Below are 69,612 nucleotides of genomic sequence, written 5' to 3'. Positions count from 1 at the left end.
AGCTGTGCTGGTTAAATGTCCCAGAGTATAAAGCCAGCTTCTGCCTGTGATTGGGGGAAGCACTGCTGATGTGTAAAGACAAACAGATGGGTCAGTTTCACAGGGAGAAATGGGCTCTTCTGTACTCCAGACTCACCAGCTGAAAGATTTCCTCCTAAGTCCACCTCCATATCTCTGGGCATTCGTCCCCTTCACCTGGAAACCTCATGTCAGATAATTCCCAAAGAAGGGCCCGGTTCTGCAGAGCTGAGATCCAGATGGGAAATCCCACAGAGTTCCAGGGCGTTTGCATCCAAGCTTAGGTTTGGGGCCTATCTCAAACATCAGTTTCAAATGCTCCATGCTATGTTCTTCCCTTACTTTGGAGCCTCATTTTATGGCTTTTCCTTCCTCCCTGGATCTCCTAAAGCCTGGGGAGCCGGCTGGATTAACAGGAACAACTCCTTCAGCAAAGAAACCTGCAAAATTCCTGCATCCTGTGGGAATCAGGAGGGTAAAACTGCTCCCATAACAAGTCTGATGTTTCTGTAGCCCCGGCCGCAGCCCCCTGAAGAATGCAAAAGAGCTACAGATTGTGCTGTCAATTAATATGTTGAGCACAGCTCTGCAGCTGTACAGAGTAAAGCAGGTACCTTGGCAAAGACACAGGAAGCGCTGCATCCTCCACTGAAATGCAACCTCCTCTGGGGTAAAATATAGCAAGCGTTCAACAGGGCACAGCAACCCTGCCCAGTAAAGGAGTCAAGAACCCCTCAAGGTATGGAAACTTCAGAGGGAATCTAAGGGTAGGTGGAATATAACGGATCAGTACTCTAAGGAATAGTCTTACTCTATACAAGGGGAACTTTACTGCTTGCAGGGGCTCAGGAGCTCAGTTTTACAACTCACTCAGCACTGGTGCATTGGTACAGTTCTGCCTCAGAGGGAAGAGCCCCAGCTGCTGAATCCCCAGCCTTGCAGTGCTCTGGGTTTCCTTTGCACACCTCCGGCAGCCACCTACCATCTCGGCCCCAACCTAGCTTCGCTGAAGAGACAGACAAGAGCCCAGCATGCCTGCAGTGCTGGCTGCAAAAAGCAACAAAGATTCTGTTGGCACATATTATTTTACCGTAGTGCCATCTAGCTTGTTTGTTTCCTCGCTAGTGGGCCAGCTGGGCACCCCTGGCGCAAAGGGGAAGCTGAGGTGGATTCCAGGGAACTCCGCTGTGTAAATAGCTGCCGTTAAATCAGCCGGCTACAGTCCTCTTTTGCATTTGTTCCTCAATGATTAACTCTGCCTGCTCCAGACCAGCTGCTTGAATGGGAGCCAGCCTGCATTCCAATGGGGCTGCTGGGACTCTCCTCCCGCTGCACACACAGGGTTCTCCTTCCTCCTCCAGAGAGTCCCTTTAAAATGCTCTGTAGACGCCTGCTGCAGGGTTGTACAATTCCCCCCTATACACACACTCCCCCAAAGTCCTTCCTTCGGGCCCTGTAGCTGAAAGCATTCCATGCACGGCCCGAAACTTGCCTATCCCCCTCCAGCCCCCAGCTGGCACGGATCATATCCAGAGCTTGTATGCAACGGGTTATAGGGGTCCAGCCCAAACCAGGGCAGGGATAAAGGAGTGACGCTCCCCCCTGAATCCTCGGTGGCAATCATGTTATTCCCATGAGTTTTCAGGCCAGCGGAAGTCTAAACCACCTGGCCCATGAAACATCCCACGAGTTCCGTTAGGACCCCATGACCTGGAAAGCCCCTGTGCTTTGGGCAGCTTTGGCTGGGCCGAGCCTGGACACTGCCCATCAGGCAGAGAGAATAAATGAGGTGCTCTAATGCATAAACCCTAGGATTGTGGGGGAGGCTGAAGGTCCATGTGGAACAATCTATCAGGCAAGGAGAACCGTTCACTCAGACAAGCCAAAGGGGCAGGGCTGTGCTGCTGTGCAGAGAATCCTGGGAGCCTCTCCCTAAGGATCAATGCATTTTTCACTGCCCAAACCTAGAGTGGTGAGGACAAGGGGAACCTGATGGTGAGCAGCAGGGCAGAGCCAGTCATGAAGCAGTAACTGCGTGGGGACCTCCAAAGGTGCTGGTCCTCCCACTGAAAAGACCTTCAGCCATCTGGGCCCAACTCCCTACTCATGTTACAATGCAACACTATCATCACCACCACAAAGGTCTTTTTGAGCAAGTTCCAACTTAAGGCCAGTAAAAGACACAATGATCCAATTGCAAATTCCCTCTTAATTTAAAGAATTTATTATTATCGTTTAGCCACGGTCTGGGAGCTCAAGTCTTATTTTGCTGTTCCCTGTACAGAACACAACAGCTGCGTCCCTTGGCAGAGCCCTGAAGGGCGCTTACAGGGGTGCCAGATGTTTTGCTTAGGACACGTCAGAAATTTCTTGCTCCAGCTCAGATCTCGCGCCTCGCCCTGAGGGCCTGATCCAAAGACCACTGGCGTCAATGGGCGTCTTTCCGTTGACTTCAGCGGGCTTTGGATGAGGTCTCATGACCTCTTCTTGTTAAGAAGAAAAAGGGAGGAGTAGCATTTCATGCAGCTTGGGAAATTAATGGCCCTGCCCCTGGGCTGTATTTGTAACAATAATCTGCTGGGGAGAATGGAGAAGCTAAAGAGGCCCCTTCTCGTTATCATTAAAGAGTCAGATCTTCTGATGGTGTAAACTGGCCTAGCTCCATTGACTTCAACTGAGGCCCGGTCTACACTAAAAAGTTACGTCAACCCAGCCACGTCGCTCAGGGATGTGTGAAAAGTCCACACCCCATGTGACGTAATTAAGCCGACCTAACTGCCGGTGCAGACAGCACTCAGTCAATGGAAGAAGTCTTCCATCAACCTAGCTGCTGCCTCTTGGGGACGTGGATTAACTATGCCGACAGGAGAACCCCTCCTGTTGGTGTAGGCTGTGTTTACAGGGACCTGCTGCCGTGGCGCAGCTGTGCTGCTGTAGCATTTCAAGTGTAGACAAGCCCTGCACTAGGCTGATTTAGATCAGGTCCTCAGCTGGCACAAGAAATCCTGTTTGGGGCCCGATCCTGAGAACTCCTAAGCAGCCCCAGCTCCTGCTCAGATTAGCATCAAGCCTTGACTGCCAAATGTATCTGAGGCGAAACCCAATGGCCTGTTTTTCAGAGGGGCTGGACATCTGCAGCTTTCATTGCCTTCAGCTGGATTTATGGGCACTCAGTGCTTATGCAAATCAGGCCTCCGGAATGGACCATCATCCTTTGAGTTGAATGCATTATTTCTAGGATCACGTTTACATGGATGTCATCAGCACCCAAGTCACCACCCACACCACTTCTAAAGAGACTCCTATCGGAGGGCATCTCAAAAAGCAAAACAGTCCATCCTGTGTCCCTTCAGATCATTGAACTAATGGGGAAACCAGGGCTTTAAAAAGTTATGATGTATTAATTGCCTGTCGTATGCTCAGCACTGTACAGAATATGGCTTATGGGCCAGATTGACAATGGGAGTTAGCCACCTTGATGCTTTTGAAAATCTAACTAGGCAGCTCTCTGCATCTTTAGGGGCCTAAATATCTTTAAAAATTTGGTCTTACGTGACTTATCCATAGTCATGCAGCACTTGGCAAAATGGAGTCCCAACTGTGCTACTGTAATAAAAATGATACATTACCGGGAGAGGAACCCAGGAGTCCTGGCACCCAATCACCTTATTCTACTAGTCCCCAGTGGCTCACTAACTGGTTCACATGCAAGGAGACCAGAAAAGCATTTCTCTTTCCTTCCTCAGTTGGATATTTCAATGCTACCTTAAAGAAGGGGTTAGATTTTCTTACACATTTTGACAGGGTGGGCCTGAGGTGGAGAAGGGGATTGTTTCACACTCACGTCCCACTCGGGAGCAGGCGGTGAGCATTCTGCTGGTAGCAGGTGACAATCCGGAAGTGAAAAAGGAGATTTTCAGAGCCCGGTTTGTGTCTCTGTAGGAATGCAAAAGGGGAGACAAAACCTAGGGGAGCCTCTATTTATGTTCTGGTTAAGAGAGCAGCAGCGCTGGGGAACCCGGGCCCAGGTGTTTAGTATTCAGCAGGCATGCTCCTTAAAAGAAAAACCAGAGGCCAATTTTAAGATCTCACTGTACATCCATGCATCACACATTGCAGGGTCTTTCTGGGAGATGTATGGGGGGGGGAAATGGATGTCCCTACTGCTTACAAACATTTCCAGAAAGAGTTCAGAAGGGAGGGAGGCACAGGGGGGCGGGGGGGGAATCTGTTGCTCTCACTGAAACAATCTGCTTTTGTTGAGTACGAAACAGGCCTAAATTAAGTTTGACATAAAGAGGCCAGATTTTTAGAGGCCGGGCCAAAACCCTGAGCTGCGTTAAGCCAGAGTCTGGGGTGGAATTGCTCTGGATTTACACCGATTGCCAGGGAGGACAGGGTGTAGCGGCACAAAGGGAGGAGCGGTCCAGGGAGAGGCAAAGTGTGTGCTCCACAAAGTGCCCTCTGTAATCCTGCCCAGCATTCCCGGATGCCTCTGTAATATGGGCAGATTCCGCTCAATAAAGCCCCGTCCAGATCCATCTCCAAGGGCCACAACCGTGCTCCAGAAACCATCCCTCCCGCACGCCTCGCTCTCCCTCGCACCTTCTCTTGGTACCTGAACAATCTCTGAGTCACCTCTGGGCGACACAACTGGGCAAACCAGAGAAAGATCCCCAGGCACATCCCACCCCGCTGGGACCTCGTGCCCGGTGAGGCCCCCCTGAATCTCCGCCAAACAAGCCAAAGGGATGAAAAACGAGCCAGCTTCTAAACAGTTAAACGCATTACAAAATGAAGAGAGAGGATCCAGCCATTTTATTTCCCTCCATCTCCCTCACTCCAGATTAAAATCCCCCCCCAAATATTCTCCCCCTCTGCCCCAGCCTGTGCTAGATTCCCTCCACCCCACCCCGCACGATGGAAAAGGAGCACGCACCCAGGGGTCGGCTCGGCATTGTAAGCTTCCACCACGTTAGCTGCGGCTGCCATGTTGAATGGCAAATCCGACATGATTCAACATTTTCCCTCTGCGTTGCATAGGGTGGCGAAAAGAAACACACACCCAGCCCCAAAGCAACTCTTAAGAGCTGCAAATGGCCCAATCTGCAGGTGGAAGGGAAAGGGAGGCCAGAGGAAAACGATAATTGAATCCTGGTTCAAATATATGTTTTTTAAAAGTCAGATGTTTTAGCGACCAGGACCGAAGGAGCAAAAGGAAGAGGAGGGGTGAGGGTTGCAGCAACAACAAAGCGACTGAGCATTTGGACAAATGAAACGTTATTTAAAATTAAAAAAAAAAAAAAATAAATGTAAGAGCTAGGTTTGATTTCGTACCAAGCCAGCGAGAGAGACGCACCGTGGAGGAGAATAGTTTGGTTGTTGAAGTAGCCACTGGATTTAGCTCCGCTTTTCCGGACAATCATCGGGGAAGGATCCTTTTTTCGAGAAAGGCCAGTTTGAGGGAGGCAGCTTTCTCCCCCCCTCCTCTCTCTCTCCCCTTTCCTTCTCCTAACAGCTCAGCGCTAAGAAATGGGTGGTGCCTGCATGCCAGGCTTCATCCAAACGAGACGCCAAAGGCCGAGGAGAGGCTGGCACAAAGGGACGCTGGCAGGAATTCCAGCACTCAGGAGCTGCCTTTCCTTGTGCCCTTGGGACAATCCCTCTTTATTACGTAGCTCGGATTTAAAAACCAAAAAAAAAACACAACCACCCGTTCTGGTCTGAAAAGTTACCCAAGCCCAATCAAAAACAACCCAAAGGACAAAAACTTCCTTTAGATCAACACAGGTTACACAAAAGGCCAGTTTTTACCTCCCTCCCCCCCCACCGCCCTGACCTCCCCAGCATGCCAGCCCAACATCCGCGTGAAAATAAATCCTGGTTCCCTCCTTCCTGGTTTTCAGGAGGTGGCGGGGTCCTTTAGCAGGAGTGAGAGCGAGACACACCCAAAGAGAGAGAGAGAGAGATCTATAGCGAAAAACCTTACCGCAGAGGAAGAATCAGTTTTTGCTGTCTTTAAGTACCTGGGGCTGTGCCGATAATAAAAGGGGGTTAAGTAGTGGGGGTAGGGGGCGGGGGGCAGATGGGGGCTGGTAATGCAGCTGGGGAGATGCCAAAAAAAGCAGAACAAAACACGTTTTCGTTTTGTCTGCACCAGCCTGCGACAGTGAGCAAGCGAGCGAGCGAGATGCACAGTGAAAACGCTGCTGAGCTCGGAAACGGGCCTACAGCCACTTTGGAAGCCTCGGCAATAATTCTCTCCCTTCCTCGCATTCACCCTGCCCACTCTGGCTCGGCTGCCAAGTCGGAGAGTTGGCACGGCTTCCCAGGCAGCGCGGAACAAAGCCGTCACCCATCCCTGAACAGGCGCTGACGGCAGGCTAAGTGACAGGCGCATCTTCTGCATGTTAATCCAAGGGGTGAGGAGGAGAGAGCAAAATCCACCGGCCACTCCTTTCCAACCCGAGCCCCGGTGGGCCCCGTGCACCGTCCGCAAGGCAGGAGCCCTGGAGAAACAGAGCTGGCCCGGCAAGTCAAACAAACAAGCAAGCAAGCGCAGGATTTAAATACAAACCACCGCCCGACCCAGCAGCACCCTGGCAAACAAGGCCGCTCGGCATCTGCTGTACCTGTTCCCGCTGCCTTCATCTCGCCTTGGAACCGTGACAAGAGAGAAGCGTCGCCTCTGGTGGGCTCTCGCAGCCTCGGGTCTGCAACCCTGTGCAGGAAGTTGGCACCGATCCCAGGTAGGACTTTACTCCCACATCCCCCCCCCCGCCTCCCGCGTCTTTCTCTCCCCTCCCCTCCTCCACCCACCCTATTCCTTGGCAAATCCCCCCCCCCCATTCTTAACTTACTCCCCCCGCCCCTGGCTGCATGGGCACAGGGCATGCTAGCGACCAGACACATTCAATGCCCTTCAGAGCACCAGCCAAGAAACACGCACACACCCCTTAAGGGTGACCCGGGCAGCACAGAGAAAGCAGCTGGCTCCCCTAAACGCCTGTTTTGACACGAGGGTTGGGTTGGGTGGGTCGGGGCGGGAGGTTTGGCGGGGGGGGGGGGGTTGTTTTGGGTTTTTTTGTGCTTGGCAGACCGGTCCAAACACGAGGGGAAGGGAGGGAAAAAAAAATTAAAGCCCCGACTCTGTCCAGGACAATCAGAAGGGAAGGTGGAGATTAGTGCAACTCCCAGATCACAACCCTCCCTCCCAGCTTCCCCCACATCCATTCACCGCCCCCCCCCTTGTCTTTTTTAATATTCCCAGCGCCTGCATTATTCCAGTCCACAAGCGGGAAGGAGTTTACAGTACAGACTCTCTCTTGAGGCTGCCAGCAGGAAAGAGAGGGAGTTCTCACAATCGAACAGCGAGAAGAGCAAGGAGAAATTAACATCCAATTAGCGCCGTGTTTAACGAGGGAGACAGAGACAGCCGTTGTTTTATTGCCCTGTTCTTTTCATTCGGATCTGACAGGCAGCGCGGCAGGCACCCCCGGCTGCAGTGACGTCATTTTCCCCCCCTTTTTCCTCCAACAAGTTTCCCAGAGGTGGATCGTCAATTCAGCTGGGAAAATTCGTTACTTTCTTGCATTAAAAATTATTCTCCCTCCTCCCCACCCCAAAAAAACGAACAAAAAAACCCATCTCCCTTCGTTCTTGTAAAAGCCAAACCAGGAGACGATTTCTCTGCGTGTCTGTCTCGCTCGCTTGTTTTCTTGCTCTGAGACAGCTCTCTCAGCTTGTAAAAGTTTGAGCCATGTGACACTCCACCCAGCCTCCTTTGGCAGCGTGACAAGAACCGCTTTGGTGTATCAAAGAGAACAGGCAGCTTTTAAGGAAGAAACTCGATTCAGAAAGATTAAAGAATTATGATGTTTTAATCAAGGGAGAGAGAGAGGTTGGGGAGGGAAAGCTGCTCATTGCATCTGGATCAACAGGAGCGGCCTTCACAAAAGGCTGTGGCAGCAGAATAGACAGCAGGAGTGTTTGAGGAGGTGGTGGTGGGGGGGGGGGGGTTGAAGCAGAAGTGGGAGAGACTTATTTAACAGTTCCAAGCTCATCATTTTCCCCTCCTCCCGCCCCCCCTCCTTTAGGCTGCTGTGAAGAAAGGCCGGGGAGCGAGCGTCACATTTTCAAGGGCTTCACCATCTCTTGTGGAATCCTGCAACCTGTCACAAAACTCTCATGAGACATTTCCATCTCCAGAGAGGCAGGGACAGAGAAACACACTGCCCAGCACACGTACAAACCTCAGTGAGCTTCGCATCTGGGAAGATAGGGCTGCCTTTGCGTCTCCTCCACATCCCAGCTCCCCCTTCCCAAGGTGCAGAGCAGATTTGTCGCCACTTTCACAAATGACAAAAGGACTGGCTCCTTATAATCATCCGTTAAACCTTCTCAAAACTCTACACACTTTGCCACTTCAAAGCTGGCCTTTCTCAGCAGGAACAATGGGACTGGGCGAGTCTAACAGGAACCACCCGGCTTGGTGTTACTTGTTTCGGGTGGTTTCCCTCCAACACTAGCACGGGGATGTATTTTGCCCCCTGATTCCAAAACTGGGCTTACCAACTCTGACAGAGAAACCAGCCACCCTCCCCCCAGGACACCTGAGCTGTGCCCCAGCTCCAACAGGCTTAAACGACAGAATCCCAGGTTTCCAGTCCTACTTTGTATGAGCTTTAAAGGTCTGTTCTACACTGCACGGTTAAGTCAACACAAGGCAGCTTACATTGACCTAGTTGTGGATGTGTCATTCAGAAGATCAGTCTCTTCTAGATGACTGGCCCCTTGGGCAGTTGCTTAAGACAGATCTTGTTAAGAACATAAGAACGGCCATATTGAGTCCATCTAGCCCAGCGTGCTGTCTTCTGACAGTGGTCAATGCCAGGTGCTTCAAGGGAATGAACAGAACAGGTCATCATCAAGTGATCCATCCCATTGCCCATTCCAAGCTTCTAGCAAAGAGGGGCGAGGGACACCTCTAGGGACATGGCTAATAGCCATGGATGGACCTGGCTATTAGCGGACATGGCTAATAGCCATGGATAGACCTATCCTCCATGAATTTATCTAGTTCTTTTTGAACTCTGTTATAGGCTTAGCCTTCACAACGTCCTCTGGCAAGGAGCACCACAGGTTGACTGTGCGTGGTGTGAAGAAATACTTCCTTTTGTTTGTTTTAAACCTGCTATTAATTTAATTGGGTGACCCCTAGTTCTTGTGTTTTGAGGAGGAGTAAATAACACTTCTTTATTTACTTTCTCCACACTACTCATGATTTTACTCTATTGTATCCCCCCTTAGTCATCTCTTTCCCAAGCTGAAAAGTCCCAGTCTTATTTACTCTCTCCTGGTTGTGCTATATAAACACAACTCCACGCCTGCAAGATGCTGAGCATCTAGAACTCACACCAGAGCCAACGGGAAGTAAGGGTACTCAGCAGCTCATAAACAGTGACTGCAATGTCGGGGGGGGGGGGGGGGATGTCTATACATCTCTGGGTTTTTAAGGGAATTCCAGTGAGGTGGAAGGGCATCAGCAATGAGTCAACCAAGCTTCCTGTTATAGAGGGGATCAGAAAGAACCCAGGCTGCTGGCCTCAAACAGGAGGGACAACGGAGGAATTAAGCACTAATGCCTGTAAATTAGCACTTCAAGCCTCTTCAAAGGCTCTTCCAACAGCCGGCCATCCAAGGAAAGCCACATACCCTTCTGATTGCAAGGAGCACTTAGGGTGTGGCCCCATCTTGTCAACATCCCGCTGCCACCCAAGGGTACTCTCTTGGGGAGGCCTCTCCTCACTCTGCTGACTAGCATTACGATTACACCTGTACATCTGATGCATAAGCCCCAGCGAACCAGGGATTTGCACACTCACAGGTCAAGAGGAGCTTCGTCTCCTCTCGAGTCAGTGACTGTGCTGTCCTGAACCACAAGCTCTTTGAGATGGTGGCCGCTTCACGCTTTGTTGCGATTTGGATTAGGGGGTGAGAAGGCCCCACAGGGAAGATGAATTAGATGTGATTTGGTAAGATCGCCTTGATAGGATTCAGTGCCTGAAAAAAGCCCTGGGACTGGATGCTCAAAAATGTCCTCTCTACCTCTCTCCCACCCATCCAAGCTGTCTTCCACTCCTGTCTAGGCCCTGCCATCACTTTCCCCACTCCCTCCTCCTAGGTTCCAAGCACCTTCTCTTCTACCAGCTACCCTTCCCCATATCCAGGGTGAGATTCTGGCTCAGATCCTCAAAGGTATTTAGATGCCTAAATCCCATTGATTTCAATAGGAGTTACGTGCCTACAACTTCAAGGATCTGGGCCTTTGTCCCCATCAGATACTGAATCCGATCCCCATATACATACCCTGACCCAGTTATGCCCCAGGATCCAGTCATTCTGCCCGACTAGCAATGAGATCCAGTTCCATCTCCCCTTCACAGCCCCTCCGCTGTGGATTTGCTTTCCCACACAACATGAGCACCCAAAATGCGGCTGGTTCATGCCTGCTTTTGCTTCCCCTTCATGAACAGCACCTTACAATAGTGCGCGCTCTGGGAGCTGCTGGAATCATAACAGGCAAGGTGAGCGGCTAAAATTATCCTATCGAATCAGTGGCTTTGCGATGTCCCAGGCTCACAGTGAGCTGGAACGGCTCACCTTAACACTAGGTCAAGCACAAACTGACCAGGATCACTGCTGCCTAAGCTCCACCCTCCTCCGCAAGGCACAGCATCCTAAGTCACCCTTACAGCAGAAGAGGAGGTCTCTGGGCTCCTCATGCCTAACAAGCCATTTTGTCGACAGGTGCTGGGATAGCGCCAGACACAGCCAAGCCCCCTCTGTTGTTCCCAAGTAGGAAGGATTAAAGCCTGGTGACCCCGCCTCCTCAAAAGCAGGAATCAGCTGCTCTTTGCCTACATGTAGCTTGTGTGGGAGGGGAGAAAGCAAACATTTCTATCAGCATTAAGGACATACTCTGCAGGCACATGCCTGGGGGCTGCAGCAGGCATGGCTCTGCAGCTAGCTGGGGACCCACGAGAACCCTCCGTGCACGGAGTGTGGCGGCATCTTCCTTTCTCCTCAGGCACTTTGATACCACTGCAATGGGCCCACCAGAACCACTTCGATTTCCCTTCACGCAGCCCTGCAGGCAGGAAAGAGCCTTTGTGTGCATGAGAATCTTCTTGGACTCTCTTAGCAGAAGGGAGGCTGTGACAGGTCACAAGGGAACAGGGCTGTGGGAAGGGAAAAGGAAGTGAAACGAGGCAATTGTAGTAGGGCTGGAATCAGACACCAGCCATTATACGTGGGGCTTTCATAGCTTCCCTGTGCTTAAATGAAAACCTCAGGCTGGTTTGACACCATCTCGGTGAAGTGGAATCCACACTAACAGAAGCCCAGCTCAAAGAGGCTCATCAGAGCTTGCTTGTAACTAGTGCAACAAAGCTGTGATCACCTAGGACTTTATGGCAGCCATGCAGAGCATCACAGGGAGAGAACTCAGCCTCCCACTGCAAAAGCCAGAGGCCCTTACCACTTAGGAGAATCCCTGTTAGCAGTACAAGGCCTATGACACATGGCTGGGCAGGGCTAACTCCATCCACTAGACACTAGCCAGTGTGTTATTCTTTATTCTTGAGCAATCCTTTCATGCTGAATGTTCAAACCAAAACAAATTTGAAGGGTAGTTAGCTACAAGGATTCCATTGCAAGAGGAAAGTTAAGTGCAACCCTACTCCACCTTTTGCTTTCTTAGTGTGTGTGTGTGTGTGAGATCTCAATCATGAAGCCCTGTTTCTGGCCTCTCTCCTTCCTAAACACTTGAGCTGATAAACCCAATCTCGCTTCCTAGCTAAAAGGCTTTTGATAACAGCTGAGCAGCAACAGAAAGAGCAGGCGAGCCCCACCCTTCAGATATCCAGGTAAAAGGTGAGAGAAGAGAGTCACTATTCAAACACTGGCTGCTCATTTACCCAGTAGGTGGGAAAGAGAACATCAAACTCTGACACAGGTTCTCATAGGTACCCGTTCTCTGTGCTGATGTCGCTGGGGAACTGGGCATCTTTATGTAGCTATAGTGTCACCTCCAATCCCCACTTTGCAACTGGCTCTGCCCTCTCCAGAAGGGACTGACACCTAAACTCTTCCAGTGTTTGGGATCCCAAGCCCAGATCACCAAAGATATTTTAGACTCCTAAATTTGATTCAGGTGTATCAGATTAATTTTACTCAACCTGTACTCGGCCTAGTCAGTTTCCTATGGGGCAAGGTTGGCCCAGAATCATAGAAATGCAAGGACTGGAAGGGACCTAGAGGGTCATCTAGTCCACCTCCCTGCATTGAAAGCAAGACTGTGTATACCTAGACTACTCACATCAGTCGCTGAAAGGCTTAACAGAAGGAATCTGAATTTCCAGAAGTCACTCCCCTTTGGAATAACACTGATTGACCTTAAATAAGGAACCTTCAGATGACTGGAAAGCTGACAGAGCTGGGGTTTAATAATAAATGAGTGCACCACATTAAAGACAATGATGAAACTCCGAAAGCCCAAGAGAGGTTGTTCTTAGTTTTATTTTAGACTACAGTGAAATCCTCTGGAACTAATCTCACAGTTATAGAATACGGCCATGCATTTCTTGTTCCTCTTTAACAAACCATATCAAGGGGATGAGGAGGGGGGAGGGGTAAAGGGAGGCTAGGCCTGATCCCATAACACTGGTGGGAAGGGAGGTTCTTGCCTGAAGTAGCTACAATTCCAAAGGCTGCAAAACCTTTCAGTTACACATCTCACTCAAAACATACCCTGCGGTCAGGCCTTGGAAGTGTGAAACAAGCCCATCTGTCCCAGTGAAGCACCCCAGTGATGACAGATCAGGACCCCGAGGCCCTAGGTATGGAAGATGCTGGTTGTCCTAGTCACCAAATGAATCCCTGCATATTTCAGGAACCATAGTCACTCCAGATGGAGCTTTCTCTGGCCACCCTGGGGGCAGACTATGTAGGAAAGCACCACAGGGCAGCCGTCTCTCACTTCATTGTGCATTAGGAACGTTGTGACAATCACTAATGCATTTGCTCGCGAAGGAAGATGAAACCACTCGTGTTTGGAATAGATGTAAAGGACTGCTTTGCAGTACAAGCAAGATGGGGATTTAAATGGAGGGAAGCTGCCTGTCCTTAGTAACAGCACAGAATGCAGGTAAAACACTGTAGATAAATCTCACTCCGCGACCAGGTGAGCTCTGCTACACAAGGCCCCGAAATGCCAACACATGCACCTTAGTGTCTCTGAAGTGCACAGAGACCTGATGGAATTCACTGTCTGATATTCTCTCCACTCTTCCTGCTTTAGGTTTGTTACACTACTCTAGTCAGCAGCTAACAGACTTAACATTCACATTTAAAGTTGAGCCAATTAATTTTATAGCAACCTTACCTATTAGCAAATTGGACGAATATTAAAAAATGCAGTTGATTGGCACCTCAGAAGTAAGATGGCACTTTTCTGGTCTAGCTGTATCAAGTATCAGTGCTTCGATCTGCCAGAGGCAGCAACTGGTGCTGTTGTGTGAGTTTGGTCCTGGTGGGCTTTGAGTCACCACGGTGACTTGCTACGGCCAGTACAGGAATGGACATATGCCAGCTCAGACTAGTGGTCCATCTAATCCCATATCCTATCTCACACAGCAGCCACTGAATATTCTTTTTGTGCACACTTGCTTGTCAAGTTTAGTTGTCTAATATCCAGCAGCAGGGAGTCCCATAGATTATATTCTTAAATCCCTGTTGCAGCTGATTCACAATTAGTGTCAGGCCTTTCTTCTCATGCCCCTAACCATGCAGTAGCTGCATATTCCTCCCCAAAGTGCTCTGCTCATTCTAGTTCGAGCCCCAACACTTCCCCTGACACTTCTAGTCTTATTAATCTCACTGTGACTTCATTGTTCTTGTCTCATTTTCCTTTTAATTTAATAAGGTTATTTCCCATAACACCCCCTTGGAAAGCACCTTGCTCCTTGGTGTTCATATACCCTTCAAGAGCTTGAATGTGGGAGGCCTGGGGTATTCAAAGCCAGGATGGAGCTGCTTGGCAGGTGTGTGGCTGATTAAATGTCCCCCAGAGTGAAGAATATATTACTGGTTATCTGGCGGTGGTACTTTACCAGGAATGGGATTTAACACATCCTCATCCCAGCCTGGTCTCTGCTCCGTTTAACCCTTTCTGGCTCTGACGACTCACATTCACGTCAAGACATAAGGTGCTTCAGTAGACCGATAACTGACAAAGAGGATGTTCACTAAAGCGGAGGCTGGAGACGAGAGTGCTAAGAAGCTTAGGCTCACTTATTGTATCGCTATGCGGCACAAAAAGGGAGGGCCAGGGTTTAGTGTGATCCGGTCAGCAGGGCAAATTCAGACGATGCTACTTTCCAGTTAACATCTCTCAAGTATGTGCTACCTAAAGCAGCTTGTCATCTCTGCACCTGGATCCCCGATAGTGTCTCTGGGCTGGGCTGTTTAAACACCTGGGTATTATCCACTTTTAAACAAACAGACTGTCCCTTCTGACTCAAGAACTGCGAGCTGAGCCAGAGAGCCAACACCCTGCTGCTCTCACTGGTACGTCATGGTCAAGCCAACCACCAAAAAGGGAATTTAACGCAGCTGCAGTTCAGAAGCCAGCTCTCCACAGGCTGATTCATCTCTGGCCTCTCTGGACAGGAGGTGGCTTGGTCCTGCACCTTAGTCTTCAGATGTACAAGAAAAAATATCAAAAGAGGCTTTAAGGGTTCCTTACAAAGAGTCGGTGTTTGTCCCTTTCTCCCAGCCGAGGTAATGAGTTAATAAAGTGAAAGCAGAATTAGTCAATGGGGAACCTTGCTGCTGCAGACACTCTGCGGAAAAGCAGGCTGGAACCTCGGAACAACTGCCCCTAGGAGAGAGAAGAGCAGAGGGGTTAGGGGAGGTAGGTGGAGACTCCTCAGCAGAGCTGCCTGACTGGCTGCTGAGAAGCCTCTGTACAGCAGGGAATGACTCCTAGCACCCACCACTGGAGTATCTCAGTGCCTCCATGTGACTGAAGGGTGAGGATTCTGATGAACTTCATCTTTTTAATTGCTAGAGAGCTCAAGCAACTTCTGTCCAACGGGCAAGAGAAGCAGAAACAAACATGGGTGTGTACCATGCAATTGCTACATTCTGTAGATATGCAAACGGGGCACAAATCTCACGCTTCTTGCAAGTTACCAATGTAGCCCTTGCAGTCCTGATTTAGATCATCCAGTGACCCCTGCTCATCTTCTGGCCTGATCACTGAACTCCTTAAACCTCAGGATTCCAAGCCTGCAAGTTTTCATTCCTTTGTGCTTAATAATTTGCCCTTCCATAGGACTTTTCAACTGAGGATCTCAAAGCCTCAGGAGCTAGGTAAAGGATATATATCTATATCTATTGAAGCAAAGGGATCACGATCACACACACACACACACACACCCCCCTCAATTTGCTATACACCAGGAATGAGGAGCTTGTTTAGGCTGAACACAAGATAAATTGGAATCTGGCAGGATGCTCCCCTACCATTCCAAGAAGTGTCATGGAATTTTTATTTTCAACAATGCACGTTCCATGGAAGTCTCCCATCCAGACTGAGTTAGCCAAACTCCAGCATAGCTTGCAAGATCAGATGGGAACATAACACAAGAGTTTCCAAAACTGCCCTGCACAAGTGGCCTCCTCCTTGAGGTGATAAAGGGTCGGAATGAGGAAGAGGAAGGATAATCCAGTGGTTAGAGGGCAATAGCCTAGGACTGAAGAGACCTAGGTTTGAGTCCCTGCTCCACTTCCTGTGAGATCTTGGGCAAGTCTGTCTGTGCCTTGTTTTCCCATCTGTGCGACAGGGATAGTAGCATTGCCCTGTCTCACCCGGGTACTGTGAAGATAAATACATTAGTTTGTGAGGGAGTAATGAGAGCCATAGAAGTACCTTAGAGAGACAGAATGACAGTGATGGAAAGTTTTGAACAACAGGCTACCAAGCAGATTAGACAAGACAGGCTGCCGGCACCTAGTGTCGGGCTTTTGCTAGGCGGGCCAGGAGACCTTTACTGCCTAAGTATGAACACGGCCAATCCCACACTGCCAGGGAAATCCTGCTGTTAGCTACGACGTCAACTAACTAAAACTGCCCACTGCAGCCCTCACCTGAGCGCTGAGATGTCTCCAACACTGAACCCAGGATGTAAACACAGGAGAGTACGGAGGGAGGCCGGCACGTAACCTGCATGGTAAAGAGAGAGGGTCAAAGAGGAGAATGGACACAAGCAGCACTGTGCAGGGAGGGGGAGCAGACACCACGCAGGACTAGGTGTAAGTAAGTGTCAGCATCAGGCTAAAGGCCAAGTTACTGATAAATAATTCACACCATGACCTACTGCGCAAGTCAATTACAACTGAAGTGTGCAAATACTGGGAGTTACAGGGACACACTAAAAACGTGGCACTATAAATCTGCATCCCCAGCTCCATCTGCCCACTAAGGAACCAGCTGTCACTCAGAAAATGCTATAGCAAAGGTTCAGCTCCCATTCCCCTTTAGGTTTCCCTCTGTTCACAATCTTCCACATCTGAGAAATCAACGTGAAGAGTGTGTGTGTATTTGGGGGTTGCAAGGCTGGCTGAGCTGAAGAAAACAGCTCCGCTTGTTCTCATTTCTCCCCGACCCCCATCCTCCCTGCTTTGATTCTCCTCTTGATCGTCTAGCCCTCCTGCCCCTATCTCCCTAGTACCCTCTCTATTCTCATTCCTATCGGATCACTGATAAGCTCTGCATCCTTCCTTAACTATTGCCCCATGTCTTGTCCATGCCTTCTGATCAAAGAGTCTTTGGGACAGAGAATGCACCTTACCCTGTAAGGGACTGTATAATTTATGGTTCCATATGAAAATGTTAAGACTTTTATGGAAAACTACTGTCGACCTCTGTCAACAGAAAAAAGGTCTCAGAATGGAGAACAAAACATTAGGCCTGAGAATCATAGACATACCCGCAGTTGTTCACGGCCATGAGATCTCCCACTAGAAGGAAGGGATACGTCAGCATGCTCACAGCAATCTGAAACCAAGAATCACCAAACTGAGCGGCTCCCTTCTGCACTACTCAACTCTAAAAGCAGCAGGAAACAATAAGGTCGAGCAGGAAGGCTTCATGCAACAACAGGACAAGTTGGAAGTGCCTAGCACACTGAAAAAAGAATTAACAAACCAACCATCAGGCAACTTCTAACCTCTGCTGTGACAAAGGCTATTGGCTAAAGATAGTTTTGTAGCATATCCCTGCTAGCATTTAGTCAGGCTGGGAACTGACTTTTCTCAAAGACCCATCTTCTGTGCTCCTTCCACCCACGGAGCTGCCACATTATTGGTCTGACCGTGATATTCAAGAGGAGGAAAGCTTAGTGGTGCTGCATGTCACATTGAGTAAGTCAAAGAAGAGGGGTAGTGTCTCCCTGTTACCCAATACATTAAAAATATGAGCCATTGCTAAAACATTTTGGGCGGTAGTGAAGTTACTCTGATCTTTAGGTCTAAAGCACACCCATTCTGATTCGGAATGGTTTGGGAAAGAGACGCACTGGAACCAATTTACAGAAATGATGAGCACCCACAACTCCAACTGCAAGTCAATGGGACCTATGCGTTTCTGATACTCAGCCCCACAGTACATGGAGACAAGACATGAGCTTACATCAGTTTACCTACGAACAGGAAAGGAGGCACACAGAATTACCCACATGCACAGCAGCACCCACACATAGTGTGCACACACACACGCCTGTAAATGTCTATGCATGAGCTCTCACACCAGAGAATGCAGGGCGGCGGAGGATGAGAAGCAGTGTGCCGACTGTCTACATACCCCCATCACAAACTTTGTGTAGCTCCGGATCACAGATGCCTGGCTGAACTGCAATGGAGAGGAAAGGAAGAAACCAGTGGGGTCATGGAAAAGGCAGCCGATGATAGCATCTCATTTTGTCCTTAACTTAAATCCACCTCACACAAAAGTTTAGCACAATGAGGTTTCAGCGTATTGAACAAGAGAAAGTAAAGTAAATGGCAGAAAACCAGAGGTAGCCATGATATGACATATACATGGAACACCCAAGAAAGGAGTGTGGAGTTAACAGATGGACAAGGGCACCCTTTGTGCCAATCATGGCAGTAGCTTGTGTGAAGACATCTTTTTACTAAGACATAAGCTGCCTCTTTCCTAATTTTATACAGGCCACCAGTCACTGGTTACATGGCAGTAACTTTTGGTTACTCACAACCTGGCTTATGTTTGATCCAGTAAACTAGGGGAGAAAGATTCTATATGCCACATCAGCAATGTAAAGAGTACATGGCGGGGGCGGGGGGGGGGGGATATGAACAGTTCAACCAACCGGTTCTACTTTCTATGTATTCAGTTTCTAATAATAGGCTGTTTCATCACACTTTCCCACCTGTCTCATATCCCAAAACCTGGCTGCTTTGCACAGCTATAACATAGTCTAAGAAACTATCAAAACCACTTGTAAGTCTGTTTCCATTAGGATATTTTTGGGAGGGAGGGGTAAGAGCGGAGGTTGAGCATTTAAGTCAATAGATCTAACACAGCCCAATGGGTTTAGACCAAAATGAAAAAGGGCTTGTGATGTTCACACCATTTTAGGCTGAAGATTTGGAACTGCAGAGTCTGAACCCAAACTCCAGCCCCAATTCATCCTTGAGCCTGATCCCTACCCCTCCAAATCTCAACCTAAACTGGACCCTGATTTGAACATAACATCTTCATCCCTCTTTTAGGGCCTGATCCAAAGTTCACTGATTTCTATGCACCCTACTTTCCATTAACCCCTCTATTTTAAGGTCTGATTACAAACCACCTGATGCTGGAGCTAGGGCGTCAAAACCCCCTGCTACTCCAGTTCAACAGAATCACCACTTACATTGTCATCCACTGCATAGGTGTTGATGAAATGAGCCAGGATGTTACAGCACCACAAGAAGACCACGTCTCCCAGGATGTGAGGGACTAAACCACTGAAAGAATAAGAACATGAACATAAGGCAGAGAAAGTCTCCTGGGCTACCTTCAGAATCCCACAACTGGGATGGGAGAGAACACTGCAGAAGTGCTTGGGAAACTGGGTTTGTTCTTGATTGTATATTTCAGTCACTTATTGCTGATTAAAAATGCCAAACTGACAGCCCTGAAAACAGAAATCCTGCTTATTCACAGAGCAGATACAGCTCAGGTAGTGGCAATGAAAGCTTTCTCCTGCCTTTCCCCCACTAACGCACACAAATGGGCCTCAACCCTGACCAGTCAAGGACATCTCTACAAGGGGTGGAGAATTCATTCTTCATCCATATTTGGTCCTTGGTCTCCCTGCTGAGAGCGACAACAAGGGGGCTCATCAGTACCACTTGCGGTGGTTGGTTCTGAAACATGGGCTCTCTGTATTGCAGAAGAGGTTTTGTTTTGTTTACAGCAGTCTAACACACGTTAGTCACCCCATGGTAAACAAACACTTTTGGCAGTGAAGACAAAGCCCTTGACACCTTCACACTAGGAAGGGATTCCAACTGCAGGGAGACAGACTGAAATGATCTAACAGAAGTTAGAATTGTAGGCCCCTTCCACAGCTATGAACCGGACTAAGATCTACCAAGTCACCTCAGCCCACTGAATAGTTGCTGCATGACGCCTTTTGGGCACTACCAACCTAAGGTGGATCTGAACAAGTGATCTATAAGTAAAAGGCTTCAAATCCCATGATCAGCCCATCCCCACTTGTTCTTCCTTAAGCGCCATCTCATTGGTTAATCTCTATTTTGAGGTCTCTGCAAGATTCTTTGCTTGATAATTTCCTTTCGGTAAGTTTGTTTCTGCCTGCGTTTCCTCAACCTTTGCAGAAGGCCCTCTTAGAATGTGTGAAAAACTATTACTACAAAAGTTTTTTTCTCCTGCTGATAATAGCTCATCTTAATTAGCCTCTTACTCCACCTTTTCACGTTCTCTGTATGTATATATCTATCTCTCTCTCTTACTATATGTTCCATTCTATGCATCCGATGAAGTGGGCCATAGCCCACGAAAGCTTATGCTCAAATAAATTTGTTAGTCTCTCAGGTGCCACAAGTCCTCCTGTTTTATTTCGTCTTCAGAATTCTCTATCCCTTTTACCATTTGGGGAACTACTTTCCTGCCACTAGCATCATTTTAAGATGAGCAGTTTGCAGCCCTCTTTAGCAGCAGAGGTTCATTAAAGGCTCTTTTGAAACTGCCCATCATCTGGGCACAGCCAGCTTTGCTCAGTTATGGGGGGGAGAGGGGCGCACATAAGTTCTGCTGCTTTGGAGCCCTCTAATGGAACATTCCCTACACAGTCTGGGGCATGGCTAGCTAGTCCTGCCTGGACCTTGCAGCTGGAAGCATTACACTTAAGGCAATGGTGAAGAATCAGGATGCAGGTAGACTCATTGGTTTTACCTTTGCCTTTCATTTTACTGAGCAGGCCAGTGCTCATGGTACCCTAATAGCAGAACTCCACTACCCCCATTTTTAATGGCACTTCAAAATTAAGGAGGCTTTTGGGAAATTAATTTCCTTATTTGTGCACCAGCCTCAACTACATTAGAGCCTCCGCCACCACAGCCACTTAATTTATGCTTCGTCTGCAGAAACAGAGCACAAGCCCATTGCTTTAGCCTAGGTCCTACACACAGCTATTGCTCATGTATTTTAATTTCTCAGTGACAAAGGCTTTGGATGGTATCTCAGTAACCAAAGTAGATATTCAGAATATTCCTCCCAAAGTTAGAACATTTATGGTAACTGAAACGTGGGGGCTTCCAGAGCTTGACAGAGCCTCCTCTGACCATTTCATTCACAGAAGTTCATTCCCCTTCTACCCACCCACCCCAAACAGACTGCCTTTTTTGGAAAGGAAAAAAAAACAAACAAACAAAAAAAACCACAGATTTCCTGTTCCATTTGTTGAAGCAAGACAAACTTAAACAGAACAACATGGTTTGGTCCATCTTGTTTATATTCATGGGTTGCTTTTATATTTTTTAAATGAATCCTGTGCTATGAATGGCTGAGCAGCTTTGAATTCTGCAGTTAATTTTGCCAGAGAAACGATACATGCAGGGATATATAACAGAGGGTTAGCCATATAGCGAAGTAATTCACATGTGCAAGAGATATGATAGAGAAAGTGAAGGTTCTAATTTTTCAGATAGTTTGGTTTCAATTTATAGTTTTACAATACTCATCTAGTGTAAAAAATATTTTCTCTCTACAGTAATTCACAAGAAAAATTTGGAAGGCAGTGCCCTGAATAGTTGCAAATACAATGCAGCTGTGCTTAATGCTAATGAAGGAGGGAAGATTCTAGACATTGTTACTCATCTGGAAGTAATGTTTACTGGGTCTCTGCTTTTGTAAATAGACCTTTCCCCCATTTTCTTTGTACGGAGCTGGATCTCTAGGGTTACGTTTATGACAAGAACCATAATGCTTTATACTATCCTTACTCAATCAGAGATGGAAAAGAAAAGTTTGCATGATGTATCAAAATCCAAAAACATATTTAGTAGCATCAGAACTCCTACTGCCCTAAGAGAGAATCAGGTATAGCTTTCCAAACAGAATCTGAGAAAGATCGGCTTTGCTCAGAACTTTTCCCTTAACAGCATAAGAGACCATTTCATTTCAGAGAAGAGAGACCAAATGATCACCCTGTTACACTGGCAGGCAGGGTGCTATGACATAAGAGAAGCAGAACAAGGAAGACATGGAATTCTGCCTCCATGGAACCATCGAATGCAACCCATAGCCAGTTGAGTTTGATGAATTTAGTGCTAGTGGATTTGCATTGACAGACTTCCTGTGAGCTATTAAGTTTAACTGGGTTACCAAGAGAGTTTATTTTATATGGGGAAGGGAGCACGGACAGCTTCTTCATACAGCATTTCCTAGTGCCTGCATCTCACTGTACAGGTTCTAATAAAAAGAGAATGTTAGCAGAGGCTAAGGGGAAGCACAGCTCTCTTCTGGGCTTGGGGTCCCCAATACCACCACCCCCTTTGGCTCAATGTGGTTCGGATCCACCAGCCAGATAATCTGAAGAGGGAGCAGTGGGAGGAACTGGTGTATAGATGAAGAATTTCTGGGACTTCCAGCCTTTGCAATTAAGCCAAGCAGCAGGACAAAGAGAGAAGCAGCGGGGTGTCCTCTAGTCACAGTTGCCTTTACCAAAAACATCTGTCCCTCCCTTCCAAGGGGAGTAGGTGTAAGAGACTTTGCTACAGGAGCCCTTCCCCTCACCAGGGGGCAGCAGAGAACACAGATTTTGCACAAACTCTTCTGAACCATCTTTAAATCTTCTCAAGTGCAGAACATTTAATGGAGTAGTTCAACATTTGCAGGAAACAGCTGCCATAACCCCATATTTTTGTTTGTTCTTTGACACAGCTTCCCCATCGTGGTCACAGAGAGCATCAGGGAGGTACTGCTGCGCAGGGACACACACTCTTTGGCATGGATGGCTATGGCCCTGCTAAGTGACTGGAGCGCCTTTCAAACATTTCTTCCCCTTCCTCTTACCACCTCCTGCAACATAAGACACTGCAATGCTGCATCACCATGTGACATCAAGAATCATCCCAATGGCAAGCAGAACTGATGAGCTCCTTATTTTGCTCTACGGTAGCCGCCAAAGGCAAGAGGACCGTGGACTGCAATTCATGAGCAGGGAAAGAGGCATAAAAACAGCAAGGGGGACGTTCACACACACCAGGATGCTGAGTTGTTGAGCAAGAATGCAACAAGACAGGCAGAAGCACGGGAAAGTTCCTAGAGGAGATGTGTGGCTATGTGACAAGGCAAAAGCTGTGTTTAAACTGAAACCTGGATGCCACACAATACACAGCTGGGACCAAATCCTTGATTCAGGAAAGCATCTCAATTCAGGATAGCATTTAAGTGCATGCTTCAACGGGACTTAAGCACATGATTAAAGGCTCATTGTCTTCCAGAAGATCATCATGTACTTCAGTGCTTTCCTGACCCAACCTCCAACAAAGTAGGCCTTTCCCAGCATCAGACTATTTTCACTTGTGAATTCAGACTATTACCAGCATTTAACGATTGGTTGAGAAACACAGTCATAACAATCTGTGATCATTTAAGATCAGATAGTACATCTTAACCACAATGTGCTGGCTAACTTTCCCAGGGCAGACAATTCCCACACCAAAAGCCTCCTGAGCAAAATCCTCTCCCTGCAGTTTCAGAGACTATTTCACTATTATTGATGTAATAAAAAAAAAAAATGACTTACCCAACTGTTGCTAATAACAGCAGCAGGTGGCTCTGTTTTATAAGACATCAAAAGGGGAGGAATGTGAAATTTTGGCTTAAACCCTTAATTATCTGCCAGACTTCCTCTTTAGTTACATTGTCAATTCATCCTGCTTCATAACAGGGTCAGAAGCGCCTTTGAGCTTTACCGCTGTTTGATTTAGACAGCATTGTCTTCAGAATTCTTCACTGCTATAGCGAAGTCAAACCTACTCACAGTATGAAGCACTTGCTAATTCCAATCCAGAGTGCGTCAGGCATTTGAAATGTGCCTCTTCCCATGGTTAAACTATTTTATTTCAATAGTGCACCTCTTCCATTTTTGCACTTGATCTATCACTAGTATCTGCTGTACAAGCAAGTGCTTTAAGTGTCCCTTTACATCACTGAGGCCCAACATCAAAGAAATTATGTATACAAGAGGGTTTCCCTTGCACACTGAAATTTTGATTGAATAAATTGTCAGAATCGCATGCACACACCCCTAAACCTACAGGCCAAACTGGTGTTCACACAAAGGAAAGACTCAATCCTCATGCCTCCAGTGACAGGGAAGTCACTTGGGAAAAGGAGGTTTCAGATAAGAGGGGACTTGAGACAGGTTTTTTGATGTTTGACTGCTTTCCCTAACGCTTTGCGATTAAGGAAGAAAATACAAAATTAAACAAAGACTCACGTACACAAAGAATCCCAAGATCCCTTCTTCTTTAAAAATCCTGCCAATGGAGCTAAACACGCCACTGTTGAGAGAGGAAAAAACAGTTATAGCTAACCGGAGTGCATAACCCTGCTCACGATCTCTGGGCAATAGCAGCCTTGCAAATGCCACTGATCTCTTCCAGCACCAGAAAGAACCACCCCCATTCCCTGGGAATAATTCTATTGCAAGCACAGCTGGGACCACCCCCACCTTCCTGGGATACTTGGGTCAGGGTGTGTATGTGTAAGAAAGAAAGCCATCAATTCTGCAACTGTCCTCTGGTTCACGTTCAGTCCAGAGCTCTGGCCACACTGGGATCAGAACTGTGCTAATTACAGCTGTCAGATTTCAGAGTAGCAGCCGTGTTAGTCTGTATTCGCAAAAAGAAAAGGAGTACTTAGAGACTAATCAATTTATTTGAGCATAAGCTTTCGTGAGCTACAGCTCACTTCATCGGAAACACCGTGGCTCGGAGGGCTCTAGTCTGCTGAAGACATTTTCCCCTCTCTTACAACATGGGTTTCACTGTGCTATGGTACGTCTTTAGCATGATCCGTCTAGCACGATTCTCAGGAGGGGAACCACTCTTCCCTTTTGGGGGAAAGCATGCTAGAAATCACTATTTAAACACAGATGTAGCGACCAGTACTCGGAGCCTATTACATTTTTGGGATGAAAATGCACCACCATCACCAGGCTCTTATATAGCACTTTTCAGCAGTAGAACTTAAAGCGTCAGAATCTTTAACATATTTACCCTTACACACCACTCTGAGGGGTGTCAGTGCTATTATCCCACTGACAAATTGGGGAACTGAGGTACAGAGAGACTAAGCTATTTGCCCAAGGTCACAACAAAAGCCTGTTGTGAAGCCAAGAATTGAACCAGGGACTCCCAACTCCTAGGCTACTGCCCTGACCACTGGACCATCCTAGATGGTTCATGCAGAGATACAATCATCACAACGGAGCCAATGCTCTACTATGGCCCTGTTGCGACAGGCTCGTGGAAAAGTGTCCCCAGACAAGCAGCAGGAGCAGCACCCTTCAGCCCAATTCACCTCCTTGCTGTTTTCAATGTCTAGTCAGGACAGTGATCCAAGGAAAAATCCAGAGTAACTGGAGTGCACCTATGAACAGACCTGCCTAATCAGGTAGACGTATTACAACAGTTGGCGAAAGCCAGAGACAGAATACTTGACTTAATAGAAGCAGCAAACAGAACAGAACCCAGCCTTCTCTGCTCCCTGCATGACACTGCCGGCCACAAGGCCAGTCATCCCCCAGACAAAGCACAGATTTCAGTTACATTCCTGGCTGTACAATCAAAGTACGACCTCGTGCATTATTATTTCAGCTCCTCCATTCTGAGTGAAGGAGGAACAGACCCTAAGACTCCTGACTCCAAGTCCTGTGCTTTAAACATCCAACACATATGCCAGAGCTGTTTACCTGTATTTGACTTCCCGACCTACAAACTGGACCATGCAGCGCATCGAGATTACTGTAAGGAAAGAAACAAAGGAGTTTACAAGGAACCAAATTAAGCTCAATGACTTTTTAAATGGATAGGCATCTGGTCTGGGAGGTGGAAATGACATGGAAATCAAATCACAGTCCCCCAAAACACCATCAGCCACAGTGTCCCATCATCATCCTGAGAATACTGAACAACTACTCCTCCCCAGCCACCCCCTAATAGCAGTGATGGATTCCAGGTCATTGTCCAATAGCAGGAGAACTCATAAGAACTGGATCACCCTTGTCCACATGTTTGTTGACCCCACTCAAAGGACTCTAATAGATTGGTGAGGCATGATTTCCCTCTACAAAAACCAGGTTGACTCTTCCCCAAAAAATCTCATTCATTTATGCGTCTGATAATTATTTTTTTTACTATAGTTTCAACCAATTTGCCTAATCCTGAAATTACGGTTACTGGCCTGTAATTGCCTTTTTAAAAAATTGGCATTACACTGGCTATCCTCTAGTCATCTGGTACAGAGGCTGATTTAAGCAATGGGTTACATACCACAATTAGTAGTTCTGCAATTTCATATCTGAGTTCCTTCAGAACTCTTGGGTCAAAACCATCTGGTCCTGGTGACTATTAATTACTGTTTAATTTATTCCAAAACCTCATCTATTGACACCTCCATCTGGGACAGTTCCTCAAATCTGTCATCTACAAAGAATGGCTCAAGTGTGGGAATCTCCTGCACATTCTCTTCAGCGAAGACCGATGCAAAGAATTGCCTTAGCTTCTCTGCATCGGCCTTGTCTTCCTTGAGTGCTCATTTAGCACCTTATCATCCAAGTGCCATTCCCCCCCAACCTCATTGTTTGGCAGACTTCCTGCTTTTGATGTACTTAAAAGTAAATTTTGTGTCTTTTGCTAGTCGTTCTTCAAATTCTTTTTTGGCCTGCCTAAATTATACTTTTATATTTGTAAAACTCCGAGTATAAGCTACCAAGTGAGCTGTAAGAGACAGCCTCATCTCCAAGCTTTGAATATCCCATCACTAGGATGCTGAGTATTATCCTTTTCTAGTGTCAGTTTGTAACTCATGCTCTTCTAATGGATTCAGATGCTAGGAATCACAATGGGCTTAAGTTGCAGCAAGGGAGGTTTAGGCTGGACATTAGGAAAAACTTCCTGCCAGGGTGGTTAAGCACTGGAATAAATTGCCTAGGGAGGTTGTGGAATCTCCATCACTGGAGATTTTTAAGAGCAGGTTAGACAAACACCTGTCAGGGACGGTCTAGATACTACCTAGTCCTGCCATGAGAGCAGGAGATTGGACTAGAAGATCTCTCGAGGTCCATTCCAGTCCTACGAATCTATGAATAATTTTTTTTTTTTAAAACAGAAACAAGCACAATGAATTCAGTGACTAGAACTGGATATCCAGCATATCTCAGGGCAGGCAAGGGGGTTAAGCTTTTAAATCAAGATCAGGCAACAGGTCAGAGGAACAGGACTCACCGTGCAGGGGATGTGAGATAACCCGGGATATACACTGCATCAGCATCTCGTGAGAGGTCTGGAAAAAACCATACCACATTAAAAGCTGCAAAGACGCTAACCGTGTTACAAGGAACAGGCCTATTCACTGCAACTGACTCTACAATCATCACCTAGCTACAAGAGATCAGCTACCGCCACGAGAAAATGTTTTCAGAAGGCTAAATTAACTGGATTTGTTTCTCACACACGACTCCTATGCCAATTTTAATATTGCTGAATTATGCAGTATGTTCTGAAGCCTGGGGAGTGACCCCAAAAGAGGCTTATAAAGAACATAAACATCACAGAAGTACCATGTCCCTATCACAAGGGTGTAAGTACACTGCCCCAAAACATTCAAAGCCTGGTCATCTCCTAGGCTGTGTCTAGGGCTCTGTCATTCGTGATCTACTTTTGCATCTGTTTCACTCCTTGGTTTTCTGAATGCTGAAGGACCTGGATATGGAGTGAAAAATGGGCACCCACATCTTTTCCCTTTCCTCTTATTAAACGTAACAAGTTTAAAAGACTCACAGGACTTAATCGACATTAAGCTGCTCAACAATATCTGTATGAAATATTTATCAGCCAGGTCCTAGGGTGCACTCCTGTTTAGTGTCAATACCTTGGCACTCACAACGTATTTTTCCGAGCAATTTCACCCATACCAGCTATGTGTATGCTTTGCCCCAGTGCTTTCAGCCTCTAGGGTATTTGTCTCCACTGTGAGCTCTCTAGATTATTCATTAACATGCAATATTCATACACTGAGATTGCCCTCAGAACCTGCATTTGATAAAGGTTTAATGAGGAGAAAATGCTCCTAACCTCTTTCACCACTTTTCGGAGAGAAGTCTTCACATCATCCTTGTTGGAAACATGCTCCATGTCCTCCACAGGAAAGACCTGGGGTGGGAGGAGAAAAAATAAATGAAATTCACAGCAACTGAACAGACGTGAACAATGACTGGTCTGTGCTCAGGGCTGACAGTGAAACCAACAACGTCTCAGTCAAATTTTGAAGAACGTCGCCTAATGATAAGACTAACAGGCCCGATAAGGAACTTTAAGGATCATATATCACTGATCCTTCACTGCAGACAAGCTCCCACTAACTAAAATTTGAGCATGCAGACTTTTTAAAAGCAACTTGCTCATCACTTAATAAGCTGTTCTCAAAATATGGTCCAGGAGAATCACCAGCATGTATGGGTTTATGGACTATTTGCAGTGGTCCATAAAGCCACAGGGACAGAGAACACTGGAGGGTATAATCAGGAGGATGGAAAGAAGAGGGAGCAGAAGCAGTACATAAGACCTTCTTCTCACAAAATCATGCACACAAACAGCTGGAGAATCACCAATTTAATGATGGGCGCATCCAGAGAGAATTCACTGGAGGCTGAAGCTGTTTCCATCTTGCTTCCGAGCAATTTTTAGAGCTGACTAGAACTTACTGGTTCTCAGCAGAGCACACGCACAAAGAGGGGAGTTTAATGCTCCACATACAGACATGGCCATAACCACCTGTACATGCTACTTAATTCTGTTCCAACAACACTGTGAAATCATGTAGTGTTAGATCCACTAGGTCCCTTATGAAAAAACAAATGTGCCCTTTTACCTTCTTCACAGTCCCCCGGGTGACGGTGGATAAAGTGCTAGAGATGATTCGAGGAGCAAGGCCGCGGAAGAGGCCCATTTTCCCATCCACTTCCACAATGTGTCTAGCTAGGTAAGAAAACAGGACACTGGTGTCATTTCACAAATCATCCCAGTAGCAGGGAATGGAACACAACAGTTTGCAGAGTCTCCAACTTCCAATCTGAACAGCACAAGCACTCAAGCATGTTAAAGCATCTGCCTGAAATGACTTAGTATAGTATCTCAAGTGATTTATCACCCACAGAAGCTTCAGATGGGATGTGAAAGAGCTCTGGGCTGCTTCTAGTTGCCAAAGAAACTTTAGCATTCCCCCCCACCCCCTTTGGCTAGAGATGGAGCATGACTTCTGATGTCTTGGACTAATAAACCTCTTGATTATGTTCTGCCTAACTAAAAGAGTTAAGGCATTTTAATTGGATTAGGACAGGGAGTGAAGAATCCCTTGTCTGCTGCATATGGTTTCTTCCTCCTTCCAGCCCAGAGGGCTTAGTTTGAGAGGATGGATAGCTAGGGTGCTAGCATGGAAGAGAGGAGACCCAGGTTCAATTCCCTGCTCTGCCAGACTTCCTATGTAACTGTGGGCACGTCATTTAGTCTGTGCCTCAGTTTCCCAGCTGTAAAATGAGGATAATAGTACTTCCCTCTCACAAGAGTGTTGAGGATAAATACATTCAAACTTGTGAGGCACTCAGATAATGGGGGCCAAATAAGTACCTAAAATAGATTTCAGGAATGATAATTTATTCAGTTCTTTGAGATCTTTGAATAAGGTGCTATATAAAACTTCAGTCATTACACAGAACAGCTGAATGCTAGGAAGAGAAGAAAAACAAGTGCATCAAATTTATCCCTGGTGTAACAAAACTGATTTCAGTGGAATTACAGCGGAGGTGAATCTGACCCAATATCTGCTGAGCACTAAAACAGATTGTTCCTGCCCACCCACTCTTTGCTTTCTACAAGGCTGTTTGTTCCTTAATGGAACATTGCATGGATTCCTTAAATCACAAGACCCCCATCACTGCAAACATATTATGAAAATAGACCATCTGACAAGGGGAGACACTGTAGAACTCCCAATGCCTAACATCCCCAGAGCCACAAGAACAGGTCTGCAATTCACTGACTGATTGCTACTGCATTTTGAATTCCTTCCCTCATCGGATATTTCAAGCCAGATTTCAGGATCCTATCCATTTCTGCCTTCTCATTTTAAAAGAGCTTTACACAGACACTTGTCACTCCTTGCCCCTCAAGTATTATGACCATTTTAAAAAAGGAGGCAAAGCAATGCACCCAAGGCCAGAGAAATTCACGGTCAGCACTAGGAGCAGGATTCATGAGTGTATGACTCCCACATCTCTCGCACGCAGATACACTTCTAGAGAGAAATTAAAATGTATTTTTCTTGCAAATATCTTCCCCGCCCTTGCTTCTTTACTCCTTTTTTGCAAACTTCTGCCCCTTTAAGGGCCCATCTACACGACAAATAAGCATGTCAGAGGATCAAGTTCCAACACATCCATATTTTGTAGTGTAGAGAGGAGCTTAACTGTCCCTTAAACCAGGCTAAATCCTTCATCGCTAAGTTTTAGCTCAACAATAAGCCACATTTACATTCCCCATCTACACTACAAAACAGAACAGTGTGGTAAGTGGGCCAGGGAATAGCAGTGTTAGGTGACGTGGTTAAATGTGTAGAGTAGACCTTCATGTAAAGTCACCTCCATAATAATCTCAACCCCAGCTCATTAGTAAAATTACAAACATCTGCCAGTTTAGTAAACTGCAATGGTGTGCTTAAGATTTAGCTCTTCCCAACAACTGTTACATAGATCTAGCCAAAAGCTTTGACTACAATGTTGAGGCAGCAATCTCTGCTTGCAGTTGAACTCAACAGTATCATTAACAAGGAAAAGAAACTGTGTATGAGTGTTGCCAAAGTATGAGAGGCAGAATCCTGGGGTATACATCAGAGACAAGACAGAGCTGTATCAGGACACTCCTGTATTGTAACTGGGACTGAGAACGTGGGCACTTTAGCTGATTTAAATAGGTCCTACGTGGACAGTTCTCACACCTTCCCCTCCAGAATATGGTCTCAAGCTATTACTAAGATATACTCACCGTATGTGAAAAAGCCAGGTAGGTACAATACTTTTCTCCCCAGCACGTTTCTCCCAATGGCTGGAGGTAGAGGCTCATGCCCGACCTTCAAAAGAAACACCGGTCAGCTACTATCCGCTTCTTACAAGGACTCCCCAAAGCCACTGGATCACAAGAACGTGATCATCTGTATCATGTGTTATAGCAGAGCTGTATTCCTCCATGTCTCCAATCTATTCCAAACTGAGTGTAAAGATACTACTCCCCCTCTCTAAAGACAAACTCCTTCCCCAAGGGTACCCCAATGCTTAAAGAAACCCATCTCCTTTTCTCAAAGAACCCCATTAATGTAGGCACCCTGGCAAGCCAAGACACCAGTATTACTGTTTCAAACATTCTTGAGTAAGCCATATTTCTGAGATATAGCCCAGGCATTAGACTCCACCCATACCCAGCCCAACCCAATGGGAAAGGCCCACTCTTTTCCTTATGTTTCACAGAGCGCCCAACACAACTCTTCTATTACCCCTTCCACATAGCACATCACAATGCTTTCACCCTTCAGTAGCTCAAACATGTGCCATGGTCCCTCCCAGACATACCAGCATCCCAGTCATACATGTAGAAACCCGACCATGCAACAGGCTCTGAAACTTTTGCATGCTCCAGCCTTCTCATATTTGTACCAAATTCTGGAGTCACTCTGAACTCTAAGACTATCCCCCCATACCTTCCAGTTCTCCAAGACTCCCTACACAGCCCCAGCGCAAAGCACTATCAACTCTCACTCTTCACACACAGCCCAGAACAGCCCTACACCCCGATCTCACACAGTCACGTAGTCCCCAAAGTGCCGGGCTCTCCTTCGGTAGCCCAAGCCCCTAAACATCCCCCTGACAGACAAGTCCGTCTCCATGCCCCTGAATCCTCCACCCACCCCCCCCAGCGCTCCCACAAAATGCCCCAGGCCCACCCCTGTGCACAAAGGTCTCCTACAATGCCCTGGATCCCCTGCACCCCCCGCAAAGCAGCCACGTCTCCCAGCCCAAGGTCACTCACGTCTGAAGCCCACCCCCACCCCCGGTCACCCGCATCTACCACCAGCCCCGGCGCCAGAGTCTGGAAACCCCTCAGCCCCCAAGACCCCATCACCATGCCTAACTCCCCCCCGGGGCTCCCCCCCCCAGTCTCCCCCCTCCCCCCCGGGGCTCCCCCCCCAGTCTCCCCCCCCCCCGGGGCTCCCCCCCCAGTCTCCCCCCTCCCCCCGGGGCTCCCCCCCGGGCGTCCCCCTCCCCCCGGGGCTCCCCCCCAGTCTCCTCCCCGGGGCGTCCCCCTCCCCCCGGCGCGTCCCCCCCTCTCGGCCCCCCGCGGGCCGCGCCGCACCTGGATCAGCAGCTTGACGTAGAGCGGCGGGTGGCTCAGCGCCGTGAAGCCGGCCCCCAGCACCACGAAGAGCGACTCGGATCCTTCCACCGGCTCCGGCCTCCCCCGCGCCCCGAGGCCGGCGGGGGCGGCCCGGAGCCCCCGCGGCAGAGCGGCGGCGGCGGCTGCCATCGCCCCTGCCCCCCCTCCCGCACCAACGGCGGGGAAGCCAGCTGGGGCCAGCAGCGCGCACTTCCGGATCCGGGGAGGGGCACGTGACTAGGAAGCGGCGGGGGCAGGAGCGAACGTGGTGACGTCGCCCGGCGGAGGAGGCGTGGCCTCGCGCCCCGGCCCAGGGCGGGGCTGCCCCCTGTCGGGGGGCTCGCGCAGGCGGTTTGCCGCGCGCTGCGCGAGCCCGGGGCCCAGCACGTGGCCTGAGTCAATGCACCCAGCAGGCAACCTGAGCGTTGCCCACTGGCTGGGCAGGCCCAGCTTCGCCAGTTCTCCCCCTGCGCCGTAAATCCCCGGGCAGATGCCCAAGGCACAAGCTGCCTGGGCTTCGCCCCCCCCTGGATTTACACGGGCGCACTTCTCCTAGCTCAAGCTTCGTCCCTCGGGTGTTTCCGGGTGTCTGGTTGTAGGGAGCGTGAGGTCATTGTTCCCCTTTTATCGCCTCTTCCCGCTGGCTGGGAAAGTCTTTGGCTGTGGCCTGGGTCCAACAGTTCCCACTGTGGGGTGTTTCAGAGGAGCAGCCGCGTCAGCCTGTATTCGCAAGAAGGGCACCTCAGAGAGGAACCCATTGATTTGAGCATAAGCTTTCGGGAGCTACAGCTGCGTGCGTGCGATGAAGTGAGCTGCAGCTCACGAAAGCTTATGCTTAAATCAATGGGTTCGTCTCTAAGGTGCCACAAGTCCTCCTTTTCTTTGTGCGGTGTTATCTCTGAGAGGTTTCTATTGCACACAGCTCCTGGGGTGACCCTGGTGCCTGTGCATTTCCTCAATCAGCCATTGTTTTTGGCAGTTGTACCTGAAAAGGCTGTTTTGAACCTCACAACATGCATCTGAAGAAGTGGGGTTTTTACCCACGAAAGCTGATGCCCAAATAAATCTGTTAGTCTTTGAGATGCCACTGGACTCCTTGCAGTTTTTGTGGATACAGACTAATACGGCTACCCTCGATGCACAATGTTTCAGTAACACATACAAAGCTGAACTTCATAACTTCACATACAACGATAGCACATACAAGCCAATGAGACGTTAATGTCTAGCAGATAAAGACTTTTAGAATGATACCTTACAAGACATACTTTGTACAAAACATATCCTAATTACGTGCAGGGCCGGCTCTACCGTTTTTGCCGCCCCAAGTAGTGGAAAAACCCGTCTCCACCGAATTGCCCCCACGGCCGGTGGAACGGAGAAGCTGCCGCCGCATTGCCGCCACCGCGGAAACTCTGCCGCCCCTTTCTGACTGCCACCCCAAGCACCTGCTTGGAACGCTGGTGCCTGGAGCTGGCCCTGATGACATGGCAGTGGCAAATATTGGGGTGTCAGGGTGTCACACCCAGATGTTCCTCCCACTCTGTCAAGCCCCCAGTAAGACTGCCTGTCTGATAACCCCCATGTTGCAGTTCGTCTTTGGACACCTACCCCGTGAGATGTGCTCCCTCTCTGGTCCGCTTTCACACACAGCTGCCCTGCCCTCCCCAGATAGTCACTCCTGTTGCCAGATGAATCGTCTTCTGGCATTCGGCATATCAAAGCCTGGGCAGCTTTCTGACATCTCTCCCACTGGCAGCTCCTTTCCACACTAACCTTCCCGTTTGTGTCTAATCTCTGCGGGACATAGGACAAGGCCAAGAAACTGAAGTTTTTGGGTTGTGTCAGCACCCTCAGAAGAGCCGTCAGCGCCAGGAGCCCAGAGAGAAACCTCGATGCTTTTATCAGCAAAGCCCTGTTTGTGGAGAAGACAAAGGTGAGTAAAATACACACTGGGGTTGTGTTACTAGGCGGGGTTAGTGATTGGCCTGGAGAGCTCTGCAGATTTGTCTAACTTGAACTGCCAACCATTGGATCGTGTTAGACATTTGTCTGTTAGACTGAAGAGCCCATTATCAAGTATTTGCTCCCTGCAGATGAGACAGGGATGGATTGGCAGTGGTGGGGTTCTGCCTGCTTACACCACGCCGGGATCCTGCGGGGGAGGCCACGTGAGGACATGATGGCTCAGTGCTGAGATACAGGTCGCTGGTTCAAACCTCGCCCGTCTCAGCTGGGACTGGAAATCTCCACCTCCTCCAATGGTTTGGTGCTGAGCTGCGCCCGGCGGGCAGGAGGCCACATTGCAAAGACAAAATAGCCTCCCGGACAGCAGGTCCAGCAGAGGCCACAGAGGGGAGGAGGAGGCGGGTTGCACCTTTGCAGGAGGCACGTTGGTGGGGGGCGCGGCCTGGGCCAGGCACCTGGAATTCCGGTCTCCAGGGCTGGCGAGCGGCCCAGCACTAAGGCTACAGGCCACGCGTCCTGGGAGGCTCATGGCATTTCTCAGAGCCTGGTGGGATTTGCAGATGTGCTCAGTGCTGGCCTCCTTCTGCTCCCGCTGAGGTCAACAGAACGGCTCCCTCCCGCCCACCGTGGGAGCGGAGTTAGGCCGACGCTGGGTGCTCTGGACAACCCCACCCGGCGCGTCCCCTCCTCGCCAGGCCTTTGGTGGGCAGCGAGCCCCTGTATCTGGCACCTACAGGAGAGCGGCTATGCACGGGGCTGGGGAGGGCTGGTGCGACCAGCGGGCCCGGGGCTCAAAGGCCTTTTATGCTGCCCGTGAGCAGGAGGGACGGAGGGTCCCAGGGTACCTTGACATAGTGATCCTTGGAGCCGGTGACGACCAGGTCGTGGTTGCTCGTGGTCTGGTTCACAGTCAGACACATCTCGGGCTCGATGTGGCTGGTCAGCTTCCCGATAGACAGTAACCTATAAGCAGGAGCCGGGGCCATCAGGGTCTGGGGCGCACTCAGCAGGAGATGTTCGTTCCTGGAGGCCCTTTGCTGGCCCTGTCTCCAAGGCTCCCAGCAGGGACCTTTCCAGCCCCAGGCCCCTCTCCACCACCCCCTCGAATTGGGACCTCCGTCTCTGGGGCACTGAGCACAGAGCACCCTGGGGATACCATGTCCCTGGGCACGATGGGCCGCGATCCCGGCCTCGGGTTAGGGGCAGACATCTGGGGTCAGGAGCAGTGTCAGAGCAGCTCAGCGCACCAGCCAGTCACCCCACGGGCTGCAGCAATGGGTCCTGCTTTCACCCAGCCTTGGGCCTGATCATCTACCCCGGGGATGTGTCCCAGCAGCTGCTGTAGTGCGAAGAGCCTTGGCACTGAGGCCAATGGTCCTAGGCCAAATCCACCAAAATAACAGCTTCCAGTGGGAGGGAGCGGGCCCCAGCCCCGCCCAGCACGGCGGCTCCCTCTGCCTGGGCAGCACCCGGCTCCCGCCCCACAAGAGCTGCCCGAGCCCCGGTGCTGCCCTGACCTGTTGAGCTCCCAGATGCGGACGGAGTTCCCGGCCGCGGCGTAGAGCATGTTGCCGGCGGGGTTGAGCGCGATCTGGTTGATCTGGTGCTCGCCCTGCACGCTGGCGATGGTGCGGGTCGTGGTCCCGGCACAGGCATCCCCGGAGTTCACCTGACCCGAAGAGCTAAGCCAAAGAGACAGCAAGAGGTGAGCCTCAGGACAGAGACCCTCGGGGAGCGGGGGGCAGGTGAAATGCGGGTTGGGGGGGATTTACACAGTGTGCAATGGAAGATCTGGTCCATTGTGGACTGATTAGAAGGGTGGAGAGCGTCTGTCCCCAGCCATCTAGAGGGCAAAGCAATGCCACTTCCTGGCCCCATGCAGTGCCAGTGGTGCCAGGATGAGACCCCCCCTCAGCCCCACGTCCCCTCAAACCAGGAGCAACGGCACAGCAAGGGTGACCCAGGCAGCAGCTCTCGGGGGGCGGCCCCAAGGGAGGTGCCTTGCTGAGCAGCCAGCCAGACCCACGCCCAGGGGCGGAGCAACACAAACCCCTCCCCTTGCCTGGAGTTGATGGTGACAGGCAGCCCAGGCCCGTTCCCGCCAGTCTGATTTTAGGTCTGGGGAAGGACTGCAGGCAAGGAGACGTCTCAGTCGGTGGCTGGGCACCAGAGAGAGGGGCTAATTCGCTGGGGTCTGGAAACGGTGCTGGCAGCTGCAGATGGGTCATTACCCATCCCTGATCAAAGCAATCGTAGGCAGTAGGGTGCACGGGGCCCCCTGAAACAGACTAAAGGAGCAACTGCCTTGAGAGCAGAGCACCAAGCCACAGAGCCTCCGCGAGCCAGGCCGGGCTAGAGCGACCAGCATTGCACCGTTCCTAGGCTCAGCCCTGCAGCCCGCCTGGCCTTTGCTATGCTGCCCTGGGTGCGGGACGCTGGCAGGGCAGCGTGTCGAGCTCGGCCAGGCCCCCAGAGCAGCCTCAGCGCGCCAGGTACCTACGTGAGGGTGCGGACGCACTTGGCCGAGTCCCGGATGTCCCACACCTTGATGTAGGAGGTGGAGACGGTGAACACCAGCCCCGAGTGGCTGCACTAGTTGACGGACACCCCGTTGTTGGGGTAGCCCTTCAGCGAGGCGATTTCCTGGCCCGTCACCAGGTTCCACATTTTGCAGCTCCGATCTGCGGGAGGAGGCGGGAGCACACGATGATGCGGGACCTTCCCGTCCTCAGCAGAAGAACCCCGGCACCTCCCCTGGAACGAGGGTTTATTAGTGCCAGGTGCGAGGTGGGCACCTGGCCATTAGGGGCTGGGCAGAGGCCCCAGCAACTCACTTCATGGATGTCACTAATGACTCATGCAGCATTGCTGCCCTCTACTGGGGGGATCCAGAACTGCACTGGCCTGTTGTGGCTTAGGGGGCTCTCAGGCAGGCTGGTGCCGTCCGAGCAGGAGGCTCGTGTCCTGTCCTTGCAGTTCGGGGTGGCTCAGCCCCTCCCCTGGGTAACAGGCTCACTCCCTAGCGATCACACCCAGCGCTCAGCAGCCAGCTCACCCCTGAGGTGTGCACCTTTGGATCCAGAGAAGAGCAGCTCGTCGGTGGCGTCCACGCAGAGAACAGGCTTGGAGTGTCCCTCCGCCATGGATATGCACTGCAGAGGGGCCGTCCGGGCGCTCCTGGCACCGCCCACGGGGTTAATGAGGCCCTTTCCGTGGGAGAGAGAGAGCAAGGGCGTCAACAAGGGGGTGCTGCCTGGGTGATCTAGGATGAAGCCAGATCCCGCCACACAAGGCTGCCAGGGCCTGCTAGTGGGGCTCCAGAGCAAAGCAAACCACAGACAGAGTCTGCAGGGCAGCGTGTGCCCCAGACAGGCCCCCCGGGGGGCAGATCACACCCTGGTTGGTGTTAAGGGCTCAGGGACTCGTTCAGACTCTGCCTTGGCTGGGGGTGGGGGGCTTGGAAAGGCTAAGGAAACTGGCTTCACCCACTGGCTATCTTGCTGCTGGAACACAGGAGCCCCCCCCTCTCCCCGTGAGAGTTGTGGGTGACCCCTGTGCCCCATCCAGGCAAGATCCTGAAGCAAACAGAGTCCAGGCTGCTGCATGGCACATGCTGCCCCATTTCCTGTGGAGTCAGAGACTAGCAGGGGCAGGCTGGCTCTGGACCCAACCCCCAGAACCTCCGGGCTTGAACAAACTGGGGCCTCTCTCCAGCTGTGCTGTGTGGGGCATAAGGGCACCACCCGTGGCCAGCATGGGGAAGCGCCCTCTCTCCATCTGACCCACTCCGGTTTCCCAATGAGCTTCACCCCAGTTTGGCAGATGGGGAAGGGACTCGCAGATGGAAGGTTTCCTGGCCAATGGGAGCTGTGGAGCTGGACCTCGGGGTGGGGGCAATAAGTGGAGCCCTCCCTGGCTGCCCATGCGTCTAGGGGCTGCAAGGACCTGGTGGCCGCTTCCGGGAGCCGCATGGAGCTAGGGAAGGCAGAGAGCCTGCCTTAGCCCCTAGCTCCCGCTGCGCCATCAACTGGACTTTTAACGGCCCAGTCGGCCGTACCAACCAGAGCCACCAGGGTCCCTTTTCAACCAGGCATTCCGGTCGAAAACCAGATGCCTGGCAACCCTAGTGCCCTCCCATATCATGTCCCTACCTGTGTGTTATTGTAGGTTCTCCCAGAACCTTTACCCACTGCCTTGTTATTGGGAGGAGATGTTGCCTTATATATCAAAGATGTAGATATCTGGACTGAGGTTGAGATGGCAATAGAAGAGAGACTTGTTGAAAGTCTCTGCGTAAGGATAAAAAGGGTAAAAAATAAGAGTGATGTCATGGTAGGGGTCTACTACAGACCACCTACCCAGGAAGAAGAGGTGGATGAGGCTTTTTGAAACTAACACAATCATCCAAAGCACAGGACTTGATGGTGATGGGGGACTTCAACTACCCAGACATCTGTTGGGAAAATAACACAGCAGGGCACAGATTATCCAGCGAATTCTTGGAATGTATTGGAGACAATTTTTTATTTCTGAAGGTGGAGAAGGGGAGAGGCTGTTCTAGATTTGATTTTGACAAAAGAGAAGAACTGGCTGAGAATCTGAAAGTGGAAGGCCGCTTGCGTGAGAGTGATCATGAAATGGGAGAGTTCTTGATTCTAACAAATGGTAGGAGGGAAAACAGCCCTGTAAAGATAATGGATTTCAAGAAGGCAGACTTTCGCAAAGTCAGGGAGTTGGTAGGTGAGATGCCATGGGAAGCAAGTCTGAAGGGAAAAACAGTTCAAGAGCGTTGGCAGTTTTTCAAAGAGATATTATTAAGGGCACAAGAGCAGAAAATGTGGAAATGGCAGAAGTGCTAAATGACTTCTTTGTTTCAGTTTTCACCAAAAAGTTTAGTAGTGATTGGACGTCTAACATAGTGAACGCCAGTGAAAATGAAGTAGGATCAGAGACTACAATAGGGAAAGAACAAGTTAAAAACTACTTAGACAAGTGATGTGTCTTCAAGTTGCCAGGGCCTGATGAAATACATCCTAGAATACTCAAGGAGCTGACTGAGGAGATATCTGAGACATTAGCGATTATCTTTGAGAAGTCATGGAAGACGGGAGAGATTCTAGAAGAATGGAAAAGGGAATGGAAAAGATAGTGCCCATCTAGAAAAAGGGGGATAAGGACAACCTGGGGAATAGACCAGTCAGCTTAACTTCAGTACCTGGAAAGATAACGGAGCAAATAAGCAAGCAAGCAATTTGCAAACACCTAGAAGATAATAAGGTGACAAGTAACAGTCAGCATGGGTTTGTTAAGAACAAATCATGTCAAACCAACCTAATAGCTTTCTTTGACAGGGTAACACGCCTTGTGGATGGGGGGAGCAGTAGATGTGGTCTATCTTGACTTTAGTAAGGCTTTTGATACTGTCTTGCATGACCTTCTCATAAACAAACTAGGGAAATGTAACCTAGATGGAGCTACTATAAGGTGGGTGCAAAACTGGTTGGAAAACCGTTCCCAGAGAGTAGTTATCAGTGGTTCACAGTCATGCCGGAAGGGCATATCAAGTGGGGTCCCGTAGGGATCAGTTCTGGATCTGGTACTGGTCAATATCTTCATCAATGTTTTAGGTAATGGCATAGAGTGCACACGTGTAAAGTTTGCGGATGATACCAAGCTGGGAGGGGTTGCAATGCTTTGGACGATAGGATTAAAATTCAAAATGATCTGGACAAACTGGAGAAATGGTCTGAAGAAAATAAGATGAAATTCAATAAGGACAAATGCAAAGTACTCCACTTAGGAAGCAACAATCAGTTGTACACATAGAAAATGGGAACTGACTGCCTAGGAAGGAGTACTGCGGAAAGGGATCTAAGGATCATAGTGGATCACAGTGTGAAACTGTTGCAAAAAAAGCGAACATCATTCTGGGATGTATTAGCAGGAGTGTTGTAAGCAAGACACGAGGAATAATTCTTCCACTCTACTCAGCGCTGATTAGGCTTGAACTGGAGTATTGTGTCCAGTTCTGAGTGCCACATTTTAGGAAAGATGTGGACAAATTGGAGAAAGTCCAGAGGCAAGCAACAAAAATGATGAAAGGTTTAGAACAGTGGCTCTCAACTTTTCCAGACTACTGTACCCCTTTCAGGAGTCTGATTGGTCTTGCGTACCCCCAAGTTTCATCTCACTTAAAAACTACTGCTTACAAAATCACACACAAAAATACAAAAATGTCACAGCACACTATTACTGAAAAATTGCTTACTTTCCATTTTTACCATATAATTATACAATAAATCTATTGGAATATAAATCAGTTGGAATACATTTCAGTGTATAGTATATAGAGTAGTATAAACAAGTCATTGTCTGAATGAAACTGTAGTTTGTACTGACTTCGCTAGTGCTTTTTATGTAGCCTGTTGTAAAACTAGGCAAATATCTAGATGAGTTGATCTGGAAGACCTCTGCGTATCCCCACGGGTACATGTACCCCTTGTTGTGAACCGCTAGTCTAGAAAACATGATCTCTGAGGAGAGTTTGAAAAAACTGGATTTGTTTAGTCTGGAGCGGGGACATGATAGTTTTCAAGTACATAAAAGTTGTTACAAGGAGAGAGTCATTTGTTCTTGTTAACCTCTGAGGATAGGACAAGAAGCAATGGGCTTAAATTGCACCTAGGGAGGCTTAGATTGGACATTGGGAAAAACTTCCTAACTGCCAGGGTCGTTGAGCACTGGAATAAATTGCCTAGAGAGATCGTGGAATCTCTGTCATCGGCAGTTTTTAAAAGCAGGTTAGACAAACACCTGTCAGGATGGTCTAGGTAATACTTCGTCCTGCCATGAGTGCAGGGGACTGAACTAGAAGACCTCTGGAGGTCCTTTCCAATCCTAGACTTCTATGATTATATATCCTCCCCCATAACATGTGACTGCAGGGTGCACCTGCATGTTATGGCAGCACACACATTATATACTATACATATACAGGTGTGTTATAGGAGTCCCCTGTGGCATGCAGACCCTGGCATATTATTGCTGGGTTTCTCATAACACATACTCATGCTTCTCGCATAATGTGCACACAGTGGGATATTATAGGGTCTCTCTATAGCCACGCGCACCCTACTAAGTAGTCATTGTAGGGCATTTGATAACATGTACATTCAAGTGTTTTATGACAGGGTCTCCCAGAGCATTCACACAGTAGCTTGTTACTGTAGGATCTTCCTGGCGTATTATCATTGGGTCTCTGATAACCTGCACATACAAGCATGGTTTTTAGGGCCTGACACACCAGGGGCAAACTGGTTTATTACTGGTGTCAGAGTAGCAGCCGTGTTAGTCTGTATTCGCAAAAAGAAAAGGAGGACTTGTGGCACCTTAGAGACTAACCAATTTGTTTGAGCATAAGCATACATATTACTGTATGTTCCCTTACAGATTTGCACACACTGGCTTGGCATTGCAGGGTCTCCCATGCTGTGATTTGTTATTGAAGTGTCTACTCTACTTCATTAAGGTCACACATCCTGCTGGTTTAATTTAGATGTACATTGAAATCAGGCCTGCGCTGGACCTACTTTAGTGCATAGTATTTTTCACACCATTTCTGCCTGCTGCTGCCTGCAGGACTTCCTCTTTACTTTTCCTTTTGAGGCCAACCCATATAATATTTGCAAGAGGCTCTCATTCCCCGGACAACAAGAAGAACTGCAGGTTGTCTTCACTTCTCACAAATCTCCCTAGCCAAGTACATTTGCATATCCCGGAAACATCTGAAGACAGAAAGAGAGAGGGGTTCAGAAGACATATCTGGGAGCTGTCTGGTACCTCTTGGTCTCTCAGCAGCTCTTTCTTACCTGGCTTACTGGGACCAATTCTGAGTCACAAGAGCCAGCCTGATGGAGGGGGAGCGAGGCAATCGAATGACCGTGTTTAATCTCGTGGCTGTGTTTGAGAATCCCAGGTAAGGAGAACGTTTCCTGACTGCTAAGTGCAAATTAGGACTCAGCAAGCAGGAGGTGGATGGAGACAGGTTCCAGGAGAATGGGGACTGAAGTGAAGTCTGTGAATTTGCTGATCTTTAGAACTCAGTTCAGTCCCAACTGTCCCTCTCCCCACAGTGAGTTCTGGATATATTCTGCTCTGCACAGGACCTTCAGGTTTACCCTGATTTATTATTGCTCGTTTAATATCTGTTTTAGTGCTGGTGCCAGATTTGCAACCCCACAACCCTGCAGCTTCACAAAAGTTCTCCATTCAGTCACGGAACAGCCTGGGGAATGCAGTGCCTGTTTTCCCCAAGCAGTCCTGCTAACATGTCTCCACCATGCCCTGGAGGGACCAGGCCAGTGGCTCAGAGGGAGTTCAGCAATTGTGGCTTTTAGTCCGCAGCCTCTCCACTGAAACAGCCAGTATAGGAACTAATAGTCATGGCAGGAGCTAATTGTCATTTGATGTGCACACCTGGCCACTAGGAACTTTACTAAGACCATAGTCCAGTTTGTTATTTGCAGTGATCTGATTCCCAGGTATGTTTGCACATGTGCCTAAGAAACCTACACCAAGAAAGGGAACAGAATATATTCAATCAGAGGAGAGATTATGTTCGTTTTTTGATACCCTATCAGTTTGCAACATTGCCTGGTAAAATAGTGTGACAGCTCAGAATACTTGGAAGACAGTAAGGTAGTGCAGTCCAACAGATAGTGCACTGAATGAGAAGTCAGGTGACCTCTTGCTTTGCCCCCAATTCATTGTATGGCTTTGGGCAAGTCACCTCCTCTCCTTGTGCCTCAGTTTTGTCATCTTTTAAATGGAGATAATGATACTTGCCCTTTTCTATAAAATGCTTTGAGATCTGTGGATAAAAAAGTCTATATAAGAGCTAACAATGATGATGGTGATTAATATGTATTACTGTAATGCCTAGGAGCCCCAGTCATGAACCAGGACCCTGTTGTGTTCGATGCTGTGCAGACACTGAACAAAAAGGTTTTGCAGCTCATTCATGCTTCACAGTTCAGTGTTCTTGAACTCGGTTTCACTACAGATCAATCAGAATATAATGGTAGAGGAGAATATTTTGCCCAGGTACAGCTGTTGAATGGTTTCAGTTATCTTTTTGAGATAGGTGTGCAGTTTTCCACGGGTCTTTTCTGAACTGATTCATTTCCCTGTGTTGACTTACTGTGATCTCTGTGGCTTTATGCCAGCAGTGGCATAAGTAGGTGTAGAGGAAAGTTTGGTACTTACCACAGCTCCTGCCTGGCTTTGTATTTTTCTATTTATTTTAGAGTTTTATCCTGTTGCCCATCACCATAGTATCTGGGTACCTTCCAGGTAAAAACAGTAACAACAGTTCCTATTTCAAGGTCAAAACTCTGCTTGGGGTTAGAGTTTTTTAGATTAAATGTCTCTCTTTGTCTGCTTGGCAGGAATGCAGAAGTAGGAGGAGGCATCACGGTTTGGGGTTAGAGGGAGAAGGGGTTGTCAAGCGTTGTGAGCACCATTCTTATGGTGTCAGAGTAGCAGCCGTGTTAGTCTGTATTTGCAAAAAGAAAAGGAGTACTTGTGGCACCTTAGAGACTAACCAATTTATTTGAGCATAAGCTTTCATGAGCTACTATGGAAAGACTCTTTCAAAGAGGAACGTTTTTCCAGCTTCCTAAAGAAAGTTATACTCCAGATTTACCCAACGTGCTCAGGAAGTTTGTTCTACAGCAAGATCCCCTCAAATGAGAGTGCTTTGTCTCCAGTTCTCACACGCTTTGTCCTGAGCTTTGTGACCTGCATTATCTCGGCTGTGAGCAGCTGTTCCGAGATCCAAATTTGGCCTGTGATATAGCTGGGGCTTGATCACTTTCATCCCTTGATCTTTTCATCAGATTTGCTGCCCTGGCAAATTTCTGTTGGTTTCCAGCTATGCTTTGTAAGGGGAAATAAAAGTGATGTTTGTGGTTTGTTTGGGAGATGGGGAAGCTGGAAACGAAATGTAAACACCAATTGTGGAACAGAAAAAGCAAAACTGAGAATTGCACACAGAAATGGAGAAGTTCCCACCGGAGCTCAGTGATAGGTGTACACAGGTTCTCGAGGGTAAAAGTCCGAAGGAAGGACCCGAAGAAGACCCAGCAGCTCTAGAGAGAAAGGCAGGCATGCTTCTGATGTCCCCTTGTGAAGGCATTGTGTATGCATGTGTGAAGCGTGTGCATAAGGGGTTGCCATGAAAGCGTGTGCATGTATGGGGTTGGGTACATGATTATGTTTGCATGTGCAAAAGTATGTGCCTATATTAGTTTGTGCATTAGGCTGTGTGTACAAGGATGCGCATGCTTGAAGGGGAGTGTGTGTCTTAGGGTGCTGTATGCCCACACACATGCATTAGGAATGTGTGCATGTGGGAGGGCGTGTGCGCATCCTTGCCTGCACACCTAAAAGGGTGCACGCCCTGCTGGCATGAAGAGAGTGGGTGGATGAAGGTGTGTGCTTGTGAGAGATGTGTGCATGCACAGGGGGTGCATTGGCAATGAGCGAGTTAGAAGAACTTATATAACCGGGGGGAGGGAGGATGGTCTACAGGGAGGGATGTGAGTGGGTCCTGGCCTGCTGGAGGGTGTATCTGGGCCTAAAATCATAGAATCGTAGGACTGGAAGGGACCTCGAGAGGCCATCTAATCCAGTCCTCTGCACTCATGGGAGGGCTAAGTATTATCTCGACCATCCCTGACAGGTGTTTGTCCAACCTGCTCTTACAAATCTCCAATGATGGAGATTCTGCAACTTCCCTAGGCAATTTATTCCAGTGCTTCACCACCCTGACAGGTAGGAAGTTGTTCCCAATGTCCGACCTAAACCGCCCTTGTTGCAATTTAAGCCCATTGCTTCTTGTCCTATCCTCAGAGGTTAACGAGAATAATTTTTCTCCGTCCTCGTAACAACCTTTTATGTACTTGAAAACTGTTACCATGTCCCCTCTCAGTCTTCTCTACTCCAGACTAAACAAACCCACTTTTTTTCAATCTTCCCTCATAGGTTATGTTTTCTAGACCTTTAATCATTTTTGTTGCTCTTCTCTGAACTTTCTCCAATTTGTCCACATCCTTCCTGAAATGTGGCGCCCAGAACTGGACACAATATCCCAGTTCCTCCGAAGCTTAATCAGCACGGAGCAGAGCGGAAGAATTACTTCTCATGTCTTGCTTACAATACTCCCATCCCAGAATGATGTTGCTTTTTTTGCAACAGTGTCACACTGTTGACTCATATAATATTTAGCTTGTGATCCACTATGACTCCCCAATCCCTTTCCGCAGTACTGCTTCCAAGGCAGTCATTTCCCATTTTGTGTGTGTGCAACTGATCGTTTCTTCCTAAGTGGAGTACTTTGCATTTGTCCTTATTGAATTTCATCTTATTTACTTCAGACCATTTATCCACTTTATCCAGATCATTTTGAATTTTAATCCTATCCTCCCGGCTTGGTATCATCCGCAAACTTTATAAGTGAACCACACTCCGGGGAAACCTTTCCATTGCTGCTCTGCCCCCTGGGTCCTGCTGGGGAAGGGTCAGGGTGCCCTAGATGCTGGCCAAAGCTGCCCATGCCCTGGGCATGTGATGAACCAACAGCCAGGCCTCATGCCCTCCCTGGCCAGTACTGGCCACATTTGTGGATTGCACTAGTTGTCTCCGCGTCCCCTGGCAGAGCTGCCATGTCAGGTGCCCTGCATCAGTCAGCGACCCCTTTGCCCCCTGCCCCATGTAGGTGAGATCGCTGGTGGCTGCAGCGCTTCACCGACAAGGAGGAGTTGCTGAGCCAGGTGGAAGGGAGTCACAGGTAGGTAGGCAGAGGTTGGCGGGAGAGGAACGGGGTCTGGCCTGTATTACTGTGTGTTGGGCTGCATGGGGCGTAGAGGCTGTCTCTGGACCATGAACAGAGGGATAAGAATGCTGCGCTGCTTTCCATGATCCTAGGGCAGAAGGACCCTGCCGGAGTCCCCGCAAGGAATTGATCCAACTCTCGACCAAGCCCAGGCCAGCAGCACCGAACTCCACGGCATCCGCGTTGCTCCCACCCGCAGCAGACAGGGAAGCTCTGAGCAAGGCCAGAGAAGACAGAGCAGAGTCCGAGAACCAGCATAAGGGGCACCAGCCTTCCCTGAGGGTTATCCAGCCGCCGCAGCATCAGGAGCTGGAGGAGAACCCACCACAGGGTCGGAGAGGGCTCACCGTCAAGTGTCTCAGTTCCTTCAAGAGCAAGATCAACAGCAGCAACTGGCGGAGTCAGCAGCCAGTGGATTCCCAGCCGGGGAACGAGTTAAGCCCTGGAGGCAGCAGGAACCAGGTCATTCAATGCCTCCTTCCCTGGGGGGTATTTAAACACCGGAGGGTGACTGAGGGGATATACTGTTAGCCCCCAGTACTGATAGTTATTGTTCATAGAGGGCCATCGGTGCACATGGCCCCGATCCCAAACAGAACAGCCTTGAAGCTACAAGTCATAGCTTGGGAGTGAACTGCTGGGAAGCCCTGAAGCCAGGGGCCCAGCCCAGGATGTGTGGTTAGAGCAGAGACCTCGGAGAGGCAGAACTGCAGGTTTCAAATCCCAGCTCTGCCACTGACTCTCTGTATGACCTGGGGCAAGTCACCTCACCCCTCTGTGTCCCGGTTTCCTCCTCAGGAAGGCTGAGCTTTTCAAAAATCCATACAGAGGCTATTCTGAGAAATGGCCAGATTTTCAAACGTACTAAACAATCGCTGGCTCCCGGGGAGCTCTGTGGGAGAATGGTTTCCCCATGGCACCTCAGGGAGCTGTGAGTCTTAATTCTTGGTGAGGGCTTGTACAGTGTGGGAGACTCTTGGATGACTGGTGCTGCAAAAAAGCAAAGTCTTATTAACCCTAGGGATAAGATGGTAATATTCTGTGGGCCCAACGTAAATCAACCTAGTCCCGTTGACTTCTATGGTGCTACGGTGCTTTTCACCAGCTGAGGATCTGGCCCTGCATTTCTATAGTTATTCCCATCTAGATATCTCAATGCACTTTACAGACCACAATGAGTTAACCCTTAGAGCACCTCCCACCACCGGAACAGCTCGGTATCATTATCCCTATTTTACCAAGGGGGAAACTGAGGCACAGATCTCTTGATTTCCAGCCCAAGCGTACTTTCTCCATCTGCCCTGGGACAGCTTCTGTATCGATGTTATAACAGAAAGAAACGAACACAGGCACATGGATCTTGTGTGAGCTGAGGCGGTTTGGCTTCATGCGGTTTGTTAAGATCCCTCCGCATTCCACTCAGCTGATAATAATGAGGTCAGCCTAGTGCCTGGAGAAATGGCCTGAAAACCACTGTGTAAAACCGCTGTCCCAGGAAGGGAGAGAAATCCGAATGGAAGCCTGCTGGCGTGGCCCTGAGCATGGCAGGATGGGGGGAGACCTGGTCCCTGAACTTCAAAGCTGTTTAGATGCCTAATTCCCATTGAAATCAGCCAGCTGCTCTTACTAAAAAGACCACGGACTCTTTAATATCCACGGAGAGCAGGCAGGATGCCGCTTTTTAAAGTTTTAGCCAAAAGACCTTTCCCTCCGCTGAAAATGAAGTGGAAAGGGGTCCCAGCTTGTCTCCCCGAGAGCACTGAATCAGCCCAGCTGGCCTTTGGACTTGTCTGCTGGGAGCCCAGGGGTAGTGAATCATCACTAGACCCCCTTAGCCACACTACACCAGTCCCTCTCCTCTTCTCTCTCTTTCACTCTGATGTGTTAATGATTTCATGCCACCTATACAGCCTATGGAATGCCAAGGGGAATTGCCTTAGGCCCACTGGGACAAATTCATCCCTAAGCTGATCTGGAAAAACTCCACTGACTTGCACCCAGGCTGGATTTGACCCCCTGTCTGGTCATCCATTGTTCCTACCCTGCCTGACCAAACCCATTTCTCCCTCTGCCATACATGCAGGACCCCGAAGAAAAGAAAATTGCGTTGGAGCTGTTGGAAACAGAGCAAGCCTACGTCAATCGACTTCACCTTCTGGACCAGGTCAGGAAGTAGCAGCTGGTCTCTAATGCCATCTGTCCCAAACAGCTCGGCACAGGGCTGGAGAGTAAGAACCCAATGGCCTACAGCAGTGGTTTTCAACTTTTTTTCTGGCCACCCAGTTGAAGAAAATTGTTGATGCCCATGACCCAACGGAGCTGGGGATGAGGGGTTTGGGATGTGGGAGGGGCTCAGGGCTGGGGCAGAGGGTTGGGGTGCGGGGGTGAGGGCTGTGGGATGGGGCCAGAGATGAGCAGGTGCCAGGCTTACTTCGGGTGACTCCTGGTTAGCGGCGCAGTGGGGGTGCTAAGGCAGGCTTCCTTCCTGTCCTGGCACCACAGACTGCACTGCACTCTGGAAGCAGCCAGCAGCAGGTCCGGCTCCTAGGCAGAGGTTCGCAAGTGGCTCTGCGCAGCTCTCGCCCAGAGGCACCGCTCTCCCATTCCCCAGCTTCCATTGGCTGCGGTTCCCGGCCAATGGGAATGGGGAGCCAATGCTCGGGGTGGAGGCAGTGCACGGAGCCCTGTGGCCCCCCGCCTAGGAGCCGGACCTGCTGCTGGCTGCTTCCGGGGCGCAGCGCGGTGTTGGAACAGGTAGGGACTAGCCTGCCTTAGCCGCGCAGAGCTGCTGATGGGACTTTTAACGGCCCAGTCGGTAATGCTGACCAGAGCCGCCACAGCTCAGTGCCTTCCATTCCGCGACCCAGTACTGGGTTGCGACCTGCAGTTTGAAAACCACTGGCCTAGAGTCCACTTGCCTTAACAGTAAGGCACAAAGATCTGATGGGACTATCCGTTACGCACCTAAGGCCTATGACCCTATTCCTCGAGGCTGCCTCTTCATCTCAGTCCGTCACCCCCAGAAAAAGTCTTTGCACCCCTATCTCATGTGCCTTGGTTACTGTTCAAGTTGTCTCTGCACCCCAGGCTGGGCAACCAAAAGGAATCTACTACACCCCAGGCCCGGAGCAGTTACTTTATGGATGCATGGGTGTGTATGGGGATAGGATCACAGAAATGCAGGGCTAGAAGGGACCTTGAGAGATCATCTAGGCCCACTCCCTGTGCTGAGGCAGGACCAAGTAAACCTAGAGCATCCCTGACAGGGGTTTGTCCAACCTGTTCTTAAAAACCACCAACGACGGGGATTCCACAACCTCCCTTGAAAGCCTGGGCTTCCAAGAGCGTAACTATCCAGAGAGTTAGAAAGTTTTTCCTAATATCCAACCTAAATCTCCCTTGCTGCAGATTAAGCCCATTGCTTCTTGTCTTACTTTTAGTGGACACGGAGAACAACTGATCCCCATCCTCTTTTTAAAGCCCTTCACATATTTGAAAACTGTTATCAGGTCCCTCCTCAGTCTTCTGTTCTCAAAACTAAACGTAGCCCCCTTTGCTCCAAACCATTCACTGCTGTCACCCCTGGAACCTGCTAGGACACCCCCAAGGACATCTCTGCTCCTAGGCCAGCTCATCTGGTTACCTCCTAAGGGAGCACAGCCTATGCCACTGACCTATATTCATCCCTGCAGTATATCCCTGATAGCCCCACGCCCCTTTGGTAGCACCGCCGTTCAGGAAGTGCTTTTGTCCCCATTAGTCCCTGAAGCATCCCTGCATTTCTCCCCGGAACACTCCATTACCTCAATCCGTTCCTCCCTTCCCAGCCCTTTTGTATCTAGGACCAGCTGTGAGTGTCCTTCCACCCTAGACACCATTCCTCCTGGAGCCATATGGTCCCCAGGCTGCTTGCTTGGCTCTAAAGGAGCCTCTGAGTTCCCTTTCTCTCAGAGCAGCAGAAATGCTCACTGCCCCTTCCTATTACTGTACCGGTTGGAAATGTGTCTTTTCAGGTGTTTTTTGCAGAGCTGATGAAGGAAGCCAGAAGCGGTAAGACGATCCCAGAGGATGTGGTAAAAATGATCTTCTCCAACATCTCCTCCATTTACCAGTTCCACGCCCTGTTTTTCCTGCCAGAGCTGCAGAAACGCATGGAGGACTGGTGAGTTAGGGGGAGCCAGGATGCCTGGGTTCTATTCCTAGAATGAAGGGGCGGGGGAGCACTTGTGAATTGGGACTGTTTTGCTCTGCAAGCCAGTATGCTGGAAAGCACTTTCTCAAGACAATTTGAGCCAGATGCTGATACTTTTCCTCATGCTGAGTGTGACCTTATTTCATTGACTCGTGGAGTCAAGTGCTACTCAGTGTGAGTAAGGGAACTGGATTCCTGTCCATTATTATTTTCATTTGCAAGTGCTTGAAGCCCACTTGACATTTTGGCGTCCACACACAGTGAGTTAGCAAATCTGATGTCGGTTAATTTTTTTTTAATGCTGTAGGAAGTGCCAGATTATTTCCCCAGGCAGCGCTGCCAAAATCTCACAGAACATGGACAGTAGCAGTGTCAGCTTTATGTACACACACAGAGACACTCTCTCTCTCTCTCTCTCTCAATCCTGTGCTGTATCTACAACCGTAGGCATGAGAAGGGAGTCTCCAAGACCCATTCACCCTTGGCCTCTCTGCTGAGCCTTTCAACCAAAGATGATGGAGACACCGAGGCACAGGGGGAGCGACTTCCCTAAGACCATACAGTGATCAGTGGCAGAGCTAGGAGGTCTCAGGACTCCTAGTTCAGGGACCTGTCCAGGGTCAGTTGAGATGGGATGTTAGTACCATGGACACCTGTCTCCTCGAAACTCAGCTGATGCCACCAATTCACCTCTCAGATGCCACTGATTAGTCTTCAGATGAGAACACTGGGGGATGACTCACTACCAGCCGAGGCCAGCAATCTGGATGTGGAGCACGGTTTCCCACTACCGATTCCCAGAGCCTCCTGGCTCCCCAGACACCGATAACTCAGCAGCTAGATAGAGTGATTAATAATAATAGTTATTATTAAACATGTAGCTCTTAATAGCCTATTTCATTTATAGATCTCAAAGAGCTTTACAAAGGATTGTCAGTGTCATTACCCCCATTTTTACACATGGGAAACAGAGGCACAGAGTGGTGATGTGATTTACCCAAGGTCACTGGCAGGCAAGTGGCTGAGTCAATAATAGACCTCTGGTATCCTGTGTCCCAGTCCTGTGCTCTACCCACTAGGCCACATTACCTCAGTCTTGGGTTGAGCCAGAACTTCATAGGGTGCTTGCAGGAGCCCTGTTGGGTCTGACACAAGAGGGATGAGACCTGAAGATCCATTGAAACACTGTCTGAAATTTGTAATAACTCTTAATGCAACCCTTCCCCTGAGCCGTTCAGCCCCCATCCATCCCCTGGCCTCTTGCTAAGTCAGTGGCTGTGAAAAGCCCTTTCAGTTTCTCTGAACAGCTTCCGTGGCCTGTTCCGCTGACCTGGCAGGGGGGCTGATCTCCTGGGTTCTGCCGGCAGGAGCTCCAATCCCAGGATCGGGGATGTCATCCAGAAGCTAGCCCCGTTCCTCAAGATGTACGGCGAGTATGTGAAGAACTTCGACAAGGCGGTTGAGCTGATCACCACCTGGTGGGAAAAGTCCCCCCCCTTCCAGGAGCTCATTGTGGACATTCAGGTGAAACTCCACTAGATCTGGAAAGATGCTCAGACCCACCCGGCCTCCTTGGCTTTGATGTTTCATGGGGGAGCCCCTTCATCCAAGCTGGCTTCTCCAGGCTGAGCTGAGGCGGGTTGGGGTGTGTGCGGGGAGCCCGCACTTCCACTGTGTGGGTGTCTCTCTCTCGCTTACTCTCATTTCGGTTCTTTGCTGTCCCTTTCCAGAAAAGGGAAGTCTGTGCTAACTTAACTCTGCAGCACCACATGCTGGAGCCGGTACAGAGGATCCCGCGCTATGAACTCCTGCTGAAGGATTACGTCCGGAAATTACCTCCAGAGTCCCCAGACAGGCATGACGCAGAGAGTAAGAGCTCACCCTGGTGGCATGGGCCAGTCGCGGTAGTGCCCCCCTGCACAATGCGGGTAGTGACATTTATACCCCTTCACGAGGCACTTTGAGATCCTCAGATAAAGGGGCAGGACAACTACAGTCCCTCCAGCGGACGTCTCTGGGAGATGTGAAGTGACTCAGACTCGGGGTTCACTAGTTAGGGTGCCCTAGAACTGGCGCTGCTAACCACAGTTCCAAAAGTCTTGTGATGGCCCATTCGGTAGCAAGAGCACAGAGAATCAGAAGGCAGGTGTAACCTGCTTCCTGGGCCCCCCCTAGCTGAGATCTAGTGCCAGGGACCAACGTTTAAAGTCAAATCACTCAAGTGATTGATGTTGTCTTCAGCAGCGTCGCTTGAGGGTCTTGACTCCAGCCTGTCTTCTGCAGGGTGTGGAAGGGCTGTTGCTAGAGAGCTGAGGCCAGCATGTGCAAGATGCTGTGATTTTTGGTGCCCGGTTTGAGACACCTTGCATCCGATTGTCAGATTGTTCTGCGCCTCTGCGGTTCCCACTGGCTTCAACTGGAGCAGAGGGGCCGTCAGCAGCACAAGAAAAGCTGTGTTCGCCTTAGCGATCCCCGGTGGCCCTGGAGGCAAAAATGTTCATATTACCAATTTGTGGCCTCCCAGGTCTTCACTGTGCCGCGCGCCATGGCCACTCAGAGCTGCCCAGCAAGAACAGCGGTACAGCGGCGCTCTCCCTGCTCCACTTGAGCTACGGGAGGTCTCTGTTGGGCCTGAGACACACAGTTGAGCAGCTCTGATTCCATCCAGTAGAGGGCAGTGGTGAGACACTCACCTTCGCCTCGAAGGGCACCTCCCCCAGCCTCCTCCCGTTGGGGGTGCTTAGCCCTTGCTCCCCTTCTGGTCTCATTGCAGAAGCCCTGGAAATGATTTTCTCGGCAGCCAAACACTCGAACGCGGCCATTGCAGAAATGGTGAGTACCAGCCCGCACGCTGTTGTTATTTATGATTCGTATCATGCTAGCTCCTGGTCTCCCCCCAGCCCGAGACAGAGCCCCGCTGTGCTAGACACGATACATATATGTAACAGAGAGCGCCCCGGCCATATTCGACTCCCAAGCGCCCGTGCTGGAACAGGGAGGGTCTCACTGGTACAGGGCTGCCCAAACCCTACCTACCGTAGGTTTTTTAATGCCCTCCATCACTGCAGTATCTGAGCACCTCCCGATCATTCTCCTCACGACCCCGCTGGGAGGCAGGGCAGGGCTGTTATCGCCATTGTAGAGATGGGGAATCGCAGCACAGAGAGACTAAGTGACTTGCCCAAGGTCACATAGTGAGTCTGTGGCAGAGCAGGGAATTGTCCTGGTCCTCTGCGTCCCAAGCTAGTGTCCTAACCGCTGGACCATCTTGCCCCCCCGGGAGGCCAGGCAGGCAATCAGGGAATACGAGGTATAAGGGTTAAAGCAGAACTGGGGTCAGGAGAGAGAGATTCTATTTGTGACCTGCTGTGTGACCTCGCTCCCCCTCTGTGTGCCTCAGTTTCTTTATATGTGAAAGAGGGTGATGATCCCTTAAATACGTCTCCTGACGTTGTGAGGTTTGATTCATTAACGATGGTTAAAGTGCTTTGAGATCCTTGGATGGGGACGGCAACAGGGAAATGCAAAGTGTTATTAAGGAAGTGCCAGGCTCAGTGCAGGAGATCAGATTAGACCCGAATGGTTCTGTCTGGCCTTGAAGTCTATTATTTCTCAGCAGCCCTTGTGGCATGTAAATGTCACACTGGTCTCTGAGAGACAAGGCGGGTGAGATGGTATCTTTGATTGGACCAGCGTCTGTTGGTGAGAGGGACACGCTTTCAAGCTTACACAGAGCTCTTCTTCATCATGGCTCTCTAATGTCCTGGGACCAGCACCGCTGCAGGAACACTGCAGACACTTGTTTCTGCCCACAGGTGAACAGCGGTTGCTTGTGCCTCAGAAAACTGGCAGTCGATGAGCCTTTACTCTGCAGTGATAGGGAATGGGTGGGCAGCCACATTTTAAGGCTCATTAGCCTACATCTGGGGCATTCTTGCATTCTCAGGCCCTCAGATGGCGTAATTCAGTGGAGCTAGGTTGATATACACCAGCTGAGGATCTGGCCCCAGATTTCTGTGTAGACAGTATTGGAAAAGTCAGTCCCAGCCCAGGCTGTGCAGGCCATGTGCTAAGGCATGGAAGCCCTGCGTTCTGAGGTAGGCATGAGCCGCCTAGGCCCAGGGAAAGAGAAACCTTCATGAGCTGGGATCTGAAACAGATGTGCTGGTCCAGAAAGATCCCACCCATCTCATCCATCGGGAACGAGTGGCCAGCTCCATGCGGCTAGAAGAGGAGGGAGACATCCTGCCTTGCTAAACCTGGGGTGGGCTGTAGTTCCCTGGCCGAAGTGAAGGAGAAACCCAACCTGCCCTGGTTCTGGGGCGTCCGCCCTCTTCCTTAGAGACCCTCCTGCAAGGGGAGGAGACGTTGAATGCCAAGGTAGTAGATTTGGGGTGTTTTTTCTCCCTCTCACCATCACTGGATCCTTTCCCTCCTCTTCTCCATCGGCCCAATCCTGCCTAGTCCTCAGTGCCTCCTGCACAATGCTGAGCACTACGGATTCCTAGTACAAACAAAGGAAGTCATGGCACTCAGCACCTTGCAGCATCAGCCCCCGAACTCCCCCCCCCCCGGGTGTTTTTCCTCCCTCACACCCCTCTGTTTTCTTGGCTCCCTAGGAGCGTTTGCAGAACCTCTGGGAGGTATATCAAAGGCTGGGGCTGGAAGATGATATCGTCGACCCTTCCAACGAGCTCATTAAGGAGGGCCCAATTCAGAAAATCTCCTTCCGCAACAACACCACATCGGAGAAGTATCTCTTCCTGGTAGGAGGGCGGCTGGGCCAGCCGAGGCGGGGTGGGAGGGCAGGGAAGGAAAGGAGAGGGTCAGCAGCGCTATGAAGCAGAAGGCCATTTCTGGGCAGAGGATCGATGGAAGAGGACAGGATTGAGGGGAGAGAGAGAGAACAGAAAACCCCGACCGCTTGCAGGCTTGGCCGTGCCGGAAACTGTGACCCTGACGTCCCCACTGCTTCGGCCCCTGTGTCCAGGGCAGCCCGGGTGCATGGACTGTACAGATCTGGGAGCGATGGACACCCACCATGCCCAGGTGTAAATGGCACCATAAGGGGCAAAGCATGGAGGACCGGGTCCTTTGTTTCCAGAGCCTCTGATCCCCCAGACAAGTGAACCCTTTGGTTGCTCAGACAGTGCTTTGGAAATCCCTTGTCTTTAAGGGGGGCACGTGAGGGGATGTTGGGGGAAGGAGGGCAGACGAGCCATATGGGCTGATTATTTTTGAAGGACCCTAAGTGAGTTCAGCGCTCAACTCCAATTCCACTGGGATTTCGGCACCTAACACCTTAGGGTCCTTTGAAATCCCCCCCAGCATTGGTATCTATAGATCCAGAGCACGTGCTGCCAGACGCTGTTTTGTTGGAAATTTGCCCTGGGCACCTGGAGATCCTGACTAGGATGGTGGCCCGGTCCTGCCCCGCCAGTGCTCAGTGTACCATTGCTGTGTGGCCCGGTGGCCCGGTCCTGCCCCTCCAGCGGCTCACATCTGCTTCCTCACTCAGTTCAACAACATGCTGCTGTACTGCGTGCCGAAGGTCATCCAGGTGGGGGCGGAGTTCCAGGTGCGCTGGCGGATCGACATGGAGGGCATGAAGGTCAAACAACCCTTACACGTTATTATTGCTTACATTTATACAGAGAGCGGCTTTTCCCCCCAGAGCACCATTGAAAGGCAGCCACCTCTGGGGCGGAACATGGCTGCTGTTTAATAGGGCGCAGCAACACTGTATGACAGGAAGTGAAGAACAACTCTGTGACCAGTGGGAACTATAGGAGGGGGTTGAGGGAAGCAGAATGTGATGTGGCCCGGGCAGCTGGCCTAACGCTTGTGAAGACACTCCCAAGCGGCCAGGGCCTTGAATTTCCGCCTCCCCTGAAAGAGCACCTCTTCAGTAGCACAACACACACTGCTGAAACAGAGGGAAGAGCCCCTCCTGCCGCATTGCCCACTCTACCTTCTGGAGCCCTTGGGGGGTGGGTGGGTTTCTTCTCCCTTTCACAGCTCTCTTGCAAATACTGCCAGGAGCGACCCTGCTTAGCTCCCGGTATCTAAGATCAAAGCCTGCACTGTTATGACGTACAGCAGCTCCGTACAGACTCAGAGCCGGCGTTCCTGGAGCGCCGTCCAGAGAGCAAGCAGAGAGCGTTCTTCGGAGCCACAGTCAGCAGGGTCCATAGGGGCATGTCGAACCTGCGCTTGTGCCCTGAATCCACGTACTTAGAGCAGGGGTGGGCAAGCATTTTGGCCTGAGAGCCACATCTGGGTATGGAAATTGTAGGGCGGGCCATGAAAACTCACAAAATTGGGAGTTAAGGTGTGGGAGGGCTCTGGCTAGGGGTGTGGGCTCTGGGGTGGGGTTGGGGATGAGGGGGTTGGGGGTGCAGGAGGGTGCTCCGGGCTGGGACCGAGGGGTTTGGAGGGCGGAAGGGGGATCAGGGCTGGGGCAGGGGGGTTGGGGCACAGGGGGTGACTCAGGGATGCAGGCTCTGGGTGGCGCTTACCTCAAGCAGCTCCCAGAAACAGCGGCATGTCCCCACTCTGGCTCCTATGTGGAGGCGCAGCCAGGCAGCTCTGCGCAGCACCCTGTCCTCTGGTGCTGCCCCTGCAGCTCCCATTGGCTGCAGTTCCTGGCCAATGGGAGCTGCGTGGGCAGCACTTGGGGTGGGGGCAGCGTGCGGATCCCCCTGGCTGCCCCTACACATAGGAGCTGGAGAGGGGATGTGCTGCTTCTTCCAGGAGCCGTGTGGAGTGGAGAAAGACCCCGAGCCTGCTCCCCGGCTGGAGTGCCGGAGCGGGACAAGCCCCAGAACCCATTTCCCAGCGGGAGCTCAAGGGCCGGATGAAAACGTCTGGAGGGCCGGATGTGGTCCCCAGGCCGTAGTTTCCCCACCTCTGACTTAGACCCTACGCACTTAGATCCCTCACAGCCACCAGGTGTGTGTACAGCTGAGAGGGAGACCCAGACTGGACCTTCCCCAGGAGGCTGTTGGAGGGTAGGCTTTGATCCGCCTCTGGCTCTAGTTCTAATGCCCGCCCCTCCCGGATTCCAGGTGCGGGTATTGAAAGATGTGGAATTCCCTCACTCCTTCCTGGTCTCGGGGAAGCAGCTGTCGCTGGAACTGCAAGCCAGGTAAGGGAGCGAGGGGCCTTCCTTCCCCAGCCCCAGCTGAGGAGCCCAGGGCCGTGCTCTAACCGCTGTCTTCCCTTTGGCACAGGTCTCAGGAGGAGATGAACGCCTGGATGAAGGTACGACTGCCTGCCGCAACCCCTGGTCCCTGGCGGGGGCGGGAAGCCATGTGATTTTAAATATGGAGGCACAGACTCGCTTCCTGTGGGTCCCAATCCCTGCTCTGCCTCTGAGGGTGGGATGGGTTCCTTGCACGCAGGCTCTGGCGTGGAACGAGCAGGGCAGGCGGTGGAGGGGCTGTGAGGGGATCTGCGTCCGTGGGGTGCCGTGCTCCAGGCTGGTGGTCTCCTCCGTGGCAGTGCAAAGGGGTGGGTTTGGGGAGCAGCTTTCAGTGCTGATGTGTTGCTCTCTGGGGGAGGAGTCTACCCCCTCCCCCAATCCTGCGTAGGTCCCCTGGCCAAGCCCCATTTAATCAGGTGCAGTGCCGGGGCCCAGAATTTAAGTGCCCGTGGGCCCTACAATCCACCGTCTCTGCTGGGGCAGCCTCCAAGGGGGCCAAAAGTGGAGGTGGTATTTGCACTCCCACGGGGAACTGGACTAAGACCAGCTGCTCACAGAATGGGGCTGCCGTTGGGTTGGGCTGTGACAGCCCTAACCCCCCGACACCATCACCCCTTTGTTTCTCAGGCCTTCCAGGACGCCATTGCCAAGAAAGAGAAGCAGAACGAGAGCTTCAAGACAGCAGTTCACGGGCCTGACGGGGAGGTCCAGGAATTTGCGGTAAGCTACTCCCACCCTGTTCCCCCACCCCCGTCCTGTGGCTACTAGCTGCTTCAGGCTAAGGCTCTCGGAGCATCCTTTCCCCCTCATGAAGCCCCAAAGAGCTGGGGAGAGTCCTGAGGGGACGGGCAAGCTTCCCCCTTCACCCAGCGGGTTAGGAGCAGAGAACGGCTGGCGGCACAGGAAGGGTGGGCTAGTGGGGAGAGAGGCTGCGTTATGGTCCTCAGGTTCCTTTCATGCCCACTGAATCTGGGCCAGGATTTCGGGAGACCCCGTGCAAGACGGGCTGGGAGCTAGAGAGACCCCCCCAGGGTCTGCCTGTGTCCAGCCACCTCAAGAGAGCCCCCTTCATCGCCCCGGCAGCGAGTCCCGGCCCTGCCCCGCCGTGGAGGGCACTGCCGAGGTGACCGAGCCGGGCTCTCCCCTTTCCCCCTGCGCAGGTCAAGTCGGAGCAGCTGGGCCGACGGGCCCCGCAGTGGGTGCGGGACAAGCTGGTGACCATGTGCATGCGCTGCAAGGAGCCGTTCAACGCCATCACACGCAGGAGGCATCACTGCCGGGCCTGTGGCTACGTGAGTGACCCCCCCCCCCGCCTCCTCGGAGGCCCAGCCCTGTGGAGGGGCCGGCGAGGGGTTCGCCGCCCCGCTCCCCCCCCTCACCGGTCCCCGCTCCCCCGCCCCCCACCCCCCAGCGGTCACACACTGCCCTTTGGAGGGGGCGTAGGAGGGAGAATAAAGCCCCTCTGTGTGGGGTGGGGGCGGCTAAGGGTCACCAGGAGAAGGAAAATCCCACTAGGGGCCGGGGGATCGCCTGTTCACTGGTGGTGTGGGGAAAGAGGTGGGGGCTGTCCCACAGGGCCCCACGGTGCCCAGCTCAGCCCCCTCCCGGGCCCTGATCAGGGTCTCTCTTGGGGTGGGGGCGGCAGGTGGTGTGCGCCCGGTGCTCCGATTACAGGGCTCCGCTGCAGTACGACAGGAACCGGCCCAACCGCGTCTGCCTGGAGTGTTACATCTTCCTGACGGGGCACCTGCTGCCCGAGGAGCGGGAGGGGAAGCACAAGGGGATCCTTGAGGTGAGACTGCAGCCGGGGAGGCCCCTTGCTCCTCAGTCTGTCTCTGGTTTCTTCCGCGGCTGCCCCTTTCCAGCCCCGCCCGCTTCCCACCCCGGGGGTCTCTGGCCTGCTCCCTGCCCCATGCAGGGGAATCCGCGGCTACGTCAGCCCAGCTGGGTTCATGTCAGGCGCAGCACTCCCACGCTGCTGTGGCGGTCACCGAGTCGGGTGCTTTGGTGAGCTGCCCCTTGCCTCTGGGATCCCCTGACCAGGGAATTTCACGGGCTGTCTGCCCACAAATCTGCAAGGGGGGGGGGCGTTTTGCCTCTGTGTTCCCTGCATTACAAATGCAGGGATAGTGCTTGTGACTCACTCCCCTTCACTCCTGCCTGGGAGACAGCATGGGTTAATCATTAGAGCGGAGGCCTGGCAGGCGGGAGTCCTGGGCTTCCTTCCTGTCTCTGCCACTGGCCTTGGGCACGTCACTTGTGAGCTGCTGGTGCTCATCGCTAGCCACATTTAAGTCAGTGGGAATCTGGGCTGCTCAGCACCTCTAGAGATCAGGCCAAGCACCTCTCCCTGCCTCAGTTTCCTCACCTCTATACATGAAGCCATTCATCTCTGGGTGCCCCAGATTCCCCAGTTATAAGGGGAGGGCACGAATATCGATCTACTGCACGTCGGGGTTTGTGAGGCTTGCACGCTCCTGATGGGGAGGAGGGGTGGCTGGTTTTGTCCCTCCTGGATCACCGGGTTTCGCTGGCCCCTGGTGTTGCTCGCTCCCTCCTGAGACTGCCTGGGCTGGAGTTAAGGTTGCGTGGCCGGTGGTGTGACCCAGTGTTTCACATTTTGGAGCTGTCTTAGCCCTGGATGTTAAAGGCTTCCGCTCCAGGGATGGGTCGCGAACTCCACAAGCCTCTCCTGCCTGCCACACCTTGGCTGTGACTTCCCAGGGGAAAGGAGAGTGCTCTGTCCATGGTGCTGAACTGGGGCTGGAGCAGAAAAATCCATCTCTGCCCCCCCAAATCTCCACGTGAACAGACCCATGCAGAGACACAGACACACACAGAGACACCACTGCTCACACACAGACTCTCACCCACATGTGGGCCTGCATAGACATGGCCACAGACGACTGTTCACACCCATTGACGGCCCCATGTGTGCGGAGACAAGGTGGACAAGGTGACCTCTTTTATTGGACCAGCTTCTGTTGGTGAGAGAAACAAGCTGTCAGGCCACACAGAGCTCTTCTTCTGGGCCTGGGAAACTGGCTCAGCGTGTCACAGCTCGATACAAGATGGAACGGATCCTTCTGCACAAAGAGTGACCACGTATTTCAAGGTGTGTACCCACAGACACGTGTACGCATGCGTGCATTTGAACACAGACATATACCCACATGCCCGTGCAGACACACGACTGCACCCATCTGTGGATATCCACGCTTAGGCAAACACAGATATGTCAACGCGTGTGCGCACATGAACGCACAAACGTGGATGCAACCGTTGTCCCACGGCTAATGGGCTAGGCCAGGGGTGGCCAGCCTGAGCCTGGGAAGGAGCCAGGATTCATAGAATCATAGAATATCAGGGTTGGAAGGGACCCCAGAAGGTCATCTAGTCCAACCCCCTGCTCGAAGCAGGACCAATTCCCAGTTAAATCATCCCAGCCAGGGCTTTGTCAAGCCTGACCTTAAAAACCTCTAAGGAAGGAGATTCTACCACCTCCCTAGGTAACGCATTCCAGTGTTTCACCACCCTCTTAGTGAAAAAGTTTTTCCTAATATCCAATCTAAACCTCCCCCACTGCAACTTGAGACCATTACTCCTCGTTCTGTCATCTGCTACCATTGAGAACAGTCTAGAGCCATCCTCTTTGGAACCCCCTTTCAGGTAGTTGAAAGCAGCTATCAAATCCCCCCTCATTCTTCTCTTCTGCAGGCTAAACAATCCCAGCTCCCTCAGCCTCTCCTCATAAGTCATGTGTTCCAGTCCCCTAATCATTTTTGTTGCCCTTCGCTGGACTCTCTCCAATTTATCCACATCCTTCTTGAAGTGTGGGGCCCAAAACTGGACACAGTACTCCAGATGAGGCCTCACCAATGTCGAATAGAGGGGAACGATCACGTCCCTCGATCTGCTCGCTATGCCCCTACTTATACAAGATTTACCAAGGTACATTGCCGAAGAGCCACAGGAATACGTCAGCTGCCCCCCATCAGTTTCCCTGCGCCCAGCGCCTCCCGCCCACTGGCAGCCCTGCCGATCAGCACCTCCTCCTCCCTCCCTGCACCTCCTGATCAGCTGTTTTGTGGCATGCAGGAGGCTCTGGGGGGGAGAGGGGAGGAGTGAGGGCACGGCAGGCTCAGGGGAGGGGCGGGAAGGGGTGGAGTGGGGGGCAGTGAGCCCTCCCGGCACATGGGAAAGTTGGCGTCTGTAGCTCCAGCCCCGAAGTCGGTGCCTGTACAAGGAGCCGCATAGTAACTTCTGAAGAGCCTCATGGTTGGCCACCCCTGGGATAGGCTAATGGGAGAGGCTCAGACCCATTCCAACCGAGTAAGGCGGCTTTCATCTTAGGATCCATTCCAGTAGTACCAGATATAGGCCCTGGACCAGCTCCCGGCGAGGTGGTCAGATCTGGGCACTTGCCCTCTCCATGTCCCTCAAGGAGAAAACAGCCTGGATTTGCTTTTCTTGATCTATTCAGAGCCTTCTTTGGCATGGTAACAGATACAAACCCACCCACAGGATTTGGATCTGAAGCTTGGGGGACACCGCACGGCTGAGAAGCAAACGCAGGGATTTCAGGCACTCGCTGGTGCAGCAACCTCCCTGGAACCCAGGTGTCATGATCGTCCACTGTCCCGTTGTGTACTGTGCGTCCCAGGTGCTAAATAAACGTCAAGCTGGCTGGGTGCTTGGATGGGAGACCTCTGAGGAATGGCCAGTGATGGGCTGCCGCTTCACTAGGCGCCACGCTAGTCTCCTAGTCAGTACTGAATGCAGTGCACCAGTGTGGCACTAGGGGGCGCTGAGATGTCCAGGTTCCAGAATTTGGATGACAAACCTCAATCCAAGGTGCTACTGGATCATGGTCATTAAAACTCTCAGGCAGTGTTTAACAGGTGGGATGTTAGACCCAGCATTCAGGCCATATTCCAGCAGGGACTGTTACGCTCCGCCAGCCTTCCATTCCCCTCCCTGTTCCAACCGAAAACGGGATTTTCCACAACTTGCACAAAGCTCTCGCGGTGCCATGCCGTGTTAAACAGCTGCTGCTTTCCACCCCAGAGATGGGTGCATTTCAGCCATGGGTGAAACAATCCCTGTGGACTCTGTACATTGGTTTGCCAGGTGCTTTAGGACCCTAGAGGATAAAAGGTGCTTTATAAAGACAAACTGTGAAAACATAGGATTTGCCAAACTGGATCAGACCCAACGGCCATTTAGCCTCTCTCCCATCTCTGACAATGGCCAGAATCAGATGTTTCAGAGAATGATGCAAGAAATCTTTATAGTGGACAATTTTGCTTATGCACTAAAGTGCCTATGAGGGATGCTTCTTCCTGATCTGAGGCAATGGCTGGCTTGTGCCCTGAAGCAGGAGGGTTTATAACCCTTCTAAAACATTACCCTCTGTACTGTGGGTAGACACAAATGCCTAGCTCTGTTTGGAAATCTATTAAGCTATTTGCCTCTGTGATATCATGTGGCAGTGAGTTCCACGGGTCAAACCTGCACTCTGCCTTGCATTAACTCACTAGGAAGCCTCAGGGGAAGCCCGAATCCAAGAGCGTGTGGAAGGGTTATAAAGGGGGGTTGTTGGTTTCTTGGCAGAAAGAATCAGCGGAAATCTCAGGGCAGAGCCTGATGTGCAGTTTCCTGCAGCTGCTGGATAAGAACGGGAAAGGGGGAACGCGGGGCTGGTTCGTGATCCCACAGGATGACCCACTGGTACTGTACATGTATGCGGCACCCCAGGTAGGCGAGGGCTTGGTTCTTCTATTGCATTTGCATTGAGAACCCACTGTTTCCACTGGAGGGGAGGGAGAAAATGCGGATGCTAACAAGCCTGAGCCCCTGTCTGTCCTCCCCTCTCCCTCCAGGATGTCAAGGCTCACACCTCCATCCCCCTGCTGGGCTACCAGGTGAAGGAGCTGCCCCAGAGTGACCCCCGGCACCTCTTCCAGCTGGTCCAATCCAAGCAGATCTACACATTTGTGGCAGAGACAGAGGAGCTGAAACAGCGCTGGGTGAAGATCATGGAGCAGTCAGCCATGGGCAATGCTCATCTCCCTGGAGAGGAAGAGGAGGACGATGACTTATTTGATGACCTGGAGTGATTGAGGCTCTTGAGGCCTCTTCTAGACTGTCTATGGATGACTCCAGTCCTTCATGTCAGAGAGCTCAGACAGCGTGATCTAGTGGTTACAGCAAGGTGATAGGGACTCAGGAGACCTGGGATCCCATCCCCAGTTCTGCCGCTCACTTGCTGTCAACTTGGGCGAGTTGCTGGACTTTTTTTTTGTGCCTCAGTTCCCCCATCTATGCAGTGAGGATGATGGTACTTACTAACCTTTGTAAATTGCTTTGAGGTCTATCAAAGCAGGGCAGCATAGCCCTTACTGTTCCCATTGCCCAGTCTGGGGGTATGTCTACACTGCAGAAGAAGCCGTGATTGGAGCAAGTAGTAAAAAATAATGTAGTTTGGCACCATGGGCAAGCAATCCAAATACATAGCCAGGCTCCCTGGCAGACTTATACCCGGGTTGCTCGCCCATGCCACCGTGTCTACATGGCTATTGTAAGCCGTGCTAGCTAGATGGGCAGGCTAGCTAGGTGTGCAGGCCCATAAGCCTCTGCCTCAGGCAAAGACGGGATCCAGCTGCAGAGTTTGGATCTGGAGCAGGGTTGACCCTGTGCAGGAAGAGCCATTTGCAAAATTCAGATGTGACAGGAGGGTGGGTTTTGGATCCGTGATCTGACAAATGCCCCATGACCCGGTGGGCAGGCCTCTTGGCTAATTAGCCATCTGCTACTTCATGGGAGGAGATGGTGGGAGGAGGAGAATGGGCTGGAGGAAGCTGGGGAAACAGACAAGGAAGGAGGCTGAGATGAGGGAGGTTCTGCTGGAGTCGGGGGTGGGATTGGGGGTGGGTGGGTGGAATTGGATGACCAAACTGAAGTGGGAAGAGATGGGACAGGGATGGGGGCGTGATGCAGGAGGTTCCTCCCGTGATTAGTTTATCCCAACCACTCCAGCTGGGTGGGTAACCAGGTTTCCTGTACCGTAGCAATTTTTCAAGAGATCAAAACATTTTCCTGCCCTGAATTGGGATGAAAAGTTGAAATCTTGAAAAATGTAAACCAAAAATGTGGAAGGGGGAAAAAATACCCAACCGTCTCCCCCAACCGCCCCTCCCAAAGCACTCGGTGCAGGTCAATCAACACGTTTTGTTCCACTTTGGACCATTTTGCGTCTTCTTACATGTCTTTTCCTATCATTAGCTTGTGGCACCTTAGAGACGAACCAATTTATTTGAGCATCAGCTTTCGTGAGCTACAGCTCGCTTCATCGGATGCTCACGAAAGCTTCTGCTCAAATAAATTGGTTCGTCTCTAAGGTGCCACAGGTCCTGCTTTTCTTTTTACGAATACAGACTAACACGGCTGCTCCTCTGAAACCTATCATTAGCTTGCATTTCAAATGAAAAGCTGCTTCAAACCAGAACTTTGGGTTTCGAAAATGTCCAAATGAAATGCGGTGACAGCTTTCAAACGGGTCTCTCTTCTTCTTTCCTTGAGTGGAAAAAGTCGTGGAAACTGCCCCTTTCCCCGGGCGACGGTTTGCTTTCGACACAATTGGCGTGTTCTAGTGAAAAACGTTTCACTGGAAAATTCCCAAACAGTTCGTCCTGCCATCTTCTCCTGAGAGCAATGGTAGACTTACCATTCGGGCGGGTGATCTGTCATTCCACCAGTTGCCACCAGAGAGCAGTAAAACCTCACTGTTCAGCTGCACTTGGAGTGACTACTAGCTGTGACTTCTAGTCACCTTACTCTGGGGGAGGAGATCTTAAACTTTTCTAACACAGCTGCAAAGGGCGTGAGAATGGGGACAAACCTCAAGGGTGAGTGAAGCGCAGTGTCAGTCAAGCCTTGACTTTGGCTTACTTTCTTGGTGAGTTTCCTGGGCTGGTGTGATGGGGATTCTGGTACCGTTCTCCGTGTCCGCAGCGTGGGGGAAGGGGCTGTGCATGTACCAATATGCCCACACCACCGGCAACCGTCCCTGGCCTGGGACCCCGCAGCCCCCTGCCAATGCACCTCCTCCGGGCCCAAGCTGCAGCACCCTTTGCTAGTCCAGTTCTGGCACCCCACAGCTCGGCCACCACACTCTATTCCTGACCAACTGCTCCTGCGATTTCTGGTTTAGGCTCTCCAATGCACCCTAATTCTGACTTGCAGCAGTCCTGGGACCCCTGTCGATGCACCTCATTCGAGTCACGCCTGATCTGCAGCCCACTTGTTTTTCCACGCCTGGGACCCCACACAACTTTACAAGCGCCCCCGCAATCCTGACCTGTGGCATCCCTTGCACTTCTCTCCTGCCCGTCCACGCCCTCTGGGATTATAGTCCTGTTCCTCCCTCAATCCCAGCCAGCCACCTGCATCAGACCTCTCCTGGGACCTAGAGTGAGGGCAAGCAGCTGCTGCCATTTGGATGACAAGCTTGAGATATGAACCAGCTCAGCCATGCTCAGCTGAGCAGGTAGGGATGGTGACAGCCAGCCTATGGGAGAGGGGCTGGGGAGAGCAAAGCGTTGATGTTCTTTCAAGACAAAAGTAAGGTCATTAGTCAGGGTCCCACTATACGAGGCGTTGCACACACGTAACAAAGAGACCGTGCCCCAAAGACCTTACAACGGACGTACAAGATGAGTGCCAATAGGTGGATGCAATGAGCGGGAAGCACGAGAAAAGAGGTGATAATCAGCCGGATGAGCAGTGGCCCTTGTGCACTGGCTGCCTGAACAGTGCCAAGTTTGTTGCAGGCAGAGGAGAATTTTAAAAAAAGCTGTGAACATTTGCCCAAGCACCTACCCCGAGAAAGAAGAAGATGCCTGGCCAGGAATTCCTTCAAACAGAAGGAAGTACTTCTTCACATAACGTACAGTCAACCTGTGGAACTCCTTGCCAGGGGATATTGTGTAGACCAAAAGTATAACTGCGTTCAAAAAAAGAAATAAGTTCCCGGAGGCTAGGTCCATCAATGGCTATTAGCCAAGATGGTCAGGGATGCAACACCATGCTCCGGGTGTCCCTAGCCTCTGACTGCCAGAAGCTGGGACTGGACGATAGGGGATGGATCACTCCATGTTGTGTTCATTCCCTCTGAAGCCGCTGGCATTGGCCACTGTCAGAAGATAAGATAGTGGCCAGATGGACCATTGGTCTGACCCAGTATGGCCGTTCTTATGTTCCACCAGCCTCCTTGCCTATCCCAGTGAGTCAGAGAGGGGCAAGCGATAGCTGCTTTGTTACCTCTCTGGGACATACAGGATCAGGAATGATTAGTCCCCGGGAGCCCAGGATCGTACAGAGGGATCAAAGATTGACTTGTCCTTGTTAGGGCTGGAATCCGGTAGCCAGGATAGTAAATTAGAGCTTCACTTAAGGTGGAGGTTGGAAACCAGGGCAATCTGGAGAGAAGACAGAACTCCCGTGTGCATGGGGAATGGGAGAACGTCTGTAATGCGCCTTCTGCATGCCGGGGGGCAGCACGAAGCAGAGCGGGGCAGAGCCCAGAAGGGGAGCCAGTGCCTTTGCAGGCAGTGATGTGTGAAAAGTGAAAGGGCTGAAGGATGGGGGTGAAGGTCCAGGCTGAACCAGGTTGCAGCTCCCATGCTCCGCACCCCGGCCCTGTGGTGGACAGGCACTCTGTAATGTGCCCCGGCGTGAGAGGAGTGGGCTGTTACCGCAGGGAGGCGGTGGTCCCTCCCGGGCTGATGGAGCACGGCCCCCAGCCCGCCCACCCCGGCCATACAGAGCTACTGCTGCAGACAGCCAGTGCCCACACGCACTGCCCCCGGGCCGGAGAGGGGAACGCTCGGTCTCCACAGCCCAGGCAGGCTTTGGCCTCTGCTGAGATGCCCCTCTCTTGCCAGCCTGGCCCCGCCCCACCTTGCTCCTCCACCTCTGGCCCTGCCCTTCCATCTGCATCCCGTGGCCCCCTTCCCCAATATACGGGCCCCATCCCCCTTCTCTCTCCACCCTGGACTTCTCAGGCACCAGGGAAGCCTCGGTCCCTGGCCAGACTTGGAAACTCCCCCTTGGCTGTGGTGGGTGGGCAGGGGGGAAGCCAGCAGAGCTGGAGCATCTCCCCTGGCATGCTTCCTGCTTGGCATCCCTCTGCGTGTGAGAGAGAAACAAAACAAGCTCCCAGGGCCAGGCTGTCATTAGCTGGCTCATGAATGGGCACCTCGTAACAGACTTCCTGTTTACCCGGGGCCCGTAAACTGCAGAAATTGTGTCCAGAGCAAAGATCACCCTGTTTCTATTTTTACATCCACCCATCCATTCCACTTCTTGTGCTTTACAGTCTGATCCCTGCCTGCCCCTGCCTAGGCCCCGGAGCTGCCAGGGGCAGGGCCGGGCCAGGACTCAGCCCCACTGGTGGATCGGGAAGCTATTGCAGTAGCGGCCAATATGTGCCTGGCGCTGTACGGCCCTGCTGGGAGGCGCTATTCCTGTAGCTGGCCACCTGTAAGGCCCGTAGCATGGCCACAGGCTGCCCTCCCATGGGGCAGTCACCCTGTTTCCCCCTCACTGAAGAGACGGACGTGGCCATCCTCCCAGTCATGGGGCTGGGGTCACGGGAGGGATTGGGGCCAGTCAAGAAGGAATGTATGCAGAGAAACCGGGGCGGGGGGTCAGGGAAGGGAGCTCAGGGGGCGGGGGGCAGCAAGCAGACAGTAACAGAGCCGAGGGAGTGAGCCAGCATGCCAGCGCCTTGCAATGGGAGTAGGGAACCATGGGATAGCCCTGCTGCAGCCTCCCGACTGGGTCTGTCTGACTCCTGCAGCTCGCAACACATGTTGAAATCCTCTGGGAGTCTTGCCCCACCCATCTCCTGCCTGCAGCCCATCACCCCTCCCAGATCTACCTGCCTCTAGCCCCACCCTCTCTCCTTCCCCCCTCCACCTCCACGTCTATGCTCTCCCAGCTGTTACTGGAGCAATGCAGTTCCAAGCTGCAGATGTGCACAGCTGCCAGGAACCCACAGCTCCACCCCGCCCGCCCCCTGCCTGGTGTCCTTAGGCCAGAACATATTAGCTAATCTCTCGGCAACACCATCTGTCCCAGAAGCGGCATCTTGCCACCATCCCTTCCTGTTACTGGAAGACACCTCCAGAAGCAGAGGGGGCCCTGCTCCATTTAGAGGCTTGGGGTTTAAACATAGAATTCAGCGGAATCCGTCCCAGCTCTTGGGCTGGCAGGCCCAGAAGGGACCACGTCATGTGCTAAGGAACCCCCGGCAGGACAAGCTGTCAAGGTGAAACTTTGCTAATCAAGAGTTGTACTAGGTCACAGGCCCTCCATGGATTCGAACAGGCAACCCAGCTGAGTGAAGCAAAGATCCTTCATGATTCACCTGTTCTTCCTGCTGCTGGGTCTGCACCTGAAGATGTTTTGCTCTCCTGTAATTATCTGCCATGGAGATGGTGCTGATGACACATGGCTGACGAAGACTCCAGGTGGAGAACAGGCAGCTGGAGCCATTGAACAGCGAACCTGAGCAGCCCAGCGCCTGTTGTTGCACAAACATCCCAAGTCATAAAAGACAAGGGAAGCGGCTGGTTGGTTACCTTCCATTAGCGTTCATTTTCCCTGCTACGCTGGCACTTGTGTTGCCGGGAGCTTCTTCCACCAAAGCACTGAGACTCGAGAGCTAGGCATGGAATTAGGAGCCTTTCTGCGCTGCATGGGTAGCCAGACTAAAATCCCCAAGTCCTGTCCCAGCATGCACTAGGCTCAGTGTCAAAACAGGGGTTTCCCTGGGGCTTGGCCGTTGCTCCAAAGTCCTGGGCTGGGACATGGAGAGAATGTCCTCAGGTTCTTGCACCAGTGTCTAGGCTGGGGAAGTGGCAGAAACCCAGGGCCCCGCCCTGCAATGGGGTCTGCTCAGATGGAGCGTTATGCCCAGGTGGTGTCCCATTGACATGCTGCATGGGAGCTGCAATCAGAGAAGGG

At 51.0% G+C, this 69,612-nt stretch overlaps 3 protein-coding genes across 5 annotated transcripts; 1 reads left to right on the top strand and 2 right to left on the bottom strand.

The window, feature by feature from the left end:
- Window positions 1-12,579: 12,579 nt before the first annotated feature.
- MTCH1 (mitochondrial carrier 1) lies at window positions 12,580-32,545 on the bottom strand. 3 transcript variants are annotated; one of them, XM_073320267.1, is made up of 12 exons: window positions 32,305-32,539; window positions 30,943-31,027; window positions 28,775-28,881; window positions 27,979-28,056; window positions 27,130-27,187; window positions 25,596-25,647; window positions 24,124-24,183; window positions 19,020-19,113; window positions 17,945-17,992; window positions 17,073-17,140; window positions 16,231-16,306; window positions 12,580-14,959 (listed from the first exon to the last, which is right to left on the bottom strand). In XM_073320267.1, the coding sequence occupies exons 1-12, from the start codon at window positions 32,473-32,475 to the stop codon at window positions 14,888-14,890; spliced, it is 969 nt and encodes a 322-aa protein (XP_073176368.1). In that variant the 5' UTR covers window positions 32,476-32,539; the 3' UTR covers window positions 12,580-14,887. The 3 variants fall into 3 exon arrangements, with proteins under 3 accessions (XP_073176368.1, XP_073176367.1, XP_073176369.1); XM_073320266.1 differs by lacking the exon at window positions 12,580-14,959 and adding an exon at window positions 14,966-15,958 and having other exon boundaries at window positions 32,305-32,545; XM_073320268.1 differs by lacking the exons at window positions 12,580-14,959; window positions 32,305-32,539 and adding an exon at window positions 14,966-15,958 and having other exon boundaries at window positions 28,775-28,877; window positions 30,943-31,029.
- An 878-nt stretch (window positions 32,546-33,423) lies between these two features.
- LOC140901431 (kinesin-like protein KIF21B) lies at window positions 33,424-36,931 on the bottom strand. The gene is made up of 4 exons (XM_073320272.1): window positions 36,794-36,931; window positions 35,811-35,975; window positions 35,139-35,256; window positions 33,424-34,240 (listed from the first exon to the last, which is right to left on the bottom strand). Exons 2-4 carry the CDS (start codon window positions 35,858-35,860, stop codon window positions 34,097-34,099), a joined length of 312 nt encoding a protein of 103 aa, XP_073176373.1. The 5' UTR covers window positions 35,861-35,975; window positions 36,794-36,931; the 3' UTR covers window positions 33,424-34,096.
- Window positions 36,932-42,006: 5,075 nt separating this feature from the next.
- On the top strand, window positions 42,007-64,026 carry FGD2 (FYVE, RhoGEF and PH domain containing 2). The gene is made up of 16 exons (XM_073319680.1): window positions 42,007-42,268; window positions 46,279-46,648; window positions 48,270-48,350; window positions 50,200-50,348; window positions 51,746-51,902; window positions 52,109-52,247; window positions 53,152-53,210; window positions 54,998-55,144; window positions 55,897-55,989; window positions 57,446-57,525; window positions 57,611-57,641; window positions 58,210-58,302; window positions 58,743-58,874; window positions 59,228-59,374; window positions 63,196-63,339; window positions 63,465-64,026. Exons 1-16 carry the CDS (start codon window positions 42,204-42,206, stop codon window positions 63,699-63,701), a joined length of 2,124 nt encoding a protein of 707 aa, XP_073175781.1. The 5' UTR covers window positions 42,007-42,203; the 3' UTR covers window positions 63,702-64,026.
- Window positions 64,027-69,612: the final 5,586 nt, after the last annotated feature.

Source organism: Lepidochelys kempii, chromosome 21 (genome assembly GCF_965140265.1).
Source record: "Lepidochelys kempii isolate rLepKem1 chromosome 21, rLepKem1.hap2, whole genome shotgun sequence".
NCBI lineage: Eukaryota > Metazoa > Chordata > Testudines > Cheloniidae > Lepidochelys > Lepidochelys kempii.
Note: the sequence above shows the minus strand (reverse complement) of the source record. Positions and strands in the feature narration are given on the sequence as shown.

Bases quoted from the DNA above. Each gene is read 5' to 3' on its own strand.
- LOC140901431 (XM_073320272.1), bottom strand. From the start codon at position 35,860: ATGCTCTACGCCGCGGCCGGGAACTCCGTCCGCATCTGGGAGCTCAAC. The intron at 35,257-35,810 runs GTCAGGGCAGCA...TCCTGCTTATAG, and splicing joins CGCATCTGGGAGCTCAACAG to GTTACTGTCTATCGGGAAGC. The intron at 34,241-35,138 runs GTACCCTGGGAC...CTCCACAAACAG, and splicing joins CCAAGGATCACTATGTCAAG to GGCTTTGCTGATAAAAGCAT.
- MTCH1 (XM_073320266.1), bottom strand. From the start codon at position 32,475: ATGGCAGCCGCCGCCGCCGCTCTGCCGCGGGGGCTCCGGGCCGCCCCC. The intron at 25,648-27,129 runs GTGAGTCCTGTT...CTTTCCTTACAG, and splicing joins TATCTCACATCCCCTGCACG to TAATCTCGATGCGCTGCATG. The intron at 16,307-17,072 runs GTATGTCTATGA...TTTACCATGCAG, and splicing joins ATGGCCGTGAACAACTGCGG to GTTACGTGCCGGCCTCCCTC.
- FGD2 (XM_073319680.1), top strand. From the start codon at position 42,204: ATGGAGGGGGAGCGAGGCAATCGAATGACCGTGTTTAATCTCGTGGCT. The intron at 42,269-46,278 runs GTAAGGAGAACG...CCATGATCCTAG, and splicing joins GCTGTGTTTGAGAATCCCAG to GGCAGAAGGACCCTGCCGGA. The intron at 57,526-57,610 runs GTAAGGGAGCGA...CCTTTGGCACAG, and splicing joins TCGCTGGAACTGCAAGCCAG to GTCTCAGGAGGAGATGAACG.